The 71,914-nt window shown below is 47.6% G+C and overlaps 1 protein-coding gene across 1 annotated transcript; it reads right to left on the reverse strand.

The window, feature by feature from the left end:
• Positions 1-1,203: 1,203 nt before the first annotated feature.
• Positions 1,204-59,439, reverse strand: HIVEP3 (HIVEP zinc finger 3). Its single transcript, XM_056847344.1, has 6 exons — positions 54,409-59,439; positions 52,992-53,137; positions 25,584-25,759; positions 10,940-11,038; positions 3,864-4,933; positions 1,204-2,407 (listed from the first exon to the last, which is right to left on the reverse strand). Exons 1-6 carry the CDS (start codon positions 59,437-59,439, stop codon positions 1,550-1,552), a joined length of 7,380 nt encoding a protein of 2,459 aa, XP_056703322.1. The 3' UTR covers positions 1,204-1,549.
• Positions 59,440-71,914: the final 12,475 nt, after the last annotated feature.

Here is a 71,914-nt window from a genome sequence, read left to right on the forward strand (position 1 = left end):
TATACTGTAAAGCTCAGGTTTGTGGGTGCACGGGCAACATTTCCTAGGCTGTTATCACAAGGGGGCCAAGCATGCTATGGTTTTAGATGGCTGAAAGTCAGCATTAGGTGAGCAAAAATTTTTTAAAGTTACTGTACATAATTGTAACTTATATGCAAGATCACTAGTCTTCCTTGCAGGTAAATAAGGTATCTAAAAGTGCAGCAGTCTTATGTGATTGCACTGTTTGGGATGGAGAGAAGAAAATTCCCCGTTTATCTCCCCGGGGTTTCCTTGAGTGCCTCCATCTTGTGGTACTTGCCAGAACAAGCCAATTGGGTAACCATGAACCACGGCAAACTGGCGATATGAAATGCTCGAAGGCCCACTATATAAATAAAGAGGGATTAACCTTTTGCAGTTTTTTTAAAAAAAATTCTGAAAGGAGGAAAAAGGGTGGGGAGACAACTTCCCTTCCTCCCCAGGATGATCAGGTTGGTTTTTTTTTTAATTAGGGGTATGGGAAAAATTAAAAAATGGCTTGCAAGGCTGAGATTTTATTTCTCAAACTGGAGAGTGAATTTTCAAAGGGTAGCATTTTTCAAGGAAACAGGGGCCGGATTTTACTGCCAAGTCTCTGCCCTCCAGAGGTTGGCAAAAGGCACCCCACAGGGATTGTGTGCGTGTGTTAAAGCAGCAACCTGTCCTGGAATTTAAAACAAGGAGAACGCTTGAGGGAACCTAGAATTGGACACTATTCTTGGAAAGACTTTTTACATTCAATACATTTCTATTTTCTTTACAATGCTTTTTTTGGGGGGGGGGTCCCTTTTTAATATGGGTCCCTTCTTTTAAAAAGTGCTTTAGGGGGGTTGTGTGCAAAGGAGGCACATCATAGATCCTTTTTCGGGGGGAGGGGAATATTCATTCATGGCCCTTGGGGCCTCCCCCTACAAAATAAGTGCTAGTTTCAGTTAAAATTCAAGGGTAAACAACTTTTTTTTCCAAATTAAAGCAATCACAGCTGTCCTTAAAGCACATTTATAGGCAATCAGAGTAATGCAAATCATAATTATCATATAAGCACTTGGGCACATATTAAATAAAACAAGTAATAAATAGGGGTCATTGCTGTCTGTACAAGGGGCACAGGGTCATTTTGCCTAATAACGCAACCAGTATATTTTAAGAGGTGTTTCGGTTTTCCCAAATGGTTTTTTTCTTTCTTTCAGTGCATCTCTGCAAAATGCTTCTCGACCCCTTTCTTGTTCCGCAAACGAAATCAACAGACATTTAAATGGTGAAGGAGACGCAATCTAATAAACCCCTTTCCAAAACTTTCCTTAAAAGGAAAAAAATCATACCCTCGGCATCTGTATATTTCAAGCAACAGAATGGTATAGAAAAAGGCACAGGTACATGTGGAAATAAGACCAGACAGAAACAAAAGAGAACCAGCAACTTGTCTGTGAATTTGGTCGCGCTCCGAAGTCCTTCCTTTACCGATAAGCATTGACCAAGGTGTGTCAATTTACATGGGAAACCAGTGACAAAAGATGGAGGGCGGGGCTCAAGAACTTCCTGTATCGTCGTCCCCTTCCCTCCGCGGTCGGCCGAAGCCTGCTTGTTCCAGGGGCGGGCTACCCCTCCGATGCGCCCCAGCTTGGGGGGCTAGCTCTCCTGAGAAGTTCCTTCTCCTAATGGAGAGCTGGCAGGAGGTCAACTGGCCAGACGGGGGCTCCGCCAGACAGCCGGTGCTGCTGCTCCTGTCCAGCGTCTGTGCCGGAAAGTCTGAGATGAAAGCGCGGGTGGGTTCAAAGGAAGTGCTCGAGCAGCTTGGATTCTCCTTCCCTGTCTTTTCCGAGGGCTCTTCCCCCCTCATCAAAGGCCCCAGCGAGAGCCTGCCCTTCGGGCAGGCACTCTCACCGGGAGCTTCCTGCTCTCTGCCACGGAGATCGGCGTTCGTTTTAACCCTGTATTCCTCCTTGGCTACCTTCCTCTGAAGCTTGCTAGTCCTTGTCGTCCCTTCTAAGTAGCTGCTGCTTTGAAGCGGTGGAGTTGCTGATGATGGCGCCGTTTGTTGTGGATCCTGGACTTCTCGGCTCCTTTCTTTCACCGGGCCGGATTCGGAGAAGACGCCGCTAGGAGCAAAATGGCTGGCATGCAGTGACGTTACTGAACCACGGCCCAAAGTAGGATGGCTGCTAGGCCTTGCTTGAACCATCTGGATGCCCCCGATTGGAATCATCGGACAAGGGCTCCTGGGGAGCTGCTGGGAATGCAATGGGAGATGGCTGAAGACGTAGTCTTCCACTCGGCTTGGAGTGTGGATGTGTATCTCATGAGGTGATTGCCAAGGTCTTAAGCAGAGATGCTGAGCGGTGCCTGGGGAACTTCTCGGGCTCCTTGATGCCGTCTTCTGCAATGACTGGAAGCATCAGAATAAAAAGTACCCAATCAGCATACTTATTTAGAAGAAGAAGAGTTGGTTTTTATATGCCGACTTTCTCTACCACTTAATGGAGAATCAAACTTACAATCACTTTCCCTTCCCCTCCCCGCAACAGACACCCTGTGAGGTAGGTGGGGCTGAGAGAGCTGTGACTAGCCCAAGGTCACCTAGCTGGCTTCATGTGTAGGAGTGAGGAAACCAACCCGGTTCACCAGATTAGCGTCCACTGCTCATGTGGAGGAGTGGGGAATCAAACCCAGTTCTCCACATCAGAGTTCACCACTCCAAAAAGCATTTATACTTTGTGCCCTCAAACATGTACCCAAGACTGCTATTTATTGATTTTGAGCATTTGTAAGCCTGCCTTTCTCCAAATTTGGCCTCATGGATGAGTTACAGTGATTATCTATCTATCTATCTATCTATCTATCTATCTATCTATCAATCTATCTATCTATCTATCTATCAGACTAAAGCATTCCTGACAAGTGATTATCCAGCTGCTGCTTGAAGATTGCCAGCCACCTCCCAAGCCAATTATACTGCTGAACTCCTCTTATTGTAAACAAAAATTTCCCTAATATCCAGACGGTACCTTTCTGCCTGTAATTTAAACCCATTATTGTAAGTCCTAACCTCTGCTGCCAACAGGAGCAGCTCCCTGCCCTCCTCTAAGTGACAGCCCTTCAAATACTTTAAGAGAGCAATCATGTCCCCCCCCCCCTCAACTTCCTCTTCTCTAGGCTGAACATTCCCAAATCCCTCAGCCTTTCCTCATCAGGCTCGGTCTTTCAATTGTGATCTTTCAGTGGTTTTCTCAAAACTAAACGGAGTCTGCATAATACTGGGGTAGAGCCGATGAACGTATTCAAGCACAGGTTATAAATATCTTATTATTTGGTTGGTGGTATTTTATAAATTTATTTATTCAAAATGTTTATATGTCCACCTTTTCTCTGAACCAGCTCCCCAAGGTCTTAGGCAGAGAATCCAACTCCCTCCATCTGTCACCCAAGATCCTTTTAACAGAAGATGCCAGGGAATGAATCTGGGACCTTCTGCATCCTAATCATGGGATCTGCCACTGGCTCATGGCTTCTCTCACTTACAAATGCAAGAAGCTATTTTTATATTGCATCAGATCATTGGTCAATCTTGCCCAGTGTTGTTTATTTTGACACCCAGTGTTGTTTATTTTGACTTAAAACAGCTCTCCAGGACCTCTTATAGGATGCCCCCCCCCCAACATCTACTGTGTAAGATTGTTTATTTGGAGATGCCAGGGATTGAACCTGGGACCTTCTGCATGCAAAGCATGCGGCCATTCTCTGGGGTCTTTTTGTATATTTGACCACTCCCTAATTGAAAAGAAAATATTTTTGAGGCGGGGAAATCCAAAATGAAAATTTAGGAGAGAGGATGTAGAGCTTACCCATTTAGGTTCTTCACACAGCTCTGTGTTTTTGCCAAGCGACTTGTGAGGTAGCGACATTGGAGATGATATCCCATGCTGAATTTTACCCAAACTGGGAATTTTATCATCTGGTGCAGAATGACTACTAGAAGACAAATCTTCTCTTCCTGGGGATGGGTACCGTGAAGGTGGCTCTGAATAGCTGTGGGAAAACATCTTCTTCATGGATAAGTATCTGCCTGAAGACATTTCCCTACTTGGGGACACTCGCCTCACAGGAGGAGAGACCCCTCTCTCTGGTGGCGGGCACGTCCGTGATGTCAGCTCTCTTCTTGGTGAAAGGTACCTGCTTGGCGAGAGCTCAAGTCTTGGGGACAAACTCCTCAGAGGAAACGTCTCCCTTCTTGGGGGCATACGGTGACAAGGGGAAATCCCTACCCCTGGCAAGAGGCTCCTCAACGAAGCCATTTCTCCAGTTGGCGAAAACCTTTTAGGCGAAGTTTCGTTTTTGGTTAACAAATGCTTTCGAGCTAATATGGATCGGTTACTGCCAGCGCCGCCCATGTCCTTGCTTGGGGACCACTTTCTTTGAGGGGAGGCATCTTTGGAGATCGACAAGTCCATTGCTAAGAATATGTGTGGCCTTGTGACCGATTCTTTCTCAGCAGAAGCTAAGTGCTCGCTGGAGGTCAGAACAGGCTGGTGGTGTCTTAAGAAGCTCTGGCAGACAGCTACTTCGCTACTGTCTGCCAACCATTTAGTTTCTAACCCTGAGGAGGTGGCCCGGTGACTTTGATCAGCACGCTCACTGCTTGAGATCTCTTCTGATATGGACCACGCTGTCTTGGTGCCTTTTTCGTGGGTAGGAGGAGGACTTTTAGGAGACTGTCCTGGGCAGAGGGAGGTAGTCTTATTTTCTGAGAGCTTTTCAGGTGCCCCCTCTTGGCTTTCCTCCTCCTCCTCTTCCTCCTCCTCTTCCTCCTCCTCATCATCGTCATCAGACTCCTCCAAGTCTGAAAACTGGTGCTCTTCAAGTAGGTCAGATCCCTCATGCCCTTCTGAATCTTGAAAGACGTCTTCACTGGTTCCTAAGAGGGGAACAAATGATAAGGAATAAACAAACTTACACGAGTATTAGGACAGACATCTCGCCTGTGATACCACAGGAGGCAATCTCTGCTGAACTCAGGACTAGTGGCCGAGCTGACACTACCAGATACTTTGATTACTATGTCTGGTCCCTCGAGTCCAGCATCCTCTGCCACACAGTGGCCAAACATTCTCAGAAAGGTCCCATTTGCTCCTGCCGAACTCCATCAGGAGAACCTCCTAATGGTTTATGCCCCCTTATTACTTTGTTATTGCCTCATTTTCACCAACTGTCAAGGTATTTTGGCATGAATGACTGATGGATGCCAGATGGATTATTTATGTTCACTTCAGTATTCGAGGCATAATTTTCCAGCAGAGTGATTCATCAGTGTGAGCAAAGAGTAGGGAATATGAACTTTTGTTGGGTGAGGAATGGTTTCAGATTCAGAGGCAACGACATGATATGGACATCGGGGAATGGGAAACAGTTTTCATGAGCTAATGAATATATCAGTTCTTGGAAACAAGCTTTTGTAATTAACTTTCTACAGTAGGCATCAGGGTTTATCGCACAATCTTTTCTCCCCAACGCACAAACAACCAGATCCCCACCCCTTTCCCAAACCTAGAACATTTTCTAATCAAAGAAGGAAAGAAAAATGAGAGGCTATTAAGGAATGGAATGTGCCTGAGACAATTATTCAACAGCTGATTCCACTGTCGAACAACTCTTACTGTAAAAAAATTTCCCCTAACTTCCAGCCGGTACCTTTCCTCCCTCAATTTAAACCCATTATTGTGAGTTCTATCCTCTGCTGTCAACAGGAACAGCTCCCTGCCCTCCTCTAAGTGACAGCCCTTCAAATACTTAAAGAGAGCAATCATGTCCCCCCTCAACCTCCTCTTCTCCAGACGAAACGCTCCTAACTCCCTCAGCCTTTCCTCATAGGGCTCGAATTCCAGGCCCCTGGTCACCCTCGTCACTCTCCTCTGCACCCACTCGACTCTTCTGCCTGGGCCTTCCATGAACTCACCCAGTGTAAAATTGCCATTGTGCCAAAGTTCTGGTAAATATTATTTAAAAAGGAGAAGTTCCTCACACATTCAGTGGAACAGATCTCTCCTCCCCCCCTCCCCAAGTAGACCAGCCCTCCCAGTCAGCTTGAAATCTTGAACCTCTGCCAAGGAGCCGAGATGCTACCCTTCTCACAATGCGTCATCGCTAAACTCAGCAGGGAAGTGGGGAATGATTGACAGCCCGATGCAATTAACGACGAGGCTCCTTTGACAGACTCCACAGAGCCCTCCCAGCTGCGGCCTTGACATCTTGCAGTTACCCGCAGCACAGACCTGAGCGGTGGCTCACAAGGGTTTTTTTTTTTTTTTTTTTTTTGGATGCATGGGGAATAACAACCAATTTGGTCTAATTTCCTTTCATTAAGAGGCTTACAATGACACTGTGCCGGTAGCACAGTCGTTTTGTCTTGCGCCGCCCAAACTCCCCCAGGTCCCAGAAGGAAATGCCTCCAGGTAGCCCCTTCCAAAGCAGGGAACGGGCTTTGAGAGCTTGTCGGGGCTAATCCGCTATTCTGAATCAGTAAAAGAGACTCCCTGAGCCCTCCAGCAATCGGACACTGCAGCAGATGTCCGCTGGCTGACATCAAACATGACCGCATCTCCCCCGTGGCCGATGCGATGCCGGATTTTTGTTTTTATTTTGGCACGTTCTCCCCTCCCCAGGGCAAAACTCTGGCAACGCACCTGCCCTTCCCAAGAAAGGATTTTTCTGCCTGAGAGAAAATGGCAGCCAAAAAAGATTGCGGCGGTTTCAGAATTAAAAGGAAAGGAGCCCTTTAGGCAAAGCAATTTGTAACGGCACCATGGAGAGGAAATAGCCACAATGCTTTGGTCACTCAAGACCTCTTGGGTACCCGGATACCAACCAATTTCCAGTCTCAGAAAACCAACAGACCCACAAGAACATGAGAAAAGCCCTGCTGGATCAGACCAAGGTCCATCAAGACCAGCAGTCTGTTCACACAGTGGCCAACCAGGTGCCTCTAGGAAGCCCCCAAACAAGACGACTGCAGCAGCATTGTCCTGCCTGTGTTCCACAGCACCCAAGATAATAGGCATGCTCCTCTGATACTAGAGAGAATAGGTATGCATCACGACTAGTATCCATTTTGATTAGTAGCCATGAATACCCCTTTCCTCCATGAACATGTCCACTCCCCTCTTAAAGCCTTCCAAGTTGGCAGCCATCACCACATCCTGGGACAGGGAGTTCCACAATTTAACTACGAGTTGTGTGAAAAAATACTTCCTTTTATGTTTTGAATCTCTCACCCTCCAGCATCAGCAGATGACCCCACGTTCTAGTATTATGGGAGAGGGAGAAAAACTTCTCTCTGTCCACTCTCTCCAAACCATGCATCATTTTATAGACCTCTATCATGTCTCTCCTCAGCCAACTTCTTTCCAAACTAAACAGCCCTAAGTGTGTTAACCTCTCCCCATAGGACAGTTGCTCTAGTCCCCTAATCATTTTGGTTGCTCTTTTCTGCACCTTCTCAAGCTCTGTAATATCCTTTTTTAGGTGTGGTGACCAGAACTGTACACAGTATTCCACATCTTTCTAAGTGATCCAAGTGGTATAGCATACTGGGCTGGGGGGAACCTCACCTAGGTAACAAAGGGGAGGGGCCATGGCTCAGTGGTAGAGCCTCTGCTTGGCATGCAGAAGGTCCCAGGTTCAGTCCCCGGCATTTCCAGTTAAAAGGGACTAGGCAAGAAGGTGATGTGAAAGACCTCTGCCTGAGACCCTGGAGAGCCACTGCCAGTCTGAGTAGACAATAGACTTTGATGGACCAAGGGTCTGATTCAGTATAAGGCAGCTTCATGTGTTCAAGTGCTGGGGTTTTTTGGGTTTTTGTTTTTTTTAATCTCTCTGGCTTAGGCAAGTGTGACCCCCTTTTCCTGAGCCAATCAGGGGCTCTGCAAATCCAGAAGATGTCTGCATATGTACAGGCACATTCACATATTGCAAAGGATACTGGTTGGGTCTGGGCCCCCGATCCAGCTCTGCACGTGCAGTGCCAAATTGGGAAAATGGATCGGGAGGGGGGTGGCTGAAGCCCTTCATCCGCACGCACTGCAGTCATGATATTAATTGGGCACTGCCCTTGAAGGAACTGAGGAGGCCTCACAACTCACACCTGACTGTTTTTTCTGGCTAGCCAAACCTGGTCTATAAGAATAAGTGGAGATCTACCTGTTCAGGAAAAAAAAATTCCAACTTGGACCATGTGACATTAGGAGGAAGGTGGGTCACCACCCAGCTGACCACCACGTATCAAAAACTTCCCACCTATACAGAGTCAACCGGATGCTAGTGGCGCAGAGTGGTAAGCTGCAGTACTGCAGTCGAAGCCCTGCTCACGACCTGAGTTCGATCCAGACGGAAGTCGGTTTCAGGTAGCTGGCTCAAGGTTGACTCGGCCTTCCATCCTTCCGACGTTGGTAAAATGGGTACCCAGCTTGTTGGGGGTAAAGTGTAGACGACTGGGGAAGGCAATGGCAAACCACCCCGTAAACATTGTTGGCCTAGTAAACATTGGGATGTGACGTCACCCCATTAGTCAGTAATGACCCGGTGCTCGCACAGGGAACTACGTATACCTTTACTTTTCTTCACGCAGGGAGTTTTTGAATTAGGGAAGCATTTGGTTCTGTGATCCTTGCATTCTGATTCACTACCGCAAGCCAGATTCTAACTCTCCGTTATGCCTTAACATCACTAACTGGTGACAGGAAAAGGGTCAATTGATTAATTAAGTTAACCTTTCATTTATATCCTGCCTTTGTCTCCAGTGGGGTCCCAAAGAGGCTTACATTGTGAGGTAGGTGAGGCTGAGAGAGACACAGCTTCAAAGGTTGAGCTACAAACTAAACAATATAACAAAATGTGTGTGTGTGTGTTAAGTGTCATCAAGTCGCTTCAGACTCATGGCGACCCTATGAATCAATGTCCTCCAAAATGTCCTATTTTTAACAGCCTTGTTCAGATCTTTCAAATTGAGGGCTGTGGCTTCCTTTATTGAGTCAATCCATCTCTTGTTGGGTCTTCCTCTTTTCCTGCTGCCCTCAACTTTTCCTAGCATGATTGTCTTCTCCAGTGACTCTTTTCTTCTCGTAATGTGACCAAAATACAATAGCCCCAATTTAGTCATTTTAGCTTCTAGCGTCAGTTCAGACTAGATTAGATCTATAAACCACTAATTGGTTTTTTTGGCAGTCCACGGTATCCGTAACACTCTCCTCCAACACCACATTTCAAAGGAATCTACTTTCTTCCTATCAGCTTCCTTCATTGTCCAGCTTTCTCACCCATACATAGTAATATGATGGCATGATTTAACTTAATCTCGGTTGCCAGTGACACATCCTTACACTTAAGAATCTTTTCTAGTTTCTTCATGGCTGCCCTTCCCAGTCTCAATCTCCTTCTGCTTTCTTGGCTGCCGTCTCCCTTTTGGTTGATGATGGAGCCAAGGAATAGAATATATCAAAATAATTACATTTATTTCTTGAGGGGCTGGGTATTTAGGTGTGATGCCGCATCTGACAGCCAGATAATCTCCCAGTCTAGATCTTCTCCCTGGTTCAACTTCTTTAAAAGGAACCACGAAAGAGCTTCCTATCTAACCAATATTTCTGCATAGAAGCTTAGAGTTGCTCTCACATCAATCAGATTTCAGACCACGCCAACAGCTGTTTTGGCTGGACGTTATGCCCAAATCCCAATGGCTTCCTGCTTATGCATCTGCAGATCCTCTGAAAATTGAGGACTTACCCTCATTATGTGTTGCACTGCCCTTTATCCTGTGAACCCCGATCCACATTTCTTGTTTTATTTTTATCTGCTAGCAGCTGTTTTAATGTTCAGGAGAAGCTTTCTTTTCTCCTATTTGATAATGACCCCACTGTTTCTTACAATTTGTCTCTTTTTGCCTGAGCGGCAAGGAAAATTCGAGCTAGTATTGTACTTAAACCGGAAAACTAAATCTAATTTGATAGCAATGTGTATTTGTACTTGATTTTACTTGTGTCTTTTTTTAGTAGAAGCTGTTCTGATTTATGCTTATTTGATTGTAATGGCCTTTGGCTATATACAATAAATTTGTACCGTACATTTATTTCTAGATGTATACAGTAAAATTATTAAAAACACAGGGCCGCTTCAGATTCATTACCTGCTGATGTACACAAATCCGGAAGCATTGTTCATTTTGCATCAGATAAAAATATTTCATATGGTTTATTTCTGGGTGTGTTTTTATAATTTTTTGTATTTATGACTGCTGAGAAAGGCCTACTCAAGTTGAAACATGTCTGGTCAAGCTTTGGTCATTTACATTGTTATATCAACTGTGCATAAGAATTTTAGAACTGATTTTTATATGCAGCCTGCACTCCAGGTCCTGTGTTTTAACCATTTTACTGGGTCCACCTAGAAATAAATGTAATTATTTTGTTATATTGTTGAATTTGCAGCTCAACCTTTGAAGCTCTGTCTACTCATTTGGTTGAGTTTTTCCCCCTTTTTGTTGTTCTGTTGAGGCTGAGAGAGAGCAACCAGCCCACAGTCATCCAGCAAGCTTCCACAGCAGAGCTGGGATTCGAACCCAGATCTTCAGATCCTAGTCTGACACTGTAACTGCTACGCCACACATAGGGTTGCCAGGTCCCTCTTCGCCACTGGCAGGAGGTTTTTGGGGTAGAGCCTGAGGAGGGCAGGGTTTGGGGAGGGACTTCAATGCCATAGAGTCCAATTGCCAAAGCGGCCATTTTCTCCAGGCGAATTGATCTCTATCGGCTGGAGATCAGTTGTAATAGCGGGAGATCTCCAGCTAGCACCTGGAGGCTGGCAACCCTACCCACACAAGCTCCAGACAGTCGAGTACTACAGTATATAATATAGCATGCCATACAGTCTTTACCTTCTTCGGCTTCTAGCTCGACCAGTGAAGACACTAACACCCCCATTTCCTGACATTTTTTGCTGTGGGCTTTTGACTTCATGTGTTTAGTCAGATTCCCTGAAAGAAAAAAAGGGAGAAAAAACACATGCATTTGTCAATCATAGTTTGGCTTTCTGCATACAGCGACCGGTTGACACATTTTGTGCAAGCCCAACATTCTGTGCCACACAGCCTGAGCTGGTTTCTTTTGAAGACTTCTCTATCATTCTTCCAGGCAGCCTGTCGTAATGCACCCCAGCTCTCGTTGAGCTTGTTGGCATTTCTGGGGGCAGCCTCTCATGATAACCTGCACTCATGCAAAGCAGAAAAGAAAGCCAGGCACAGGCTTTGCAGTACGGGGAAGGCACAGTCCAAGAACGCTCTTTGCCGGGGCGCACACAAAACAAGCAGGAAGGGGGGGGGGACGGGGAAGTGGGAGACGGCCACTTATCAGGAAGGCCCATGTTTTTTCTCGGAGCTTGTCAGACCACAGTATCAAACACAACGCAAAATCTGGAAGCAAAAAAGTTCTGGCTATTAGGGAAAACGGGGAAAGAAGACACAAGAAGAAATAAAACAAAGAATGGAACAAAAATTCACCCCTGCAGAGGGCACTTTCACACATGCAAAATAATGCACTTTCAATCCACTTTCACGATCGTTTGCAAGTGGATTTTGCCATTTCACACAGTAAAATCCAGCTGCAAAGTGCATCGAAAGTGGGTTGAAAGTGCATTATTTGGCATGTGTGAAAGTTCCCCCAGTTTCCAATTTAAGGTGGTTGTCACTAAGGGAAGGCCTACTCAACAGGAGAAGAATCTGCCATCGAGTCGCAACGGACTCATGGCGACCCCAATCCACAGGGCATTCCGGGCAAGAGACAAGCAGAAGTAGCCGTCCACCACGTAGCAACCCTGGACTTCCTTGGTGGACTTCCATCCAAGTACTGACCACAGCCAACCCTGCTTAGCTGCCAAGTTCTGATGGCCTGTTCAGGCTGAACCCCTATGCAATTAAAAGAAAGAGTGGAGAAGGTGAATTATCTAGAAATTATTTGGATGTTAGGAAGAGGAAGAAGAAGAAGAGGAAGAAGAAGAAGAGTTGGTTTTTATATGCCGACTTTCTCTTACCAGTCAAGGAAGAATCAAACCGGCTTAAAATCTCCTTCCCTTCCCCTCCCCACAACAGACACCCTGTGAGGTAGGTGGGGCTGAGAGAGCTCTAAGAGAGCTGTGACTAGCCCAAGGTCACCCAGCTGGCTTCATGTGGAGGAGTGGGGAAACCAACCCGGCTCACCAGATTACAGTCCACTGCTCTTAACCACCGCTTTTAACCACTACACCATGCTGGCTGCGGAAATGTGAACTGATTATTCACCTCTCTCATCCTTCCTTGGATTCCATGAGGGGCCCTCCTGGCAGCCTGCATCTTATTAGATCTCAGTGCCTTCTGTAGCCCCACAGCACTATTAAAGGACACACATGGGGCCTCTTGCTCTTGCCTCCACATCCATGACCTCAGATGGGGTGGAAAGGGAAGGAGAGGGGTAGCTAATTAGTGCTGTGTCATCAAGCAGATAACGAATTCTTAGGGATGAAGGAACTCCTACCGATAGCTCCGTGGCACATTGGGGTCAACAAAATTTTACAGGATCCTTAACTGTGTTGAATCTGCCAAAGAACCACCAAAGCAGACAATTGCTTGGTGTCCCACTGCTGAGGTGGTTTGACTCCACAGCAAGTGAAGGGGAAGTTCTACACGCTGATAGCCAGCGTAGTGTGGTGGTTAAGAGCGGTGGTTTGGAGCGGTGGACTCTCATCTGGAGAACCGGGTTTGATTCCTACTCCTCCACATGAGCGGCAGAGGCTAATCTGGTGAACCGGGTTGGCGTCCCCACTCCTACCCATGAAGCCAGCTGGGTGACCTTGGGCTAGTCACAGTTTTATTAAGAGCTCCCTCAGCCCCACCTATCTCACAGGTTGTCTGTTGTGGGGAGGGGAAGGGAAGATGATTGCAAGCTGGTTTGTTTCTGCCTCAAGTGGTTGAGAAAGTTGGCATATAAAAATGAACTCTTCTTCTTCTTCAAATTAGTTAATCAAATAACAGAATTGGAGAAGAGCTTCAACCCAAAGCTGCCCTGCATGGGTTGGGCAGGGAGAGCAGGCCTGTCTCCCTCCCCACCCAGTATCGTGGCCCCACTTCCCAACATCCATCTAGGGCAGGGGTCGGCAAACTCATTTGTCAAAAGAGCCAAATATCAACAGTACAATGACTGAGATTTCTTTTGAGCCAAATTTCTTACACTTAAACTATATAGGTAGGTACACTGTTTATTAACTTAATAAACTTTAATTAAAGTTTTAAGTCTTAATTAAACTTTAGGTACACTGAATAAAACTTGATATCATACTTAATAGTGATCTTATTTATTGATAAAAATTAAATTGTAAGTCCCTGCCATTTCCCCCTCCCTGTCCGGAGTCCTAGTCTGGAGGCCTGGTCTACCGCCATAAAAGCCTATTGGTAGACCTGGCCTCCGGCTGAGTCCCATTGGGAGGCCAGGTCTACCCACTGGCTTTCTTGGCAGTAGACCTGGCCTCCGGAGGCCCATAGAAGCCAATTGGTAGACCTGGCCTCTGAAGGGGGACTTTTTCCCCTCCTCAGTGTCCAGGTCTACCACCAAGAAAGCCAGTGGGTAGACATGGCCTCCCAATGGGACTCGGCTGGAGGCTAGGTCTACCAAAGGAAGCCTGCCCTGCCCAACAGCTGATAGGCGGGCGGGGGGGGCAGGAACCGCCGAGCCGCCTGCCCAGCAATTGCTCGGCTAGAGGGGAGGGGAGGTTTTAGCCTCCAAACCATTGAGGACAAGGGAAAGGGGGACCTGGCCATTCTCCACGGTGGGGGGGGGAGAGACAGCACGCCCGCTCACCTGCTCTCTCTCTCTCTCTCTCTCTCTCTCTCTCTCAGGCGCGCCGGCTCCGCAGCCCGGCTGCCGGAGCAAGCAGGCGCGAGAGCAGGGGCTCCAAACCAAGTCCAGAGAGCCGCACTCAGCGGGCCAAAGAGCCGCATGCGGCTCGGGAGCCACAGTTTGCAGACCCCTGATCTAGGGGCTTCACAGCCACATATGGTAAACACATTTCAAAGTTGATTCCTGATAATTTGTTAGCCAGCCAATCGGCACCCTGAACAAGGATGGCCTAGGCTGACCTGATCTTGTCAGATGTCAGCAGCTAAGCAGGGTTGGCCCTGGCTAGTATTTGGATGGGAGACCACTAAGGAAGTCCAGAGGCAGGCAATGACAAGCCACCTCTGTTTGCCTCTTGCCTTGAAAATGCTATGGGGTAACCATGTCTTAGCTGTGACTTGACGGCACTTTCTACCACCAGCAAATTGGCCCCGCCACCTGTATGCACACAACCCTATTAAAAGCACGGTCCCAAGAACACTTTTGTGGAGAGTACACCTGCTTAGGATTGCTCTCTAAGTCTTCAATACATTGATTGAGATGGGGCAGGAGTGTCCTCACTCTAAACGATGGACAGGGGACCTACTGGTGGTGGTGGAGGAGGAGGAGAAGAAGAATGAGGAGGAGGAGGAGGAGGAGTTGGTTTATATAACCAAATTTTCTCTAGCTTTTAAGGAGGCTCAGACCAGCTTATAATCACCTTCCCTTTCTCTCCTCGCAACAGGCACCTTGTGAGGTAAGCGGGGCTGAAAGAGTTCAGAGAGAACTGTGACTTGCCCAAGGTCACCCAGCAGGCTTCATGTGGAGTGGGGCAACCAACCCGGTTCACCAAATTACAGTCCGCCGCTCATGTGGAGGAGTGGGGAATCAAACCTGGTTCTCCAGATTAGAGTCTACTGCTCTTAACCACTACACCACGCTGGCTCTCTAAGGGCTTGTCCAATCCATTCCTTAATGCATGGGGAGGTGCCACCAAAAAACCCCATCTGACTGGTCTGGTCTCCATGCAGCTCCAGAAGTATCTGGATTTAGCTTCCTCTGGGGGACCAGCCAACTGTGCACACAGGTGCCATTCCTGGCAGCACTGGTATCGATACTTACTACCAGGGGTCCACAAATTGTAGCTAGGCTTGGGGTAGCCTACTATTATTTTCTACTAGACAACTACGAAACTGCATCCAACCACCATACTACCTGTAACAATACTACCTGGACTAATCAGACTTTCAAGACAAGTATAACCAACAGGTTACCCTTCATTTAAAAAAATTAATAACAGCAGTTGGATTCATTGTTAGAGGATGACTATTCTGCAGGAATTCACTAGCCAGGATAAAAACAAAATTCTCGCCACTGGCATGTAGGCAAGTGTCTTGTGGAAGACTGTTTACAGCACAATTTGTCAATGCAATCATGTTGATGCCAATGATATTTGAAATGGGATATTTGAAATGGGAGCCCCAAGAGTTAGGAAAAATTGGCCAACACACTGGAAGCAAGAGTGTAATACAGACGGATCTTGACCCAACAAACCACAGGGAGTCCAGTGGATATCCTCACATGTGACTGCACCAGAATCGTAGGCCTTTTAAACATGGCTTTCCTCGCGGTCACCCCTCCGACGACTTCAGGTCTTTGTTTTGATCATGCATGCCGTTCCAACCGTCAGAGGTCGCCTTGCTCTCCCCCTGTGTTTCCCCACGTTTTGACCGCGTTTTCAAATTTGAGATAAAACAGGTCCCTGAAAACCTGGGGAAACGCAGAGGGGAGAGCGAGTCGACCTCTGACGGTTGGAAACGGCATGCATGATCAAAGCAAAGACCCAAAGTCGGTGGAGGGGTGACAGCGAGTGAAACAGCCATGCATAAAAGACCATAGTGATCTTCAGTCGGGGTAGCACAGCATGTTCCACAGATCTCATTCAATCCACCATCTCCTTTCTGCTGTATTTCTCTTGTGATGGCACCGAAACATGTATTGGCATTATGGTGACATGCAACTGTCCAAAAATGGTTGCAGATCCCAAGTGGGGAGGGGCTTTTGCATTTGTGTCCACTCTTGAGCATACAAAGCACTACTTTCTGAATGCTGAAAATGAAACAAAACCGCTAAACAGATGTTTCTCTACTTTGCATAAGCAATCTCTGCTCAGAAGAGATGGGATGGCCTTGTTGGTCATAACGTATCTCCCCAGCTGCAGGGACTCCTTGAAATCACAGCTAGGATTCCTTCCTTATCTGTTTGCCTTCACCTTGCTCTGACAGGTATGTCAATGGCAACCAGCTTTAATGGGTAAAGGGAACCTCCGCATTCAGAAGCGGTAAATCCAGGAAACCCTGTTCTAGGGGGACACATCGAGGGAAGGTCTTGGCCTCTATGCCCTGTTGGATGGCTCTCCAAGGCAACTCGGTGGTCACTGTGCGAAATTGGACACTGGATGGGTCTGATCCAGCAGGGCTCTTCTGAAGTTCACGGACTGACTGATACATATACCCTTGGTGGCATCTTTTAAGAGTTGGAACTGCTACCCATTGGGTCGCACTGTCTATCTGGGTTCTCCAAATACACAGTAACAAAATGGCACGGTGAAGACTTTCCTAACTGTAGTTAAACTAGCAGCAACAACTCTCTGGAACCTTGCCGAATGGGTGGTTAGATTAAACAAGGGCGAATGGGGCAATTTACCACTCTGCCATTAATTAAAGAAGAGGAGATCCCACCTCCCATCAAGGCGCTGGTGGCTCCAATAACAACTTCTAACAGCATCACTAGAGAATCTGATAATTCCTTCTAATGGTAAAATGGCTGGTTACGACCCCAAAAGCATTCACACTGAGGTCCCCCGAAAACAAGGTTGGGGATCCAGTATACTAGAGGGAAAGGTATGCTGGAAAAATATAACTTTTAAAACCCCTCCCCTACAACGGCCTGAAGAAGACTGCATATTCCCTAGGTGGCAGGTCTGTTGAAGGGCAACCTACGATGGGAAAGGGGGAAATAGTGTTTATTAAGAAAATTCTGGAGGGGCAATTTCCAAATTCCACCCCATCCAAACCCGGTGGCACCAAAGAAACCTCAGCTTGTCAGAAATAGAATAACATCTCAAGAGTCCTTGTGTGAAAGTGAGAACCTCGGCCTGCAATCCTGCAGATTTTGGAGGCTACTTTCTCCCTGGGAAGAACTGTGAGGGGGCCTTGGCTTGGGTGAGGCTGGCTTGCAGCTCTGCGCTGTCCGCCACCTCCGGGCTCCCTATGGGGCCCGAAGACAGTGGCAGATGCCTGGGCAGAGCTGCTAGTGGGCCTCGGCTCGCCCAAGGCCGGTGCGTAGCTTTGTGCTGGCCACCACCACTGCCTCCAGGCTCCACATGGGGCCTGGAGGCGATGACCGATGTCCGGGGAGAGCTGCGAGTGGACCTTGGCTTGTCTGAATCTGGCTGGCAGCTCTGAGCTGGCTGCTGCCTCTGGGCTCCACATGGGGCCCAGAGACAGCAGCGGGTGCCTGGGCAGAGCCGCGATCGGGCCTCGGCTCAGCCAAGTCCGGCTCGCAGCCTTTCCCTGGCCGCCACCATGGCCTCTGGCTCCATGTGGGGCCCGTTGGCAGCAGTGGGCTAGCAGGTAAGGCAAAGGGGAGGCGAGTCATTTTGTTAAAAAATGGTGGTGGGCCCAAAGCGGACCGAGTCATGCTAGAAAATTCGAGGATGTGCTTTTCGGCTCCGTTTAAATTTGCCAGCATTTTTTTCGGTGGGGAAAACCCAAGGTATTTTTTGGGTTTTTCTCAGTTTTTTAGCCGAATACACCCTCCTAGTAGGATACTTTTAACTATTTTTTATTATTATGTGTGAATGGAGACATCGTGATTGAATCCTGACGGGTTTCCTGGCTACACCCTCCCAAGCTACAGTGAGGTGGTGACGGAAAACAGCATTTGTCAAGGCAAACCCCCATGCTAGGAATTGTTTGGGAGCTCAATCCTTGTTTCACAAACTAACCATAGTTCAATAAATCATGGCTTTGTGTAATGTCTGAACTTTGTCTTTCTGTGTACAGGAAGGAAAAGGCATTTTCCCATTCCATAAGTATACCAATCTAATGGAGAGTCTGTGACTGAATTTTCACTAAGGCATCTACCTGGGGGTCTAGGGTGTAATCTCTTCAGACTGCAGCTCTCATGCAATCTTCAAGTTTCACATGATTGCTATTGTATCTGTTTTGGCCCTACAGGAACCCATAGCTACTTACCAATTCCGGGACACAGTTAAAAACAAAGCACAGAAATAAGAGCCTGATCTAGTCCTCTTTAAACATGACCAAACCCAGAGGTAGAGTTAATGACACTTCAAAATAACCCAACAGATTTCGTCATGAATGCAAAGAAGCTAGAACTAGAAGATGGTGCTTGCAATTGACATTATTGACATTCTACTGATGTTCTGACATCAAGGTAAACTCTGCTGAAAAGGATCTCGAGTTGCACTGTAAATCAATGGACAAACAAATTGAAATGGGGGAGCAGTAGCATGCACAGGGGAGTCACACAAGGCATGCATACGCAGACCCGTATCCACCCTTGCCTGCTAGTGAATGAGCTTCCTCAGCTGCTTAAGCTCTGCATTCGGCTTCTGCGTGACTCTTTTCATTTTGCCTTTGCAACAATTTCACGCTCTTTGGCATTCCGAAAACCTCAGACCACCTCCCCTGTCCCTTTTCAAACTCAAACTCAATCAGGAGAAGGGAATCTGATTGGCGTCATGACTGCCGAGTTTACAAGGCCCAGTGGGAAAGTCCCGCGTTCCATAAACATAACCAAAGTGCGCATCATCAGCCGCTTTTTTCGGCTTGTTTGCCATTATAAGAAGTCAAGCTCACCACACAGCATGTTGTTACGCTGCACCCAACCCACCCCGTTTCCCCATCAACGACAACACACAATATTAACTGCTCCTCTGGGATTTCTGCAGAAGAGGTATCATAATACGACTGGACCAGACTGGAATTGGGGATATGCATGAGGAACAAAATCATGGTACGGCAGAGAACTAAGGCTATGTAGCACCAGAATCTAGAGGTCAGGGCTGAATTGTATTAACCAGGAGACAGCCTTTCCCTTATGGGCATTTGTTCCTTAAAATACAGCTGAAAATTTAGTCTATGAAAGACCTCGAATTAAGATTCTATTTAACAGCATGGTTTGAACATTAGGCAGGCATTGGCATCGGACAAACGGTGAACCACCACTAAATCCAGGAGACGCCTGCATTGCAAGGAGAGGTGTCTCTGTTTTGCCTGCATTCTTGGGCTGAAGGCAGATAGGATCTTCCATCTGCACCTTAGGACGCAGCATGGCACTGAGGGTATCCCAGACTTTTCAACCTTGCATGGCATACACCTCACATATATGATGTGCCCCATTGAATCCAGAGTTCCTTCCAGCCAATTCTCTCGCCACTTATACTACACCCTCCCTCTATTTTTTAATATAATCTCAACTACAATTCTGATCCTATTGATCCTGTAGCTACATTACTAATGTGATGTGCAGGAGAGGGATCAGTGAGAGCAGATATTAAATTTTCACTGTTCCTATTCTCCAAGATCAGTTTTCCACATTTTGGGAATTTAGGACACTGGTCCATCTAGCTCAGTACCATCTGCTTGAACTTGCCGGAGCTGCCTAAAGTCTCAGGCACAGAAGGTCCTTCTCACCATCTAAGCGTCTTTAACTGGAGATATGGAGGATTGAACCTGGGCCCTTCTGCATCCCAGTTGCACGCGCCACTGAGCTTTCTTCCCAAAGTTAAGGTGGGGGGGGGGAGAGAACTGAGATCATTTGCCATGTTTTGTGTTAGCCTGTTGACTTAGTTCGGACATGACGTGAAGTCATAGTTTAAGACTGAATGTGGGCCACTCCAGTAACTATAGTTAGTTGTGATCTGTCAGACCAGGATCTGAGGCTGGTTTGTTTAACCACAGCTAGGCTCAGTTCAGATATAGCACGCAACCACGGTTTGTAAAATCAGGATTCAACTCGCGGATGATCACTCATATCCAGGATGCCTCAACAAATGCTGGTGTCATTGCCTTCTTTCTTTAGCCTAGGAACAAGCCGGAATTAAACCATGGTTAAGCCAGGATGTCTGTATATCATGCAAAATCATAGGTCTTTTATGCATGGCTGATTCACTCGCCATCACCCTTCTGCCAACTTTGGGTCTTTGTTTTGATTATGCATGCCGTTCTGACCATCAAAGGTTGCCTTGCTCTCCCCCTGCGTTTCCCCACATTTTGCCTGTGTTTTCAGACACCTGGAAACGTAGGGGGAAAGCGAGGCGCCCTCTCATGGTCAGAAATGGAGGAGTGGCAGCAAGTGAAACGGCCATGCATAAAAGGCCATAGTTAGCATCGTTAGTAAACTAACCTCAAACTATGGTTTCAGATCCTGGTTGGATAGTCCCCTAAATAACCAGTTAGCGGAATCCCCCTCATTAAGGGGAAATAAAAATCACACCCGCCACTATAATCAGTTTAATTAAACCTCAGCTCTGTACAATGCATGAGCTGAGTCTTAATCTTAACTGTGGTTCTGCATGATGCATGTCAACAGACATTCTGGTTCAATCCTGGTTTTGTTCTGGGTAATGCCCTGCCAGGCTACAGAGAGAAGGCAACCGAGCCAACATTTGTCTGGGCAGACCAGGATTTGGGTGATCATCTGAAAGCTGAATCCTGGGTTTACAAACAAGTCATGGTTTTACTCTATGTCTGAACTGAGCCACCGGGCCCGTCTCCCTCGATACTTCATTCCTGTTTCTCCTTTGCATCGCCATCTAGTGAAATGATGATGACGATTGCATCATTATTACAGTTTTAACTCAGCCCTTCTCCCAAGAACTCACGGTGGTATATACAAGTCTTCCATATTTTCCTCTTTACCCTATAAGGTACGCAAGGCTAAAAAACCAAATGTTCAATATCACACAGCAAGCATCATGGCTAACTGGAGATGTGAACCCCGGTCGAGCCCGACGCTATATTCCACCATGCTTGCTTGGCATCCTTTGCTGGCATGAATTATGACATATTGAGAGACAGGCTATACAATACTGAGTGTGTGAAAGCTGTCAGCTTAGCCTGTCAGGAATCCAGGATATCACAAGAGTAGACTGAAATAAGAACACAAGAACGTAAGAATATATCAGGAAAGCCAAGAGGACATGGAAGATTTCAGCCCCTCTCTAGGTTCGACCGACTGTTCTTAGCAGCAGAAAGGGGAAAGGCCTAGCTGGGAAAAAGGAAAGGATGGCAATTTGAGGCAACCATGAATCACGAAAGAAAAAGCAGTTGACCAAGATGACAGGCGCAGCAGCGAGAGATTTAATTGATGGAAAACTTTATGGCTATACAGCAGACGCAGAGGACTTGAAATCCGCCAGACCTGGAAGAGCTTAGTGTTGGTTGGGTTGTGCCCCAATAGTTTTGTGGCTTTGAATCAGCTTTTGGCCAGTTCTTGAAACTCGGCAATTTTGAAACACAATTTTTGAACTAGCCCAAGCCTCTGAAAACAAATCAGATTTCATAATTGTTCCAGTTCACCTGAAGGATTTAAGTACACACAAATGAATCATACAGAACCTCAGAAGCTAGGGTTTGGATTGTGTTTTTTTTTTTAAGGAAAACCAATTTTGGAAGAGGCCAATTTGGAAAGAGAAGGGGAATCCTCCCCTTCTCCTAATCACCTCTTCCAGAAATTGCTTTCCATGCTTTTTTTTTTTTTTAAGAAAAGCTAGCAGTTAAAGTTCTGTTATATGCATTTATGCAGAGGCTGTGAGTGTTTAAAGCATTATATTGGGCAGGAGAGACTGAGGTTAGTGCCACAGAGAGCTAGTCTCTAGGCAGAAATGATTGGGAGCCTGCTTCTAAAGGAGTGGAAATCAGCCCGTGTCTTTAAAGGGCAGTCTCTATCCATGCAAAACGGACCCATGGCATGGAGACCAGCGGTGAAATCTAATTGCACAACTGGCAAACACCCTAGCTATTAAATTCCACAAACACTCTCATTGAATAGGACAATTCCTGCCATGTCTGATTTCCTCCCTTGCCGTTAAAAGACCTGCACGTCAAAATTTAGCAAGAAACCTAAACCACCGCCAAATCCCTTCAATAGTAAGGAATCCCAGGAATCTGATTCTGTCATCCATTCCCAGCAGCCTTGATTCCCAAGGTTCTTAGAGGGAAAACATGAGAATCCAATGATTTCCAAATTCTGTAGCAAAGGTATGCCTGGAAGGATCCTGGCACACTCTTTGCTACCACAATGCAAACTACTGCATGTCATCGGAGGAGGAGGAGGAGGAGGAGGAGAAGGAGGAGAAGGAGAAGAGTTGGTTTTTATATGCCAGCTTTCTCTACCACTTAAGGGAGAATCAAACCAGCTTACAATCACCTTCCCTTCCCCTCCCCACAACAGACACCCTGTGAGGTAGGTGAGGCTGAGAGAGCTCTAAGAGAGCTGTGACTAGCCCAAGGTCAGCTGGCTTCATATGGAGGAGTGGGAGAATGAACCCAGTTCACCAGATTAGAGTCCGCTGCTCATGTGGAGGAGCAGGGAATCAAACCCAGTTCTCCAGATCAGAGTCCGCCGCCCCATACCACCACCAACAGGAACATAACAGTACTGAATTTTGTGCAGTATTGCCGCCTGCAACCACTTGTACCAGTTGCAAGTCATTCCACAGATACCAACACAACCACCTCAAACAGGACTAGCATCAAGGTGAGAATTATAGGTCTACATGTTCATTAATTGCTGCCCAAGAGAAATCTTGGAAGTTAAGCGAAGTCTGAAGGAAAGGGAAAGAATTAACCAAGAATGAAGAAAAAGACCACAAGATAAATTGTGGGGTGGTGGGGCAGGGATGGGTACATTTTCTCTTTCTTTGTTTCTTTTCGTATTTTCTCATTTTGTATTGATAGTCATTTTGCCCTGTTTTTGTTGTTGCTGTAGGCATTCTGTTTGGTTGTTTTGTTTGGTTGGTGGTATTTTAATGCATTTATGGCATTTATAAGCAATTGATGCAAAAATAATGTTTAAAAATGGCACTTACATAATGGGGGGGAATATGGCATGAGGAAATGGAAAATGGCACAAAAATGTAAAAGGTACAGATCCAAAATACATGAGGGGAAAGCAAAATAAGCGTTGTTGCTTTAAAAGGTGTAACAGCTGAGCTGCAAAAATTTGGGAGCATCCTTAGAGGGGGCAGTGGGTAGGGTTGCCAACCTCCAGGTACTAGCTCGAAATCTCCTGCTATTACAACTGATTGCCAGCTGATAGACAGCAGTTCCCCTGGAGAAAATGGCCGCTTTGGCAATTGGATTGAAGTCCCTCCCCTCCCCAAATCCTGCCCTCCTCAGGCTCCGCCCCCAAAACCTCCCGCCGGTGGCAAAGAGGGACCTGGCAACCTTAGAAGTGGATGGGTTAAGGAGCTCCATGTGGAGAATGAACCCCCCCTCAGACATCATGATGGCATGCAGCATGATTACTGCTGGGAACTCGAGTGCGAGGATGCCTCTCAGGGCCAGCCCACCCGCTAGGCAAGTCCAGGTGATCACCCAGGGCACCAGAACAGGGGGGTGCCCAAAGAGTTAGAGGGCCACAGGGTTCCAAAGGGCAGGTCAAAGACTCCTTTTCAATCTCACAAATAAATCTGTACGCTTGTGTTTCCCCTCCTGGAGCTGTATTACACCCAAACCGACCTATTTACTGGAATATGAGAGTCTTCCTGATACATTGGCTAAAGGCTGAGAACACCTTGTAGCGGAAAGGGGCCCTCTACCAAGTTGGGGCATTGGTCCATCTGCCTCAGCACTGTCCCTTCTCACTGGAATCACCGCTTCATCCTCTTATGAAGGTACCATGGATTCAGCATAGGACTTGCCGCATGGAAAGCGTGTGATCTACCCCTGAGCCACACACCCTCTTGATACTGGTCCTTGAGGGCACCTAGACATTCCTGCCAAAGCTCAGCTTGAGAAAAACTTGCCAGAACCCACTGCTGATTCTCGTAAGCTCCTCCGCCCTTCCCTAAAACCCATTCCAATTCCACCTAACATAACAGCGTCAAAAATCTGGCCCAGTTCCACCTTGGTGGCAATGTTCCTCTGTGGATATTAAATCAATATCCACAAAATAATGGCAGTTGGCATGACTCGCTGAGAAGTTCTCCTGCACGAACTCCCACAAAAAGGCAGAGAATGTGGGGCTCTCCAGCATTTCAGTAAAGCTCACGCAGAAGTCTCACCGTAGACTGAATATAAGCAGCATAAGTTGATTGGCATTATTTATTTATTTAAAAAATGTGCTTCCTTGTTTTGCAAAGAGCAAATCGGAGTAGTAGGATCCCGGAAACCATTAGACGGATTGCAAAATCCTGCGTTTTCCTTTTAAAATCTTCAAATTACGGCTCGGTCAGATTTCAAAACCTCTTTGGGTTACAGTCCAGTTGTATTGTTCAAGCTTTCCTTAGCAAGGAGGATTGGGAAGCTCCCTTGATCAAAAAGTCAATGAAAAAAAAGGAAGGGTATCATCGTTCTCAAAATTATATGCTAAAGGGAAGGTAAAGGGAGACAAAATCATCACTCCCAAGAGCGGGCAATCCTGCAAGCTTTGGATTGCGAAGCAGATCCTGGCAGGGAAAGGGCTCTTGAGATGACACGTAACCTTCACAGGCAAGGAAACAAAGGGTAGTAACAAAACAGCATATATATTAGCTTTGAGAGCGCTAGCACGGAAGGCCCCGGACCCCTTCCACAGGCCTGTGAAGCCCCCCTTAGCAAACTTCAAATTAAAGGTCTTTGGCCAATGACCAGGTGCTGTTTGATTGGCTGTTTGGTTGTCGAGAGTCGGGTGTTGATTGCTTTTTCGCTGCAACAGCTGAGGTCAAATGTCACGCAAAACCGTGGTTTATTTTAACACCGGATAGTTTGTGAAACCAGATTGCGGCTTGCAGATGATCATGCCGAACCGGTTTGCCTCAGCAAATGTTGGTTGTATTGCCTTTGCCCTACCCTGAAGTTTGAGGTTTGCGCAAAGGTAGCACAACTGTAGATAATTGACCAACCGTGGTTAATAGACCACCCATGGTTAATAGACCAACTTCAAATCATGAGTACAGATCCTTCTTCGATACAACCAAATTGAACTACAGTTAGCGGAGTGGCCCGCATTTGGATGATCACGCTCACCATAGCCAGCTTAATCAAACCACGGATTTTCATGATGTCTGAACTGGGCCAATGAAAACGATCTTTCGAAATCCTCCTTTCAATTAAAGGCCAGTGGGTAATGCAGGAGGCAAACTCTGGGAGAAGTTTGTCCCTCCTTCTCACTGGCGAAGCGGCCCTTGTTTTCGCGCAACTCGGCCAATTTGGAGGCGAGTCAGCAGACTGCAGTCTTGCTTTTTGCATGACTCGGCCAATTTGGAGGCGAGTCAGCAGATTGCAGGCTGGCTTTGGCACAACTGAGCCAATTTAGAAATCCAGCACTCCGCCCACCATCGTTCAAGGTCTTTCATCCTTCCCTGCTTCACTAGTGCCCCCGTGCGAGCTCAACTAAGCAAGCCAATGCACTAGCACAGACGCTTTGCCGCCGACCGTTGCTTACCTTTGGTTTTAAAAGCAAAGTTACAGTACTTGCAGACATATGGCCTGACGTCTGTGTGCGTGCGAATGTGTTTCTTCAGCATGCTGGGTTTCTTGCAGCGAATTCCACACTCCTCACATACATACTTCCCTCGTCCACGGCCTCGCACATACACATACTCTTCATTTGATTTGTACCTATGAGCAACAGGGTGTCATGGTAACAAAAACAAAAGATTCCCACCTCAAAAGGAGCAACGCATCCTTATAAAACAGAACAAAAAAAACACACACACGCGTGCACAATCCATTGCATTATTCATTGCTAAAGACAAAACCCACTTGACATGAAACTTTAGTCATTGTTGTCGAGGGATAATTAAGCGGGGGGAAGAGGAGAGAACTGAGAGATGCGCATACAGAGCTTCCGTTTAGATCCCAGCTCTGTCTGTTTCAAAAGGGAGACCCCATCATGTACATTCCTTTCTGGGTGTGGCTCAACAACTGCCTCGAATGAATAAGGGAACTCCATGCAAGCTCAGGATCAGTGTGCCCGTTAGGCCATGCGCAGATCTCCCAATAGGGGGCACTGTTCTATTGCCGCTCAACTTTTTAAAAAAGCCATTCTCCTCTGGAGGAAGTCTGTTTCCATCAAAGGAAGACTTCGAGGAAGGGAGTGGCAACACACAAGTCTCTCAAATGCAATCCTAAACTGAGTTACACCCTTCTCAGTCCATTGAGGTCCATGGGCTTTGAAGGGTGTAACTTTGCTTAGGATGGCATGCTCGGTTTTTGCCGAAGCCACCGTAGCTTGAGCTTTCTTTTCCCTTAGTGCCAAGATCAAAGCTTCATTCATTCAAACATCTAATTTCTGCCAGCTGCTCATGTGTGTTGCTAGCAAAAAAATAAAATAATGTTAACCAACTGCTGCCTAAACATTTTCTCTATTCGCAACATACTGATCTTACTGATTTTAACTTCATCTTACAACGACATGAGGCCAAGATTTGGAAAGGGGAGGAAGTGGTTAGCATGGGAAAGATGACATACATCTCCAGAAGTTGCTTGAATAGTTTTTAACACAAACACGGGGGCGGAGGGAGGGGAATCCCCAACAATGAAACTAAAGCATTCGAAATTACTGGATGAAAAGTACTAGCTAACAAGCTTGATAAACTAAGTAGCCTTCAAACCTCCCCCAACAATGTCTTAACTTCAACCCATCCTTGGAGTGGGGGGAGAACTAACTCACGTTGCATTTGCAGTATATTTCTACCCCAAACCAAATTCCTCATGTATCTAGGGTTTAAAATGTCCCACAAAGTTTTTGTTTGTTGATTTGTTTGTGGTTGTCATGAACCAAGTGGTTTAAAATGGTTCCCTGGACCACTGTTTTCTTAATGAAGAAGAGTTGGTTTTTATATTCTGCTTTTCTCTACCTTAAGGAGTCTCAAAGCGGCTTACAATCGCCTTCCCTTCTCCCCCCCACACCCAAGAGACATCTTGTGAGGTAGGCGGGGCTGAGAGAGTTCAGAGAGAGCTGTGACTGGCCCAGGGTCACCCAGCAGAAGTCCTGCGGAGGAGTGGGCAATCAAACCCGGTTCTCCAGATTAGAGTCTGCCGCTCTTAACCACTACACCATGTTGGCTTTATTCATGAGGTAGAAAACAACCCCAATGGCAAGAATTCATAGCTTGGGGATCTATTTTCTACCCAATCGCTTAAAAAAGAAAATACAATGAACTGTACGTGTTAAGTGGCTGTACTTTGGGGACATTCTTTACCACTGTACAAGTGACAACGTCCTGAGAGGAAAAGGTGCTAGAATTCAACCCAAAAAGTGTACACGGGGTTAGTTAGTTCATTCCAATAGAGTTTTCCTCTGGACAATTACTTTTTCCTTACTGGTGTGTGGGAGATCTTTCAATTCAAAATATAATTGCAGTGGGAAATGATTGCTGGTTAATATATCAGATGCTACCTGTAACTTTACTAAGGGCAATACATTTTGGAAGGAGATCGAGAACACTGGCGCCCTTTTCGGAAAAGCAAAGTCTCCAACTGGATCCAAGAAAGTATTCCCATTCAACAGAAATGATTTTAAGTTCCTGATCATTTGTGTTAGTCTGATGCCCGAGTAATTTATGCCTTTAGCCTTAGACCTCAGTGTTCCCATGGTGGGGATAGAATCAAGTAGACTCCCTAGCCCACATTGTTTTAGCATGTTCACAAAATAAGACTGCACTAAATAAATATATCGCTCCCTGGATTAAACAGCTAATGACACTTTCTGAGAAGCGGATACTGCGTTATCTGCTGTCAAGTAGATCGGTGAATTGCGTGAGACATGTGGCAACTTTTCTCTTTATAGCGTCAAGAAAAATAATAATTTTCATTTGACCCCTTTTTTTAAAGTGTGAAAGGGTAGATGAATAGCCAATGGCTGTTAAATCTAGGGAAAGGAAGGAATAAGGTTTTCAAAGTTAAATGAGATTCTGGGAGGCCCACGATCATATCCTCCAAGTATTCTTGAAAGGCAATAAATAGCCACACAGGGACTGCAATGCCCCCAGTATAAGGCTGAGCAATGTGTGTTGTGGGAACCTCTCCTTCTGGACATGGTTCTACCGATCAAAGCCAACACAAACGCGCTGAGTTCCTTGTGCTGCTATTAGCCCTAGAAAAAGTGTGGGGAGGAAACAAATGATAGTGGGGAAATAAGCAAAGCCCCCCCCCCCCCGCACTATCACCCCAAACTGAATCCCCCTGCGGTCCAATCACATCTATCTGGACATTCATGCTCGCTATGAGTTCTACTTTAGAAGGGATTCATTTACAAGAGGCTAGGAAATGAATTACTACGAGAACCGTGGGTTTGACATGCTACAACCCATGGTTTGAAATTCGCTTCACATCTAAAGTGCTAAACTCCTGCAAAGCGTCAAAAGCTGTTTGGTAAAACCGGCTCGGTGAATTAATTTAGTGTCAGCCTGTATCCCACCATCCTGCGTCCCACGGCGCCGGGATTATAAAGATATGCTCTAAAACGTGTTAAAAGCAAAATGAAATCACTTCGTGTATTTTCCAGCTCGTATATGCCGGCCCAGACACGATAAACCATATGCTTGAGCCGGAAAATATAGACGGCCAATTTACACGCATTAAAGTTCCTCTAAAGCACTCCACGGGGTAGCTATCACCACACGGGGAGCTGTTAGCATGAGGAAGCTCGCCATCAGAAATGGGCACATTTCCTTACTGCGTCATTCTGTCTCTCTCTGTCAAACACACACAAACACACAGTGTCTCCGTTCACATGGCAAAAATTGCTGCAATTAATATCATATATGTAGAGAAAATTTAAAGTGGGCTTCTAGAGAGCTGGAGAAACTGATAAAATGAGCCCTTGGGCTTAGTTGAGTTTCAATGGGAACCAGGTTTCCCTACAGCCTTTGCAGTCATTAGACACAATTTTTTATTTCTTATCAAGAGATAAACAAATGAACACATGAAGCGGCCTTATACTGAATCAGACCCTTGGTCCATCGAAGTCAGTCTTGTCTACTCAGACTGGCAGCGGCTCTCCAGGGTCTCAGGCAGGGGTCTTTCCCATCACCTACTTGCCTAGTCCCTTTAACTGGAGATGCCAGGGATTGAACCTGGGACCTTCTGCAGACCAAGCTGATGCTCTTGCACCGAGCCACGGCCCCTCCCCACAACACATCACCATGGAAAATGGTTCAGCCTGGTCAGTAAAGTTGCCAGATATCAGGGCCTGACCTGAACTGTCAGGGGTTTTGCCTCACTTCTAGGGGAATAAAATCTCCCCATTCCCTCTGACAAACTTGGGGTGACATCCTCCTCCTCTATTTTATTCTGCCAACAACCCTGTAAAATAAGTTAAGCAGAGAGAATACGACTGGCTAAAGGTCACCCAGTGACCTACGGGGCTGATTTGAACACAGGCTCCCCAGTCCCACTTTGAGTCACTGGATTTCCAAACTCTCAGGGCGAACAGTCAAAAATAGAAGAGGTGGGTTGTTATCTGGTGGCAGAAAGTGCCAGCGAGTCACAGCTCACTTATGGCAGCCCCATAGGATTTTCAAGGCAAGAGATGTTCAGTGGTGGTTTGCCATTGCCTGCCTCCGCATGGGCTGAGAGAGATATCAGAGAACTGTGACTGGCCCAAGGTCACCCAGCAGGCTTCATGTGGAGGAGTGGGGAATCGAACCCGGTTCTCCAGATTAGAGTCTGCTGCTCTTAACCACTACTCCACGCTGGCTCTCAGGCTGTTACCTACTTGAAGAAGAAGAGTTAGTTTTTATATGTCAATTTTCTTTACCTTTTAAGGAGAATCAAACCGGCTCACAATCTCCTTCCCTTCCCCTCCCCACGACAGACACCCTGTGAGGTAGGTGGGGCTGAGAGAGCTCTGAGAGAACTATGACTAGCCCAAGGTCACCCAAGGTCTGCAATATCCTTTTTTAGGTGTGGTGGCCAGAACTGTACACAATCGTCTAAGTGTGGTCTCACCATTTTGCTTGGGCAGCATCCGAGTGACAGTTTACGAAAGCAATGCGTTGCCACGCATATCCCAGCCCCCTTGCTTTGAACATCATCCAAAGCCTCTGCCTGCCGCTCAGTAATTTCTGCCTTTACTCACACACGCCCATGCTACACTACTTGCAGTGGCCTCTTGTACTTGTGTTACTCTTAATTACTCTCCAACAGGGACCATTTGGCAAGGCGTTCCTTTGTATCCCAGAGTCCTGGGTCAACCCGCTCGGTTGCTATCAGTAGACGACATCTCCTGCAGTCTGGCAGAGCGAGTAACCCAAGACTTACTGGAAAAGGGGCTGTGGATTCTCCAGCTCTTTTATTCTGTGGGCAGAATGGTCTCGTGAGAAGCAGGAAGGGGCAAATGTGTCCACAGCAACTCCGGGTTCACCCGATCCGGCCCTTGGAGGTGGTGGCAGGGGAGCCTGGGACAACTTCGGGCTTGCCCAATCTGGTCTGTGGGGGAGGTGGCAGCCTCGGTGGGCTCAGCAAGGGGGGACGATGGGATTCCCCCCCCCCGGGCGAGTTTTGCGGGGGCCCTACTCGTATATACAATCCCTTTCCTGCTATCTACCTGGCTAGCTAAAAACAACAAAACTGATGTAATAAAATTATCTCAGATCGCTAATGGCAGATCGAGAGTCTGTAACGATTTGGAAAAATTTTACATTTGATCTCTTTTATGATGTATTGGTGTACAATGGTTAGATCAGAACCTGAGAAACCCAGGTTCGAATTCCTGCCAGTCACAGAAGCTCACTGGGTGACCTTGGGCCAGCCATTCTTTCTTTCTCTCTCTTTCTCTCAACCTAACCCACCTGTCAGGTTTGTTGTTCAGAGGATAAAAGGAGGGAGGGAAGAATTATATTGTAAACCACTGTGGCTCCCTGTGGAATAAAAAATGCCCAAATAAATAAATAAAAAACTTCATCTGTTGCCACGATAAGCTACTGTGAAATTAGCCACTTTTTTCTTGCTACCTTCAAGTCTTTGCCACCAAATGTGACCGCGATTTTATCCTCCACAGTGAAACAGAATTAGTTTGGGTTTTTTTTAATGCAGAAGGTCAAATTGCAATTTTGAATTTCTACAAAATGACATTTTAAGCCCCCCGGGGTCCCCCTCTGCCATTGTCCTCTTTGGGTGAGCCCGTGTTCACTCCTTAACGCGGAAGTGGCGCCAAAGACAGCTTAGAAAGCTGCTCACATCCTCGCCAGCTGATCACTCGCTGGAATAAACGGGAACAGATTTTTAAGACACAACAAAGGAACGCCTTCCCATAAGGGCCGCTTTGAAACGAGGGCATTTTAAGCTGACAGCATTCAGGAGATTTCCCCCAGACAGGAGGTGACTAGCCTCCCTCCTTGTTCTTGTGGGTTTGCTTCACCAGGGCAGAGACCAGCGTCCTTTATGCCCTTTCCCGCGCCAGCGGAGATTTCTGCCAAAAAGACTTGGCACAGCTGGGATCGACTGGACGTGTGCCAGCAACACTTGGAACAATCGACCGACAGACATGACATGGAGAAAGGAGAGGAGCTTGGAAGCAGATCAATGCTTCATCATTCCAGCAACTGTTCTGACTGGAGACACAGGGCACATCTGCAATGCCATGGGGGGCCGTTCGATATTGCGCCTTGTACGCGAAGATCGTACGCAAATGCAGGATGGTGTGTAGCCAGCGTGGTGTAGAGCGATGGACTCTAATCTGGAGAACCAGGTTTGATTCCCCACTCCTCCACATGAGCGGCAGACGCTAATCTGGTGAACTTGGTTGGACCTACTCCTAAAGATAAAGCCCTGGCAAACCACCTCTGTTAGTCTCTTGCCTTGAAAACCTCATAAGGGGTCGCCATGAGTCGGGTGCAACTTGACGGCACGTTTTACACACACACACACACACACACACACACACACACACAGATGAAGCCAGCTGAGTGACCTTGGGCTTCTCACAGTTCTCTCAAAACTCTCTCAGCCCCACCTAAGCCCAAGGTCACCCAGCTGGCTTCATGTGGAGGAGTGGGGAAACAAATTCAGTTCACCAGATTCGCCTCTGCCACTCACATGGAGGAGTGGGGAATCAAACCTGGTTCTCCAGATCAGAGTCCACCACTCCAAACCACCACCCTTTACCACTGCACCCTGCTGGCTCCCCTGCGTCACGCTGGTGACTGTAAGCCGGTTTGATTCTTCCTTAAGTGGTAGAGAAAGCCGGCATATAAAAACTAGCTCTTCTTCTTCAGAATTTGTGAGGTTTCGAGAAGAGAGGTGGGCATAGGAAAAGTCAATCGAGCCTTTCTTCCATCATGGAAGTCAACGTAGACGGTTCGCAAGCAGATTCTGGGGCCCAGAGTAAAAGTCCAGGAACCCCTCCACCTCTGCTAAATCCATGCTGGGGCCAAGCGAGGTGGCCCATGCGACCACTGCTACCAGAAGCCAGCTTCTTGAGCCCCAGATGGGGCAGATGCGAGCGATAACCGGAATACGCTCTTCTTATTCACCGTCTCCTGAGGGGGGGTGAGCCATGGGTGAACAGCACTCCCCCAAGCATGGAGCCCGGGGCAGGCCATTGGCTGAGACTACCCCCATTCACAAGAGAGGTTTCAATCCAGTACTAGCTAGCCCCTGAGCTTCATGAAGTTTGCTGCTGTGGTAAAGAGTTACAAAGGATGTAACAGTTAAGGAAGAGTTAACGCTTGCAGCAGAGGCCATTTGCCTCCTGGTGGTGTCTGGGAAGAACACATGAAGCTGCCTTATACTGAACCAGATCCTTGGTCCACCCAAGTCAGTCTTGTCTACTCAGACCGGCAGCAGCTCTCCAGGATCTCAGGCAGAGGTCTTTCACATCACCTACCTGCCTAGTCCCTTTAACTGGAGATGCCAGGCGGGGATTGAACCTGGGACCTTCTGCAAGTTGTGTTCTCGTAAATAAAAGCTGGAGAGTTCCTGCCCAAGCAGCTAGGATCCATTCTTTGTTGAAACGTACATCCATGTAGAATGATGGGCATGTTTTGTCTGTGAATGAGGAGATCCCTCATCTCTTCCTGGTTGCTGCTATGGGGTGGGGGAGAGCATTGTTGGTTTGAGCAGCTGCCGTGGGAGAGCCCCCCCCCTTCAAAGATCCACAGCAGCTATTCAGCAACATCTTGGGGCAACTCACAGACATGAGTTGTGGAGACAGCGGATGGCGTGGCTCCCAACCTCTTGCGGGAAGACACCCCCTCACTAGAAATGGGAGTAACTGGAGAGTATGTGCTGCTTGCTGCACCATCTTCAAAAGTGCCAGGTGTGTGTGTTGAAGATGTGTAGTGGTTAAGAGCAGTGGGTTGGAGCAGTGGATTCTGGAGAACCGGGTTTGATTCCCCACTCCTCCTCATGAGCACTGGATGCTAATCTGGTGAGCCAGGTTGGTTTCCCCACTCCTACATATGAAGCCAGCTGGGTGACCTTGGGCTATGGAATATTATGTGGAGAAGTGTAAGTTTTCCATTATATCTTCATCCCACCCTTCCTTCAAGGAGACATTCTCCCCCTCCTCCATTTTATCTTCACAAGCACCTTGTGAGGTAGGCTAGGCTGTGAGCGAGTGGTCAGACTGAGGTCTCATAGTGAGCTTCATGGATGAGTGGGAATTTCACCTTGGGTCTAGCCTGCATTTTCCCACAAGTTGGAAAATCACATGCAATAAACGTCACACCGGCCCTAACAGAAACAGACAGAAATGGAACCGGGAAAAGAAAATTGGCCTCTTGTTCCTCCTGCCAGGTGGGATCAGTCTAGCGTTTCGGTTCACTTATTCCAGCAGTTCACTCAAAAGCTAATGGGTTGTAAATTATGCCCTCTTGCCTTTTCCTTAATGAGAAACAGGTGGATTTTCAGACACCGAAAACGCAACCCAAACTTTCCCAGCGAAATCCTCGAAAGTTTGGCTCTTCGGCCCAAATCGGAGCAGATCATCTTTGTGTGGGCGGAGACCCCTGGGGCTATGGGATTTTGTCAGGCTCCAAGAGGCCACGCCGCACCCCCTCTGTGTGAGATCAGAGCCACAAGCTTCAGGGAAACGGACAAAACAAGAACGAAATCCCTTGCAGAACTTTTGCACACGAATGCTGAGCGAGCATGAAAACAAAACAAACCATGATTCCCAGGTCAGCAATGGAAAATGCCTTTGGGCCTGGCCCCCTTCCCCACCCACCCCCCTTGAGGTTTGCATTGGGACTGTGAAACTCGCACTTGGACGTTTTCCCAGTGAACCACAGGGAGGGGCCCCCAGAATACTTTCCAAAACTCTCACAAAAGAAGCAACGGCTCCCCGCGGGGGAAATCCAGCACAGGATCACGGTTGCCTACGCGATGCAAACTGTACTAGGAAACAGGCCGATGAAAGCAGCCTTGTCTCCTTCGGGGCTAGAGTTCAAAGAGAGAAATCCAAGGAACCGCGAGCAGAGGTCTTCTTCCACAGCGGGGCTTTCCCAGCCCCTTCTTGCAGCTCCTTGGCACTGGTGGAAAAAGCTTCTCTTGAGGGTCAGGGGTCAATGACTCAATGTAGACGTCATGCAAAATTATCCTTAAATTAAACCAACTATGGTTGACGTGTCCTGACCTGGATGGCCCAGGCTAGCCTGATCTCATCAGATCACATCAGAAGAGCCAGCGTGGTGTAATGGTTCAGAGCAGTAGACTCTAATCTGGAGAACCGGGTTTAATTCCCCACTCCACCACATGAGCGGCAGACTCTAATCTGGTGAACTGGGTTTTTATACCCCAATTTTTCTCTACCCTTTTAAGGGACTCAAACAGGCTTACAATCGCCTTCTCTTCCTCTACCCACAACAGACACCTTGTGAGGTAGGTGGGGCTGAGAGAGTTCTGAGAGAGCTCTAAGAGAACTGTGACTAGCCCAAGGTCACCCAGCAGGCTTCATGTGTAGGAGCGGGGAAACAAAACTGGTTCACCAGACTAGAGTCCGCCGCTTATGTGGAGTGGGGAATCAAGCCCGGTTCTCCAGATTAGAGACCACTGCTCCTAACTACTAAACCACGCTGGCCGACCAAAAATGGAGGTCTGAAACGATACACAATATCCCAGCCAGCTTTCTTTGCTGGCATATCAGTGCAGTGCAAACTAGTGAAGAATCAGCACGGGTGGGGCATGGATGTACAGGAGGAGCACATTTGCGCTCCTAAACCTGCCCCGTACACTTGTGAATATCTTTGACAGTGAAAGAACATGCAGTTTTTCTACTGAGATCCTTTATCCCAGGGTCTCATGCAGAGGTCCTTCACATCACCTACTACCCAATCAGATAACTGGAGTTGCCAGGGATAGAATCTGGGACGTTCTTCCCCTAAAAACACATATGAATCTGCTTTATACTGAGTTGGACCATTGGTCTTTCAAGGTCAGCATTGCCTACGCTGAGTAAAGGAAGAAGAGTTGGTTTTTATATGCCAACTTTCTCTACCACTTAAGGAAGAATCAAACTGGCTTACAATCACCTTCCCTTCCCCTCCCCACAACAGACACCCTGTGAGGTAGGTGGGGCTGAGAGAGCTGTGACTAGCCCAAGGTCACCCAGCTGGCTTCATGTGAAGGAGTGAGGAAACCAAACCTGGTTTTCCAGATCAGAGTCCACCCTTCCAAACCACCGCTCTTAACCACTACACCATGCTAGCTCTCTCTAGGACCTTTTATGTAGGATCATTTCTCCGCGGTCACCCCCGCCGACCGCTCCGGGGCTTCCTTTTGATTATGCATGCCTTATCCTCCCGTCAGAGGTCGTCTCACTCTCCCCGCATGTTTTGCCTGCATTTTCCAGATTCTGGCTAAAACAGCATCTGGAAAACATGGGTAAAATACACGGGGAAAGCAAGGTGACCTCTGACAGGCAGAAAAGGCATGCATAAACACAAGGAAGCCCCAAAGCAGTCAGCCAGGGTTACCACGGGGAAACGTCCCTGCATAAATGGCCTAGCAGCGGGCTCTCCAGGATCTCAGGCAGAGGTCTTTTACATCATCTATTCCCTGATCTTTTGAACTGGAGATGCCAGGGAATGATCCTGGGACCTTCTGCATGCAAAGCAGATGCTCTCCCACTGAGCCACGGCCCCTCCCTGCCTCACTAACAGCAGTCTCAGAGGCCTATGGTGTTCTCTGGAGGGAATCTGCCTCGACAGAACCATCTGCAGTCTAGCCAGAAACCATAGGAAGGCAGCTGCTAGATTTGCAGTTCCAGATGTGACCCCTCGCATCAACACTTCCCCAATATCTCTGGTGACACAGGTCAACAGAGGCTGCTTCGGCAGGACCAATAGGCGGCTATTTCCTTGCGACATATCGCAAAAATCTAGACTTTCTGTGTCTACCAGGGAGAAGAGGAAATCTGCAGACAGACGGTAATGTCTTATCATTTCAGCAAGATTACCAGGCCAAAGTTTCCACGGCTGATGTCTTCCTCCCAACCCCCCCCCCCAAGTCGTATTTGATCCCTTGGCCTGAATATAAAATGAGCTAATGGCTCCGAGAACTTATAAAAGATAAAACTGATGTTTTGAGTGAACATCATTTGTGCATTCTTGGCCAGGCAGCTACTAACACTGTCTCCCAATGCAATTTAATACGACCTCCTTGATGCTTTAATAACTAAATTTGTCCTATTTCAGGAAAAGAAACCTTTCCTGCTATGCATATATTAGTATGTCCTACCATAACCTCTCAAGAGCCACAGAGATCAAACTTCTGCCAAATTCCTACAAAGTGGGAGGTGAAAAGGGTGTATTTAAAGTTTGGCAGGAGGGGGGCCAAGCCTTTCCTTCTACCGTCACCTCCCCCCACCTATGAGAGCCAGCGGGGTGTAGTGGTAAAGAGCAGTGGATTCTAACCTGAAGAACCGAATTTGATTCCCCAGTCCTCCACATGAAGCCAGCTGGGTGACCTTGGGCTAGTCACAGTTCTCTCAGAACTCTATCAGCCCCACCTACCTCACAGGGTGTCTGTGGTGGGGAGGGGAAGGGAAGGTGATTGTAAGCCAGTTTGATTCTTCATAGAATCACAGAGTTGGAAGGGGCCATATAGGCCATCTAATCCAACCCCATGCTCAATGCAGGATCAGCCTAAAGCAGTGGTTCTCAACCTGGGGACATATGCTCCCTCCCTGGGGGGGGCAGGATAATCCAAGGAGGCCACAGGTGAAAAATACGTAAATGGGGGGCCATGGCACAAGACTATGGGGCCACAGAGGGAAGTGAGAAGTGAAGAAAACAGAGAAGTGACCGAGAAAAGAAAACAGAAAAGAAATACAATTTGTACCTTCAGTCAACTGATACCTAACACATGACTGTCTTCATTGCACTTCTATGCATCATTTGCAACTGTGGATTTTTGTATCACTGTAATCTTGTGCAATGGTGGTAGAGGCTTTGTTCTCCCTTTGTTGTGAACACTGTTGTTTATTAGAGCATTATATTCCCTTTTTGTGGGGTATTTTTTTCGTAAATTTCAGTTTCCCAATAAGAACTGCGTAAGTGCATTTTATGTGGCTCTTTATGCTTCTTTGTTCCTTGGCTATTTACAAACAAAACATTTAAATAGCTACCTTTCTACTGGTAGGACAGAGGGCCACAGGAAGGAAACAAGGTCGGAAAGGGGCCACGGTTGGAAAAAGGTTGAGAACCACTGGTCTAGAGCATCCCTGACAAGTGTTTGTCCAGCCTTTGCTTAAAGACTGCTCACCACCTCCCTAGGTAGCTGATTCCACTGTCGAACAACTCTTACTGTAAAAAAACTTTCCTAATATCCAGCCGGTACCTTTCCGCTCGTAATTTAAACCCATTATTGCAAGTCCTATCCTCTGCTGCCAACAGGAACAGCTCCCTGCCCTCCTCTAAGTGACAGCCCTTCAAGTACTTAAAGAGAGCAATCATGTCCCAGCTCAACCTCCTCTTTTCCAGACTAAACATTCCCAACTCCCTCAGCCTCTCCTGGTAGGGCTTGGTGACGGATGTGAAATCGATACAACCGAACCCGAGATGAAAGGGTGCAACCGCTTGGCTCCCCATAAGTCTGAGAAGGACATCGTTCCAATCGCCATACAGTTTGTTTCAACAAGGAAGTCACGAAATCCATAAACCTCGAGAAACCCCCAGCTGGCTTCGAGAGCTGATGGACAACATCTGCAACCTTTGGACAGCCAGCTACTGCTCCGCTGACCAAAGAGGTAGTGACATGCAACCAGTTCACTTGCGGGAAAGCCAGAAGGAGAAAAAGACAGCCAAGGGACGCCGACACACGCCAACCTTGTTAACAAACGGGGTCATTTGTGGGTCATTTAACCCAAAAGGGTTCCGAACATCTATCTACACAACAGGAACAACAGCCGGTCCAAGCAGAGTCTGCAGAGGGGTGACCCCCACAAAGGCTGAAGACAGAGCGGCAGCCAGGATGGAGCCAGATGTTGCACTGGAAGACTACTTAACCCCCCCCCCGAGACTCTCCCCCCCCCAGCACAAATCAGACCTATAATTTGGGCATTTTCCTCTGTGGTGCTGAAAGGTAGATTTAAGCAGATTCCGCACGCAGAAAGATGGTGGTCATGTGCGTTGGGTGAGATGGAAAGAACGGAACATATGTTCTTGAGATGTCCCTTATTATAAGGCGGTTGGATTAAAAATGTTCAAGCCTCTGTTAGATAGGATTTCTGATGAAACCGATGAAATTAAACTGGATTTTCTGTTATCGGACAAAAAACATCAGATTATCATGCCAAGTAGCCCAACTCTGCTTTTTGATAAGTAGGATCCGGGGGGAAAGAAAAGAAAACCATGGCAGGTTAAACGGGCGTAAAGGGTTGAAGGGTTCATTTTTTAAAGTTTTATGACTCGAATGACACTGTCATTGGATTGAATGGCTGTTTTCCTTTTTTTTCTGTAATACTGGTCAATGACCGTAATAAAGTTACGATGATGATGACTTATAATTTGGGACAGTTTCCATTTAAAGGATGGGACCTGAATTAGGAAAATGAGTGGGTGGGCCAGGACCTGCCCAGGCCGAGCATCAACTTGGGAGGAAGACTCCTCAGAGGAAGAAGACTTCTCACGGGGTAAGAAGCCCCCCCCCCCAAATAGCCCCAGCGCCTCCAGGGCAAGATCTCTCTCTTCTTTATCACAGTAGGCTCCCACTCAAGTGCCAGTAGGCCAGTCCTGCACCCACAGGTCTCTCCCAGGTTCAAGGAAGGTGGACATCGAGAGCCCAGCTGCACACCTGGCAGCTAGAGGCATTTACTGTCCTCCAGCCCAACTGGTTCTCCAGCCCAATGTTTAGTCCAGAGAAGAGGAGGATGAGGGGGGACACAACTGCTCTCTTTAAGTATTTGAAGGGCTGTCACTTCGAGGAGGGCAGGGAGCTGTTCCTGATGGCAGCAGTGGATAGGACTCACAATAATGGGTTTAAATTGCGGGAGGAAAGGTACCAGCTGGATATTAGGGGGAAATTTTTTACAGTAAGAATTGTTCAACAGTGGAATCGGCTACCTAGGGAGGTGGTGAGCTCCCCCTCATTGGCAGTCTTTAAGCAGAGGTTTGACAAGCACTTGTCAGGGATGCTCTAGGCTGATCCTGCATTAAGCAGGGGGTTAGACTAGATGGCTTGTATGGCCCCTTCCAACTCTATGATTCTAGTTGTCAACAGCTCCCTGCAGCACATGCTGCTAACCCATGGATCTATTCCCACTCAACCTGATCTGGGTTGTCCTCTGGAAACTGTGGGTCTTTTCCCATGGCTGACCAGGTAGAAACGGGCCAAGCCGATAAAACAAAAGAACCTCCTCTTTAGCTATGAATGATTGTGGGCATGACAAGGCTAATCGAAGCATGGGAGGGTTAACTCCTCCTTAAGAACCATGCCCCATCATCCACATGTCAGGGAAGGGTCTAACCTCACCTACAAATGTCCCCATCAGATACAGAAGGCACCCCTGAAATGTCCCTTGGAATGGAAGAATTCTTCCTCAACGAAGCGGCAACCCCAGTGTGTCAAGAGAGCCACCGATCGCTATCACCCCAAACGTCTCCCTGTGTTTTTAAGGAGTTACCAAGCAGCTCCAAGTTTGCTGAGTCCACCCTAGGAGACTGGCCAGTGTTCACATCTCATGTTAGGCAGCATCTTCTCCCTGATGGACAGATTTGCTTCATATGGGCGCAGCCCTGTTCCTTATGCTTCAGATGTTGAATCTACCAGGAGATGGAGCCAGGATTCCCATGTTGTCTCCTAACCAGGCACAGATCACGACTAGGTGGCTAATAAGCAGCTATGAGCCTGAGCCAAGGATCAGGTGTTCCTAGGAGCCCAAGGTACACTAAGCATTTGGGAGAGGAGCCATAGGTCAGAGAACATGCTTTGCACACAGAACGTCCCAGCTTCAACCCCTGGAATCTCCAGGCAAAAGGACACGATGGGAGGTGTTGTGAAGAGTCCTCAGCCTCAGACTTTGGAGAGCCGCCATCGATCAAGGGAGACAAGCTCTGTCTCAAAAGAGGACAGCTTCCTGCAGTCATATTATCTCTACGTAGCACTTAACTCCAGGATCAAATTAGGGGGTAGGGAAAAGGCTCATGAATCTCAAAGATTGCACGTGCTCGACAGATTTGTATTGTCCGCTCACGGACGTCAAGGACAATCGAAACGTTCTACAGCAGAAAGACATACTCGAGCAGGCGGCACTTCTTATTCTAAGGAGTCTCCTCCCTGTTCCGCTTTCCTTCCACCAGGAACAAGAAATCAGGAACAAGAAGTCCTGTCTAATGGACTTAAAAACCAAGAGAGCTTAATTGTATAGGTCAGACTCTTCCTGCCCTTACTTAGGGCGGGGGGGGGGGGGAACATTCCACATGTCAGCGACAGAGGAATGAAAAATTGCACGGTGTGGTACAGACATCAACTTTTAAATCTCTGAGTACTCTCAATCAATTTCTATAGCTGTCTGCTGTCCCCACATTCAGGCTATATGTTTGTTTTTAAAAAAATCAGCATTATCAAAAACTGCCCTGCCTGTAGGGATGCCAACCTCCAGGTGGTGGCTGGAGATCTCCCGCTATTACAACTGATCTCCAGGCAACAGAAATCAGTTCCACCAACAACAAAGGGGGGGACTTAACCCTAAAAACAACAGACTAAAGTACCCAAAGGTCAAGAAAAAGTCAACATCCAAGGCCAAAGGTTATAAAATATAAAAGTTATGTCAATACAAGATATGTTTCTATTTATTACACGCTAAAATCGATAACATATATAAGGTCTTGCAATAGCCTACCAAACCAACAGGTTCATGTACACATACAACATAAATAGATATAAAAACACAAAATTCTGTGTTTTTATGTCTATTTGTGCTGTAAGTGTACATGAGCCTGTTGGTTAGGTAGTCTATTGCAGTGCCTTATATATGTTATTGATTTTAGCTTGTAATAAATAGAAACATATCTTGTATTGACATAACTTTTATATTGTATAACCTTTGGCCTTGGATGTTGACTTTTTCTTGACTGTTGGGTACTCAACAGATATCAGTTCACCTGGAGAAAATGGCCACTATGGAAAGTGGACTCTAGGGCATCGAGGTCCTGCTCTCTCATATACATTTCTCTTCTGTGTAAATCTGTTAGCAACATAGTGCAACTACCAGGACTGAAACAAAAGAATGAACTGTGAAAGGTGAAGGTAGTCCCCTGTGCAGGAACCAGGTCTTTACTGACCCATGGGGTGACATCACATCCCGACGTTTACTAGGCAGGCTGTGTTTATGGGGTGGTGTGCCATTGCCTGCCCCAGTTGTCTCCACTTTACCCCCAGCAAGCTGGGAACTCATTTTACTGACCTCGGATGGAAGGCGGAGGCAACCTTGAGCCGGCTACCCGAAACCGACTTCCATCGGGATCGAACTCAGGTCGTGAGCAGAGCTTGGACTGCAGTACTGCAGCTTACCACTCTGCTCCACGGGCAAGTTATTGTAAATCAGGGAAAATGCTAACACACGAGCGTATCCAAGGATGGCTGAACTACCATGTTCCCCATCTAGTTCTCGGGAGAGGTCATCAACCAGGGTGACCCAAGCAGTCTCTGTTCCAAATCCCAGCCTGAAGCCAGATTGAAATGGGTCCAGAAAATCAGTCTCTCCCTTGGAGGAAACCTGAGGAGATACAGTGAAGAGGTTCTCCCCCTGCTAGACCCTTCCAAACTTGGGATTCAGTTCTTCACTGCAACCAGCCAGAGAGCAAAAAGCAGATGCGACAGGCAGAGAGACTCAAGAGGGACAGTTGAGCACATATCGGAACAGATTTAAATTAGGGAAAACACTAACACACGAGCGTCAAGAAGATGGCTCTCATCTTAAACCACAATAGCGTTGCCAACCTACGCAGCTTCAAAGCCAAACGACATCCGTGGTTGGAGGTAAAGTTTTCAGAAAGGTCGGTACTGCTGACAGCGCAAAGCCACAGAGCCACAGGAAGAAGCGAATCGACATCTCGTAGAGGAAAGTGGGTCTGCCGCTTTCAATCTGCAGATGAATCATCTACGGCCGGTGCGGGCAACCCCCGGCACGCGTGTCAGACAACGGCAAGCCAGTTCACGGTATTTGGCATGCAATCGAGCAACCGAGGAGAGACCCTGAGACGCTGGCGGCACTGCGGGAGACCGTCTCAGGGCAAAGATGGTGGACGTAGCTTATGCCTGTCACCAGTTCCAAGACCTGTGCATCAGCCAGCTGGGTTCAAGAGAAGCCACAGAAGTGCAGGCAGTGCCACCCACACTAGATTTGCTTCCAGTGTGTCAACCCAAATAAAACCCTTACCGCGCCACCCCCTTGGGTTTGCCAGCATGCCAAAATCTTACAGGCCGATGCTGAAATCTGGGGGCACTCGGTTATCCTGAATTCATTATAGTTAATATCCTTCTTAAGGATGAATTTTCTCAGGTAACAAAGTTAGTGGCCACGTTTTGTAATATAGGAAATCTAAATAAAAATGAAAAGTTGTAGAGTTGATTGTTTAATTTTATATTGCTGACCAGTTTTTAAAGAGAGTAATATTTTGTACAGTGTTTTAACCAAAAAGTACTGTTTTATACTGCCGGTTTGGGTAAGGCAATGTAACTGAAAACATTTTATGTTTGGTCTAAGGACCGTAAAATTAAATGAACTAAATCTGGGGGCACTCAGACCAAAAAGGTTGAGTACCCCTGATCGAAAGACTTATTGGACCCATAATCTGGGGAGGGGGTACCAATGCAAATGGAATTCCCATAAGGCAGAAGTAAACTTCTAAATCTCCCTGAAATTGAAACAGGTCTCACAAGGTGGCTCTTTCTCAGGGGTGGGGAACCTTTTTTCTGCCAAGGGCCATTTGGATATTTAGAACATCATTCGTGGGCCATACAAAATTATCAACTTTAAAAGTAGCCTGCTATATTTGGTCAAACATTTAGCCAAGAGGCACGACCGGAGATGGCTCCGAGTGTCTGCCATATAGAGCGACTCGCTTTTGAGCTCTGCTGTCCCCAGCTGGGCCCAAGAGATTCAGGCAGGGCAGCATCCTTCTGAGCTAGAGATCTGCCAGGACCCATGAAGGGCCAGACCAAATGATTTCGCGGGCCTTATACGGCCCCCGGGCCTGACGTTCCCCACCCCTGCTCTATCTTCAGAGCCAGTCAGTAGGGAAGTTTTATCCAAGCCGCATCAAAAAACCCAAGAAGCCAATGTGGTGTCGTGATTATAGTGTCAGAGTGGGAGGCCCATGTTCAAATCCCTATTCAGCCCTGAAGCTCGCTGGGTTACCTTGGGATGATCACTCCCTCTCAGTCTAACCTACCTGACAGGGTTGTTGTTGTTGGGGGGTGTAAAAATGGAGGAACGGAGACCCATCTGTGCTTCCCTGAACTCCTTGGATGAAGGGTGGGATAAAATGTGTAAAGGTAAAGGTCTCCTGTGCAAGCACTGGGTCATTCCTGACCCATGGGATGACGTCACATCCCGACTTTTACTAAACAGACTTTGTTTACGGGGTGGTTTGCCAGTGCCTTCCCCAGTCGTCTACCCTTTACCCCCAGCTAGTAAATGATTAGTAAATGAGCCAAGAATTGCCAAGAACCCCAATCCTCCATTTATTCAGATCGCTGCATTCATTCATTCATTCATTCATTCCCTTCTCTATCCCAGCCAAAGCCAGACTCAGAGCAGCCCACATCACAAAAACATCATTCACCATACAATCATATTACATTAACATACAAACATATAATTTGCAATTAAAACCATAATGCCATAAATCCAACTGGTGCCCAGTTCTTTGGCACATGGGTCATCAGTCAGCCTGGAGGGGATCAAACCAGAAATGGTAGGGAAAGGGGAAGGGAGGCCAGTCATGATGGAAACCATTGCTACCCTCAACCATAGCCCTGGTGGAACATCTCAGTCTTGCAAGTCCTGCAGAACGGCCTCAGATCCTGCATGGCCCTGGTCTCACTGGATAGAGAGTTCCACCAGGCGGGGGGTGGGGAGGAGGAGGAGGAGGAGGAGAAGGAGAAGGAGAAGGAGAAGGAGAAGGAGAAGGAGAAGGAGAAGGAGAAGGAGAAGGAGAAGGAGAAGGAGAAGGAGAAGGAGAAGGAGAAGGAGAAGGAGAAGAAGGAGAAGGAGAAGGAGAGGAAGAGGAAGAGGAGGAGGTTTTTATGTGCCAACTTTCTCTACCACTTAAGGAAGAATCAAACCAGCTTACAATCACCTTCCCTTCTCCTCCCCACAACAGACACCCTGTGAGGTAGGTGGGGCTGAGAGAGCTCTAAGACAGCTGTGACTAGCCCAAAGTCATCCAGCTGGCTTCATGCGGAGGAGTGGAGAAACCAACCCGGTTCACCAGATTAGCATCTGCCGCTCACGTGGAGGAGCGGGGAATCAAACCCGGTTCTCCAGATCAGACCCAAACCACAGTTCTTAACCACTATACCACGCTGGCTCCCTCCAAGGACAAAAACGCCCTGGCCTGGTTGAGGACAGCTGGACACTTCTCGGGCCGGGTACTACCAGCAAGTTGTTGTTCGCTGAATGTAACACTCTTTGCGGGGCCTATCGGGAGAGATGGTCCCACTTAATCTGCTGCGTGAGTCTGCACACAGAGATCCTATGGGATCACTTCTAGCCGCAGCAATCCACCTCCCCTTTAGAACCGCATGCTTCCTCATAGAAGATCTTTCCTCCTCTTCTTCAAATCATCCCTCCCAGAATCATCAACTTTTATTATTTTATTTTATTATTTTAACCTAACTTTGATTTTTATTCAGAGCTGATATTGCATCGAAATAAAATGCGATTGACAGAACCACATGCTGCCGTAATCACTCTCTCGGTGTAATCTCCCTCACAGGGTTGTTGTAAGGTTAAAAGGGAGGAGGGGAGACTGAGGCTGTAAACGGCTCTGAGTCCCCACCGAAAGTATAAAAATATAAAAATAAAATATAAAAATAAAAGGCAGCCTGTCCAAAGGCAATTAGAAAACAGAGGGCGCAAAAATAAGCTTCTCTTTAGCTATTGCCAGCCACACCTTTCCTCTGCTTATCAAAGTAGATTTCCTTCACCTCAAAACCCCCCAAAAAAACAACCCCAAAAAATTTTTCTTTCTGATAAGGGCTGTCAACTCTGCGCAGAGGTAAGCAATCTAAACACACAGGTCAAGCCACATCTTAAGCCCGAAGTATCTCCAACTGGCAAACTTTCAAGTTTACCAGAACTCTTTAATAAGCAACAAACATCAACGAAAAAAGGGGAGGAGGAAAGCAGGAGAAAAGAGATTTTAAAAATCTTCAGATGCAATCGCCTTCAGAGGAAACACAAGAAGGGTTAGGCTGATTTAATCCAGTTAAGTCGTTCAAGGTGCAAAGAAAAAAAATGATCATCTCCGATAATTAGGGTTGCCAGCCTGCAGGTACCAGCTGGAGATCTCCTGCTATTACAACTGATCTCCAGCCGATAGCGATCAATTCAGCAGGAGAAAAGGGCCGCTTTGGCCATTGGACTCTATGGCATTGGAGTCACCCCCCTCCCAAACCCCACCCTCCTGAGGCTCCGCCCCAAATATCTCCAGGTATTTCCCAATTTGGAGCTGGGAACCCTAGACGAAGCATCACCCAGCGCAACATTTGGGGGGAAACTCTGGGGTTGTGGGGAGTGAAACGACTCCCCCCGCGACCCCAAATGCTTCTTAACAGTGGTGTGTGTACAATGTGGTCCTTATGTGGGTGAAGTTTCCTTATCGTCTAAGGTGAAACTTCCTCTTCCTGTCTTCCGGCCCTGTGTTGCAGTTCAGGAAGGGTTGCCAGGTCCCTCTTCGTCACCGGCAGGAGGTTTTTGAGGTGGAGAGGGACTTCAATGCCATAGAGTCCAATTGCCAAAGCGGCCATTTCCTCCAGGGGAACTGATCTCTATCGGCTGGAGATCAGTTGTAACAGCAGGCGATCTCCAGCTAGTACCTGGAGGCTGGCAACCCTAAGTTCAGGCCTGAACTTTTGGGACCAAGAAGCAGTTCAGCATCCATAGGAGAGTTTCCCACAAGGGTGCGCATGTCCAACTCTGCAACTGTCGAATGAAGCTGTGACTTTAGAGGGGCATTTTTGGTTCAGGGCTAAATTTAATCAGTAGTAGAAAAGGGCAAGAGTCCAGTAGCACCTTAAAGACTAACAAAAATATTTTCTGGTAGGGTATGAGCTTGGTATCTGAAGAATTAGCTGTGGCTCACGAAAGCTCATACCCTACCAGAAAATATTCTTGTTCGTCTTTAAGGTGCTACCGGACTCTTGCCCTTTTCTACTACTGCAGACAGACTAACACGGCTACCCACTGTGAATTTAATCAGGTTGGGCTTGTGCTGACACCTTGCCGATAAAACTGCAGACCAAAAAGCCCTCGCTTTTTGAAAGACGGCTGTGTTTCCTTGCCGCTGTTTTAACACTACCCAGAGAAAGGAGGAGTGCCTGAAAGCACTTTTCACGGCCTCCATCCGACATGCATCGTGGCTTAATGCGTGCAAGACACACTGTTTTTGTATGACCAAACGCTTACATCTGGATAAGAAGTTTGAAAGTAAACTCTTCACGATTACGGGATAGAGGAAAGCACAGTTTCCAAGGAATTAAATATCAAAAGCACAAAGGGGGGGGGGTTTCAGCAAAGACTTGTCCAAGAACAACAAACAAAAAGAAGGAAATACCATCAAACAAAAGGACAGGAGACATGCTGCAACGTTGGATTCTTTCCCCCTTGCTTCCTGCGTAATAAAAGTGAAGGCCTGCCTTTACCCCCTCATGCTCGACTTCCTGTGGAAATCAATGTCACTTTGCATTTATTTTATTTTTGTTAATTAAATCATCTTCCCCCGCTGCCAGCAAGGGCCGAACCCAGCTTGCGCAAAACCGCCACCGACCAAAAAAAACCCAAAAACAATTAAAGGAGATTAAAAAATAACAATCCATGTCATCGAGAAACAAAATGAACATGAAACCCACTTTGCCTACAGTTAACTAAAACCCTGCTTTAAAAATGCCACCTTGTAAGCTTTCTAAGAGGTGGAAAGGGTCAAGACCTCCAAGTGGAAGCTCATTCTACCAAGCGGGACTATGGCAGGAAAAACCACAAGGCTGAACAGTAGCTGTTCTCACCACCGCAGCAAATCAAGGCAGAAATTGGCGCATGGGCTCATACAGGAGATGCATAACGGTGTGCAAGTCTGTACCTATCCTCTGGAGAATCGAAGCGGTTTATGCTATTTGTCTATGTTAGGGTACCCAAAGAGAACTATAATAGGTTGGATCTTACCAGCTTCTGTGCCGGCGAAAGAAAGAGACAGGGGATTATTTAAAAGGTTAAGAGATGTGGGACTCATGTGGACAAAACCCACACAGCGTAGTGCTGGACTGAGGAGGGGAACTGGGTCGCACTGAATGGAATAACTGGTCGGATCTAGCCCCTGAGGGTAGACAAAGGCACAACGCTGGTTTTGAACGAGCTATCGAAACCTGGTGGCTGGTTTGGGATTTGTTATTGTCAAATCGTTGTTTTTTTTCCACACACACCCCCTTGAAAATTTGCATTTCCCACCTCAAATATACATGCCTACGACACCTCTGGCAATTAGAGTGAGGGATTTAAAAAAAAATCATCTCAGCCTTCCTCAGTAGGTTCAAAAGAAAGAGTGGGAAATCAGCAATGGCCTCATTGCCGATAGAAAGTTCCAGGACCCTCTCAAATGACCCCCAAGTGCATTTTCAAGGATATCGATCGTTAGCATCAGAAACACATAAGGGTGAAAAAGAACAAGAAAGTTCCAAAGTTTAGACACATTTGTAAGGAACATCTTTCCTAAATAATAACTAGTTAGTTCTTTGATTATGCTTATCCTTGACCGACACCATAATACTTAGTTACAGTCACTAAATGGGGATATTTTAGATATCCACCATAGTGATCAGGGGCAAGGGAATCGTAGCTGGCAAAGCTGGGCCAATCAGGCAAATGGAATTATGGATTCCTGCCTCCAGATGGGATCAGGGGATCCCCTTGAAATACAGCTCATCTCCAGACTAGAGATCAGTTCCCCTGGAGAAAATGGATGCTTTAGAGGGAAGACTCTATGGCATTGTACCCCCACTGAGGTCCTTGTCCTCCCCAGGCTCAATCCCCAACTCTCCAGGAGTTTTCCAACCCTCTCCCATCCCTCGCTGGTGGCCAGGGGGCCCCTGGTAACCCTACGTGGAATTAGGGAACTTTTGAGTGGAATCAGCCATGATTTTAGATGAAAAGTGTTTCTATTCTGGAAATGTCTCCATTTTTAAAAGAAGAGCAACTGCCCTATGAGAAGCTTAGGGCTGTTTAGCTTGGAAAGAAGGCGGATAAGGGAAGATATGATAGAGGTCTATAAAATTATGCACGGTATGGAGAGAGTGGACAGGGAGAAGCTTTTCTCCCTCTGTCATAATACCAGAACATGGGGTCATCTGCTGAAGCTGGAGGGTGAGGGATTCAAAACTGATAAAAGGAAGTATTTCTTCACACAATGCATATTTAAATTGTGGAACTCCCTGCCCTGGGATGTGGTGATGGCTGCCAACTTGGAAGGCTTTAAGGATGTGGTGATGGCTGCTAACTTGGAAGGCTTTAAGAAGGGGGTGGACATGTTCATGGATATTGCTATCCATGGCCAAAATGGATACTAGTCAGGATGCATACCTATTCTCTCCAGGATCAGAGGAGCATGCTCATTGTATTAGGTGCTGTGGATCACAGGCAGGATAATGCTGCTGCGGTCGTCTTGGTTATGTGCTTCCCAGAGGCACCTGGTTGGCCAGACTGCTGGACATGATGGGCCTTGATCTGATCCAGCATGGCTTTTCTTATGTCCTTATGTTCTTAAGGGATTTGAGGGGGAGGGAATTCTTCAGTGGGACAAAACCCAGCTCTGTGTATGTGGAAGGGGGCGCACCCTGGCAACAGCCTTGGTTTCACCTAAAAGACCTAAAGCGAGCCCAAAGGAACAATTACCCGCTGACCCAGGGCTCAATCCCTGACCTCATCTGGCCACTTCCCCTTATGTACCATGAGTACTTCACCTAGCCAGCATGGACATGGCAAATCCCAGAGGACTGTCATAAGAGCTGAGATGAGGTCTAGAGACATGAGGTGTGCAAGTGTAGGATGCACACACATACTCGTATGTGTCATTAGGGATGTATATGTGTTCCCCATTTTGTTTCTTTTATATTTGTTCGGATATCTCTCCCAGAATTGGGTTCCATTTTTCATTCTTAGCTTTGTAGCCGTGTGTGCATTAATTCCATATGTTAAGCAGTTTTCCTACATAAACTATACTGCATTTGAGCACATGATGAATATCATCTATACTGTAAAAAAATCATCATGCCAATTTATTTGTTGCACAATGTATTTACAGGAATACTTTGGTGCAAGGAAACAAAACGGTGCAAAAGAAATCAAGGGCCATAGGTTCATTTCACATGAGGAACAAGGGGAATCAAAACAGGAATTCTCAAGCTGAAAGCTCAGGGGTGGACTATTTCAAACCCCCGGCCCCCAATATTTATAGATTGGCTTCCAAGGAAAAAAACTGGTCACAGTGAGGTTTACAACCATTGTAAAATGCAAATGAAAACTATTCACACAATAGGAAAAATGGAGCAAGCTCAGTTAATCAATATGATTTAAATAAAATACCAAGCAGCAACCTCCACAAATTCCCAGTGGAATTGAAACGTGTTCACTTGTCTATGAAAAGAGACCAGGAAAGAAACACATGGAGATCCTAAGGGACAACCTCTCTCTTACACACACATACACTCCCAAGTGAAGCCAAGGCAAAAGGGCAAAACAACGGTTTAGTCAGATCAGGAAGAACACATTCAGGCACTGATGCTACCAGGCCTGGATTTTGGGAAGGAAGTGTGGGGCCCTAGCTCATAGGGGGCCTCTAAGAGAAGCCATAGTTTTGTATTTGAAGACTACATTACCATCTAAGGGGGGGGGGGGGGCTGAGATCATTGGAGTGGATCCAACCAGCTTTTATGGGGAGGAAGGGTTCCCCCTTTGACCACCCAAACGGATCTGTGAGGCAACATGGGCCCTGCATGGACATAAGCCATGTGAGACAGGGACCATAGTAAGGAAGGGGAATTAAGCGAGATTGAGCAGAAAAGCTGACTAGATCCATCCTACAGTCCAAAGTCTACAATTACCTAACTCAGGCTACCTCAGAGACAGCATGACTCCTTTCAAAGACCGAGCTGTTGCCTGAGGCACGTCCCTTTGAGGCTTCCGTAGGGACCACATGCTCCTGAGGACTCAATGACGCCTTCCAAACCAGCCTCGGGGAAAATTCAATTTGTACCGAACGTGTCTGCTTTTTCGATAAAAAGTTCTACCTGGTTCCAAGGGCAAGTTTGGCTACTGAACATAGAAACTCATACAAAAGGCATAAACGAAGTCCTTCTGACAGGTAAACCTGGTTTTGGGTGGGGTGGTTGAGAATTAAATAGAAGGCTAAATGTTAGCACCCCAGTCCATATGCAGAAATAACAAAGTTTGGATGGGGGGGCCACCATCCACTGGTTTGTTATGCATATGTGGAGGAGGAGGAGGAAAAGAAGAAGAAGGAGAAGAAGGAGAAGGAGAAGAAGGAGAAGAAGGAGAAGAAGAGTTGGTTTTTATATGGCGACTTAAGGGAGACTCAAACCGGCTTACAATCACCTTCCCCTCCCCTCCCCACAACAGACACCCTATGAGGTGGGTGGGGCTGAGAGAGTGTGACTGGCCCAAGGTCACTCAGCTGGCTTCATGTGGAGGAGTGGGGGAAACAAATCCAGTTCACCAGATTAACCTCCGCAGCTCATGTGGAGGGGTGGGGAATCAAACCCGGTTCTCCAGATCAGAGTCCACCGCTCCAAACCACTGCTCTTAACCACTACACCATGCTGGTTCTCAGAACTTTCTTGCGATGGCGGAACATTTGGCAGTGGGGAGTGAAAGATGAGGAGTCTCCCCCATCAGAAGCTTCTTAGACAGGGACTCAACCGACTTGTCTGAGAATCCACTGATCAGGGGATCAATAAGTCTAACACGAGCCCCATGGTAAAACGGACAGCTGAGCAATATGTGTTCGATAGTCTCAATGTCACCTGTCCTACAAGGGCACAGAATTTCAGTTCTTGGGATCTTTTCAGGCTAGAGGATGCATGACCACACCCAAATCCCATAGAGACACAAGCGAGTGTCCAAGGAACAAGTTATCCCTGTGAACAGGCAGCCATGTCCTGATGCTGGACTCGTGCCTACATGTGTGCAAACGGCATCTACCTCATGACCAACCAAAAAGATGGTCCTCACTTCCACTACGATGGTTAATGGAGCTCAATCCCAAACTGACGGCTCTATGGGGAGGTGGCTACTACAGTGCATTTTCCCAACACAGTATTCCTTCTGTCCGCAAATCTCTGCAAGATAAGATTCCCGTTCCCCGCCCAACTCTTCTGAGCCACTCATGGAGCTGTAGAAAAGAGCAAGAGACCAGTAAGCACCTTAAAACTAACAAAATTTCTGGCAGGGTAGGAGCTTTCATGAGTCTCAGCTCACTTCTTCAGGTGCTCATGGAGCGGTACCACTATTCTCTAAACCAGTGGTTCCCAAACTTTTCGGGCCACCGCCCCCTTGGTTCCACAAACTCAACCCCAGCGCCCCCTACCCTATACTACAAAAAGCATCAATCAAAATAGGGTTTTGTATGAGGCACTAAAGAAGATAAGAACAATAAGAGTTCAAAACAGTAACAATTAATTGCACCTCTGTTCAAAATCAAATTAAAACTTTTTAGTGGAAATTTATTCAATAAAACTGATGAACTTGATCCAGTGGTACCAGCTCTTCAAAGTCTGGGGGGGAAATACTGATAGTTTCCACCAAATTTGCCAGCATGGTGCCATAGCTGGATCTATTGTAAATTAGTGAACAGCATAGTTGAAGGGCCCCACCTCTAGCGCCCCCTGCTGCCCCCTTGCCTCTTAGTGCCCCCCCCTAGGTAATCCCACCGCCCCCCAGAGGGTGGTACTGCCCACCTTGGGAACCACTGCTCTAAACCAAGGAAATGGAGCACACATACCCCTAGAGAGAAGGTGATAGACTCGCACAGAAAAAGGAAGTAACACCAGTACCTGGCTTACCCCAATACTGACTTCAACATGGCATCTTTTACTGACATGGAGTTGCTTTTAAAAGGACAGCTGTCCTTCAAATGGACACTATTCAAAGGTGGGACTACGAGACAACACTCACCCTCCTTCAAAGATCTTGATCCTGGCAGGTTCCCCTCTTTTGGATACCAGAACGTCGTCTTCCGATTTCCCTCTTTTCTCCTCTTCTTTGGCGGTTCTCGCTATGTCTTTTCGACCTTCATTGGGAAGGAGTGAAGGCAGATGAACCTACCTCCCCAAAAGATCAAAGCAATTATTTATTATGGTTCAAAGGGCTGCAGCGAATGCAGAAACCTCGGACAAAGCTCTTCCACACAAGGGGAGGGGGGGAAAGAAGTCCGAGAGCCACGCGAGGCCTAAACTTAAGCTGCCCATTTGGGATTTGTTGCCAAGTTTGCTACAGCAAACTTTATATTAATTGGGGGGGGGGAACCTGCTGCGTTTCCCCGGGCAACAGGAGTGAATTTAGGCGCCATTGGGAATTCTGGGGTTCTAATCGGGATTTTATTGTTTTAAATTTAGAATTTGTGCTTAATTTTAATTATTGATTATTCATGCTGTATTTTAAATGATGTGACCCGCTCTGAGCCTGGCTTTGTCCAGGGAGGGCAGGTCACAAATCAAATAAATAAATAAATAAATAAATAAATAAATATGTAAGAAAATCAAACATCAGGACTCAGTCCACTGGCCAGGTTTGACGGCCTTAGGTGCTCTAGTGGTCTCTCATGCCATTTTGCGATTTAGGAAGTCTCCTGGGAAATTCAAATCAGTTGCGATTTAGCAAGACTCCTGGGAAATTCAAGCACGATTTTGCAACAGAAGCACAAACGACTTGTGTAGCAAGACGGTTGAATTAGGCTGCTCCCTGTTTGCCTGGGTCTTCTGTTCCAGTCTGCTTTTTCAAGCATTGCCTGTTTACCTGACCTTCCTGTCCTGTAGAACTGGATCCAGCTATATGCCTGGAGTTCCAGTCTTGGCTTCTTTTCATGGACTCCCTGGGATATTTTTCTGCTAACTGTTGGCTGTGCTTGGGAGACCTTCATGTATCTGGGATTACCTATTTCCTGTCCACAGTGTAGGCTAGCCTGATCTCGTCAGATCTCAGAAGCTAAGCAGGGTCAGCCCTGGTTAGTATTTGGATGGGAGACCATCAAGGAATACCAGGGTTGCTGTGCAGAGGAAGGCACTGGCAAACCACCTCTGTTCGTCTCTTGCCATGAAAACCCCAAAAGGGGGTCGCCATAAGTCGGCTGCGATTTGACGGCACTTTACACACACACAACCAGAGCATTTGCAACACTGCGACTAGCCAATGCTGAAGGTGGGTCAGATAAACAGAGAACCTGCTCTTGGCTAAGTATAAGAGGGCAAGGAAGGAAGGGAGGGAGGGAGGGAGGAAAGGAGGGAGGGAGGGAGGGAGGGAGGAAGGGAGGAAGGAAGATCATTGATTCACTAGTTCATGCCCTTTTGGAATGCCGCTTTTATGAGGAACTTACCTCGGACATTTTGGGATTCCTGGAACCCGCAGGCACAAGCCTCCCTGCCTCCGGACGCGAGGCCGTCGCCACGGTGTACGTTTCTTGGCTCACTTTCTGCTTGGAGCACAGGAGCGAGAGGGCCACTTTAGTGGGGATACCTGGGAGGTTGGGGTTATACAAGCTAACACACCAGCTGGCGTACACCGAGGACCTGCGGTCAACTTGCTGGATGTGATTTGGCTTTGTGTAATTTAAATAGCACCAACTGACATTAGTCGTCGTGTGGAGACTGGGGAACTGGAGTACCTTCTTAACGTCTGTACCTTCTGGAGGCTTCTTTGAACTTTGGGCAGCCTCCGAGGGAAGAGCTGGACTTGGAGGGTTTGCTGTGGGCAGTTCCACCGGGTCTTTGGGATCTTCCTTCTTCACCATCTGTGGGGAGCCCTTGCTTCCAAACGGTTTGCCAGCCTGGTGGTCATAGTCCTCTTGAGCCTCAGGCTGAGGCAAGACCGCCCGTAAAGTCCTCTTGGTTTCCTGCGGTTCAGAGGGTTCGGAGGACATGTCAGGTGGTGTTTCAGCCTTGGCGCTCCTTTGGTCCTGCTTCGTTTCTTCCTCCGTTGTGCTAGGGGCCTTCACCGCTTCCACCTTCTCTTCCAATTCAGAGAACTCTTCCTCCTTCACCCTTTTTTGCTGCTGCGTTTCCATGGTGAGCTCCAAGCTCCCAGCTGGGGACAGCATCCGTTTGCTGCCTCCAATGGTTGACGTGCTCACTTCTAGACCCAAGACACTTTCCGGCGGGGAGCTGAGGGGAATGTAACCTTTTCTTTCAGACAGTGACAATGGTAGCCTCAAGTATGGCGTCTGGAACAAGGCCCTCTGCTCATCCGTGATCATCTGCGCCAAATCCAGACCTATCCCGTGAACATCAGCAGTGCAGACCAAGGTCCCCTTTGTCTGATAATCATCAAATTTTGGCAGAATGATCGAAGAGGCGCTGCAGTGGGATTGAGTGACCAGGATCTGAGAAAGGGTTGTGTACATGGCGCTCCCATAGGATGGCATGTTGGTCTGAATGCGAACAGGGACCACGAGGGACACTACGGGCTCGGAACGGGCAGGTACAATTAACTGAGACATGCAGACAGATGCTGACGGACTAGCTGGGTGAGTCAAAATATGTAACCTGCTTTCAGAGCTGTAGTCTGTGGATGGAGAAAAAACAGACCTTACGACTGGCGGAGATAAGCTGGCTTTGATTTGGGGCAAATGGGCTCCAATCTCACTCGGCAACTGGAGAGCCAGCTGGGACTGGAGGGGAAGAAAAAAGGCAGACGGGAGGGGCGGAGAGCCTGGGTAGTGTACCGGGATGAGGGACGGGCTTTGGACATCAGCAGGGTGTGACATGAGTGGAGGAGTAATGTGTAGTTGGCCTGGGTGCAGCAGTGCTTCTTGCAGAGGAAGGGGAGGGTGATGAAATATGGAAGGAGGGATCTGTGGAATGGAGTATGGGCCAGAGAAGATGTCCGTCATGACCTGGCTGGAGAAGAGCTCCACGGATTGTCCTCCCGAGTGGGGCAAAAGGTGCTGGAATGGCAACAGAGAGATCTGGGGAGCCACATAGTGCTTTTCATGAAGCGTGAACTGAGGGGCCTGGTGATGGAACAATTGCAGAGCTTCTGTGTAGGGATGGGGATAAGTGGCCTCGGAGCAGTCTTTCGGCTGGCCCTTCTCACTTGCGTTGCCTCCGTGAGAAGAAGAAGAAGACGAAGAAGGGTGCTGGAGAGGCAAGCTCGCGACTGAAGACTTGCTTGAAGGCTGCAAGGCTTCCTCGGTCTCCGTCCCTCCTTTGGGGGTGGAGTCCGGCTCATGCTCTGGATGTCTAGTTAGAGACGCCTGTCGAACCAGGAAACACTTGCGCCTCTCCAGCGGAGCAGCTGTCGTCGTCGTTGGGGTGCGGGATGCAGAGGCAGAAGAGGAGGACAGACTGCCGTAGTCAAACGATTTGCTGCGGGTCTCGGATATTGTGGAGGAGTGCGAGACGTTGGGCGTCTGCTCGGAAGCTGACCTCCGCATTTCTCGGGAATGGTGGGGTTGTTGATGGTGGCTTGGTACCATTAGCATATGTGGCCCGATGCCGAGAGGTTTTGCATGGGACTCAGAGGCCTGAGAAGCCACTTCCTCTCGCTCAAAGGAAGTTGAGCGGCTGGAGCCATGGGAGATGCTACTTTCCTGACTCAGGCTTCTCACAGACTCAAAACTGGACTCCCCAGAAGACTGAGCCATTTCTGCTAGTCGGAGCCTCTTTTTCTTGGGCGGTAGTTTCTCTGCGGGAAGTTGGGAGAGAGACTGGCTTCTTTGAGGCCACTGAAACTCCTCTGTTTTTTCTGGCTCTTTAGGTGGAGGTTCAGGTTCGGTCTCAGGCCTGTCTGGCTCTTCTGTTACCAGGATCTCAGGGACTTGGATGTTGGGTTGGCGTACAAGCTTTGGCTGCAGGGAATGAGACAGCCGCCCGTGTGGAACCGCAGGCTGAGACAAATACTGCAAATGAAGCTTCTCTTCTCCTTCCAAGCCACTTAGCTGCTCTATAGAGTCAGACTTCTCAAAGGAGCTTGTGTGTTGGATAACGGAGATCTCTTTCGAGGTGGTTCTCCTCTCCTTGATTTCCATGCTAAAAGCTGGTTTCCCACTCCGAGAGTGAAAGCTTACGCTAACGTCAGATGGTGGCATAGATGTTCTGGGTTCTGCTGGTGACTTAACGTATTCAGAAGTTAGGTTCAAGGCCACATCAGTGGATGTCCGGCTAATATACTGACTGGCCGGCCCGATGCTGGACAAGGAAGTTTCAGTCATCTCAAAGGAAGGAGGGTCTTCATCATCACCAAGACTCTTTTCTTTACGCCTTTTCCTCAGTGGCGTAAGCTCTAAACTGCTTCCCAGCTTATAATGCATCACCTGCGGCCAAGGGTCGGATTCTGCAAACACTTTCTCAGATTCCGATGAGGTATGAGAACTGGAAGAACGAGGCTTGGAGACCTGGAGTTCTGAACAATAATATTTTTTGTGCGCTTCATAATTATCCCTTTTCTTGTACCGAGCACCACAAACGTTACATTCGTACATGAACCCTTTCACTTTTGGGCCCCTTCTAGACTTTTTGGTCTGCTCGCTCTCCTTGGCTTCTTGCTCTTCCACAGGTTTAGAAATGGTTTCCTTGCTGGCTGTGCTCACCTCCTCTGTACTATACTCCACTCCCAAAGGTAGCTCAATGGCAGGCTGCCGTTTCAGCATCCGAGGGTGGGATGAAGATACCTGACCGCGGCTTGAGACCTCCGATTCTGTGATGCGCTCGTCAAAAGAGTAGCTACCTCGAAAGGGATGAGCGGAACTCATAGTGCATGCAGCAGAAGGCATCGAGTGGCTTCTTAGGAGAGGCACTGTCTCTGTGGCACTGTGGGATTGCTGGAGTGATAGCAGTGATTGTTCAGGCTTCATTTTTTCCATGTGGGAGGTCAAAGACTTGGTCGAGTCGAGCTGACTACCCGTTTTGACTTCCAACTGAAATGGCTCTCGGTGCACACCGGACTTTGGCGATTCGATGCTGCTCCGTCTGGACAACGAACTGCGCCTCGGCTTCACGCTGTCTATTTCGCTGGTATCCACCACCGCTTCGTTAATGGTGATCAGCTTGGTGATATGCTCGATAACCTGGGTTCTAGGCACAGACAAGGGGACCGTGCTCACTTTCTCTTCCATCGAAACCTGCGGGAACTCCTGGGCAGTGGTGGCAGACAACATGGCGGTCCGTTGGCCGATCCTTCCGCATTTGCCAAAAATAATTTCTGCATAAGATTTCGCGTTGGTATTGGGCGGGCTGACCTGCTGTTCCGCACTTTCAGACCTGGAAAAATAGCCCGATTCGGTGCTCCCTTTGCTGCCAGGGCTGAGGAAAGCCTGTTCTTCAGTCACCTTTTTCCTTTCACTCAGCCGGAGCGCAAGCTTCTGCTTGATGGTATGAGTTTCCTCTGACTTATGACTGTGGCCGTGCTCAGAGACCGGCTCCGCAAACTGGCTGCTGTCTTCAAACGACACAGACATACTGGAATGGGAAAAGGAGCCACTCTCTTGGCTAGACCCTTGGCTCCCTGCCCCATACAACATTGTTTGCTTCTGCCGGGGGGACAGTTCTACCAAGTGGCTTGACGTGGTCCGGGTCTCCTCCTCCGAATCCGTGCTCTCTCCTTCAGTCGGCTCTTCAAATTCCTCTGCAACCATCCTCTCCATTTCCAAGCCAGAAGGATACAACTCGGATCCGGTTCCGGAAGCCAGCCCGGCTTTGATCCTGTGAGCGTGAGACTTCCTGTGTTTATACAAATTGCTCTTGGTTTTGAAGGAAAAGCCACACGGGACGCAGGGATACGGCCGTTCCCCCGTGTGCGACCGGATGTGTTTTTGGAGCACGCTTGGCTTGGCGCAAGGCCGGCTACAGTACTGGCAAATGTATTTGCCTGGTTTCTGGGGCTTCTTCTCCTTCTTGTGGACCTCTTCTGATGGCTTCGTGGACACCTGTGAAGCACGGGGGGCGTAGACCTTTTGAACGGGGGGCATCTCTTCTCCGGGAACGATGGAGGAGTGAGAAGTCAAGAGCTGGCCACGGCCGGAATGAAGCCCAGCCGACGAAAATGAGCAGGAGGTACCTGCTCTCACTGGGTCTAACTGCCACGTGGACCCTTCCAGGACATGCTCCTGTTTCCTGGGAGGCATGAATGCGGGTGACAGGGGGTGCTGTGTGAGCTGGGTAATGTGGGATGAGGGTTCAAAAGAGGAGTGCTTAGCTTGCGTTTGAGGTCCTTGCTCCTGGGTCTCTTCCCTGGGGAAATGCTGCTGCAACGCAATATCCTGGAGGGGAGACCCTTGCAAAGGAACGGAGCTGCCCGGATACGTTGCCGCAGCAGATGAAACGGCGCCTTGGAAAGCTTCCCCTTTGACCAGCCTTTTCCTCGGACCTTCCTCGCCCTTCTTCGTGCTCTTCTGGCCGTGTTCAGGATCCATGACCTTTTCACGAGGGAGTTGGAAGAGTGCTATTTCGGGAAGGTTTGGGCCGGCTTCATTTACAAACACGAAAGGTCTCCTCCATCGATCCCCCACCTTGCCCTGCTGTTTGCCACAAAGCCTGAACTGCCAAGAAAGGGTTGTTGACTCGAGATTTCAAGTGTCACTGGTTGCTATTTGATACCGGAGGGGGGGGGGGAAGGGGGTTGCGGTTCAATAAAGTTCACATTGGTGATGCGTGGCAAACTACTTCAAAGAGGGGAAAGCTTCCAAAACTTTGAGTCCAAATATTTGCCTTGTGAACCAGGTCGAGGCTTTAAACCGTGTCATTTTGAGGGCCGTTGAAAATGGCAAGCCTTCAAAGAGGAGAAGCCATCTGCAAATTCTCTTTTGTTCTTCTTTCATGCAAACCTTTGTAAACTTGAGTCTCTAGCCCTCATCTCATAACCATTGCTCTCCTTGGCCTGGAAAACTGCACTCAGCAGCGTGTGTGTGTGTATGTTTCTCCCTTTTGTCTTGCTGTTCTTCTAACTTCTGTACTTGGAGACCTTGGAAAAGTTACTGCTCACATTTCTGTAACGACAACAGCCAAGAGAAAAAGAAAGCAAACAGAAAATGATTTGTGTTCGAGAAATCTCAAGCATCATTCAAAGACCTTCGCTGCAGCCCCCAACAGCCACCATTGGGACCTTTGGAGGTAGGGGAGGCAGCAGACAGGTCATCATGCCGATCCAACTGAGTACCTCCTCCATCCGACTTCCAGCTGCTATGGATGGAGTCAGAAGGGGAAGAGAGACAGCAGCTAGGTAATACTCCAACATGCCTAGACCCTTCTCCAACTGACCATCTCCCTTCCGCTTCCAACTGCTGTGGATGGAGTCAGAAGGGGAAGAGAGACAGCAGCTGGGTATTACTCCAACATGCCTAGACCTTTCTCCAACTGACCATCTCCCTCCCGCTTCCAACTGCTGTGGATGGAGTCAGAAGGGGAAGAGAGACAGCAGCTGGGCATTGCTCTAACAAGCCTAGACCCTTCTCCAACTGACCATCTCTTCCTGCTTGGCGTTAGAAGGGGAAGGGAGGCAGCAGCCGGGCACTGCTCCAGCATGCCTTCTCTTCCTGCTAAAATCTCCCATGTTCCAGCTTCCAACCATTATGAATGAGGCCTGCCTGTTGCCTCCTTCCCTCCAATGACCTCATGAGTAGCAGCCAGAATCTGGAGAGAGGCAGGGCTCTGCTAAAGTAAGGTCTCGACACGATGGAGGATGACTGGCTGCGGGCTCTCTTCTCTCTGATGGTCTCAGCAGGGACGCTTTTCACTGCGAACGGGGCTTCGTTGGCTTAATTTCAAGAACCGTTACCTGTCTCAATTCAGAGTTTATTTAAAAATAGAACCCCCTCCCCAACAATCCTAGCGCATATCAATACCGCTGGAGAAGTATAATCCCGAAGATGCTCATGACCAAGGTGATCTAAATCTGTAAACGGTCACCATAACAACCTACTGCCTTTAATGAAAATAACTCCGATTTTTGTTCTGTAGCTGCTGCACCACGTTGGGCAGTTTTATAGGTTACATGTTCCCATTTCTCATTTAGGGAAAAGTCAGGGGCTTTTTTTCTGACTAACAGCCAGCAAAGGAGCATGGATGCATTCTCTGGAGCGTGCATCAAAAGGGGGGGGAGTAAATAATGGCGAAGACCTTCAACAACACATACCGTATTTTTCGCTCCATAGGACGCACCTTTCCATAAGACGCACCTAGTTTTTAGAGGAGGAAAACAAGAAAAAATCTTGTTTTCCTCCTCTAAAAACTTGTCTTATGGAGCGAATGCCGGCTGGGCGCGTGTGCGTCGGGATGGCGCAAGCTGGCGTTCCCCGCCCCGACGGCCAGCTGGGAGGTGGGCGAGGCCGCACAGAGCGAGCCAGCGCATGCGCCCAGCCGGCTCTGTGTGGCCCCGCCCGCCTCCCAGCTGGCCGTTGGGGTGGGGAACGCCGGCTCACGCCATCCCAACGTGCACGTCCCAGCCAGCTCTGGGGGCCCCGCCCGCCTCCCAGCAGGCGGGGCGCACAGAGCCGGCTGGGCGCGGGCGTGTTGGGACAGCGCGAGCCGGCGTTCCCCGCCCTGACGGCCAGCTGGGAGGCGGGTGGGGCGCACAGAACTGGCTGGGTGCGTGCACATCGGGACGGCGCAAGCCAGCGGGGCCGCACAGAGCCAGCTGGGCGCGTGCGCCGGCTCGCTCTGTGCGGCCCTGCCCGCCTCCCAGCTGGCCGTCGGGGCGGGGAATTCTGGCTCGCGCCGTCCCATCGCGCACGCGCCCAGCCGGCATTCGCTCCATAAGACGCACGGACATTTCCCTTCACTTTTGAGGAGGAAAAAAGTCCGTCTTATGGAGCGAAAAATACGGTAATCTATAAAATAGAACAGAGTCTCCTATGTGATATTAAGGTGTCACCCTTCCATTGCCTTTGCTTACACAGCCTGCAGAGGAAGAGGAAGGGGAAGGGGAGAGGGAGGAGGGGAGGAGGAAGAAGAGGAAGAAGAAGAGGAGGTGGAGGAAGAGGAGGAGGAAGAGAGAGAGGAGGAGGAGGAAGAAGAGGAGGAAGACGAGGAGGAGGAAGGAGAGTGTTTTTTATATGCCAACTTTCTCTACCTTTTAAGGAGAATCAAACCAGTTTACAATCTCCTTTCCTTCCTCTCCCCACAGCATACACCCTGTGAGGTAGGTGAGGCTGAGAGAGTTCAGAGAGAACCGTGACTAGCCCAAGGTCTCCAGCAGGCTTCATGTGGGGAAACAAACCCAGTTCACCAGATTAGAGTCCGATGCTCATGTAGAGGAGTGGGGAATCAAATCCAGTTCTCCAGATTAGAGTCTGCCACTCTTAACCACTACACGTCGCTGGCTCTATTGAGTCAGACCAACTGGTCCATCTAGTTCAGCATCGCCTCCTCTGACTGGCAGCCGCTGTCAGGTGGAGAGAGATCTGTCCCAACATCATAACCCAATAACCTTTAAGGATGTCTGTACCGTGCAGTTCTTTTGAACATGCCAATCAGAAGGAATAAAATAAATCACAAATATCCTGAATCACCGTGGGGGGGGGTTGGCCCACTGCCCTTGAGAGAGACTTGTCCAAGATCATCCACTGAGCTGCAGAGGTGTGTGGAACCCAGCTCTCCCTGGTCCAATGCTGTGTGTGTGTTAAATGCCATCAAGTCACATCCGACTCATGGCAACCCTATGCATCAATGTCTTCCAAAACGTCCTATCCTTAACAGCCTTGCTCAGGTCTTGCAAACTGAGGGCCATGGCTTCCTTTATAGAGTCAATTCATGCGCAGGACTACAGCGCGCTAAACGGTGTGGTGGTCTGGGGCAGAGCCACAGCTGAGTGGCAAAGCATCTGGAGAAGGGTCCCAGATTCCTTGCCAAAGATTTAACAGCCCTTGGCTCTTCCGCTGCCATTTCATGCTTTTAAAAAGGGGGAAACAAAGATTAATTTTTGTCTTGACACTATAAAGGGAAAAGTAGCCACATCTCTCTCGCAATTCACCGATTTACTTGACAGCAGATAACGCAGTATCTGCTTCTCTGAAAGTGTCATTCGTTGTTTTAGCCAGGGATAGATATATTTATTCCATGCAATATTATTTTGTGAACATGCTAAAACGATATGGGCTCAGGAGTCTACTTGATCCGGACAAAATGGGCGTTTGCATTCCTCTGCAATAATTGTATCTCCCTTAAGTCTCGGCTGAGTCTAAGGTATTGTGTGTGTGAGAGAGAGAGTGCGCGAGCGTGTGTGTGTGTGTGTGTGTGTGTGTGTGTGTGTGTGTAAAGCGCAGTCAAGTCGCAGCCAACTTATGGCGGCCCCTTATGGGGCTTTCAAGGCAAGAGACTAACAGAGGTGGTTTGCCAGTGCCTTCCTCTGCGCAGCAACCCTGGTATTCCTTGGTGGTCTTGTGTGGAAGAAAAAGGGGAATAAAACCCAACCTAAAAACAGAAGCTGGGTACCCAAGGTTGGGTGAAAAGAAATATATATAGGTCTATGTGTAAATATTGAAAGTATAATTTATTAGAAGCGCTATATAAAATTTAAAATTCTATAAAAGCATTAAAATAGCACAATGGCATAACCTGAGGTTGATGACGGTAACCACATACCAAACACTGGTTTACTAGGTTGATACCTGCACACAGAATATATGAGACTTATACTAACCAGTATTACAACAAGAACCTATTATTCCAGATGTTAGAGTAATTGGGAATAGAAATTACAACATGTACACATGCCTGGTTAGATTTGAACTGTTTGTATTTGTATTCAATATTGTATTTCTGTATATGTGTGCAGGCTTAAGAAAGGGTTTTAATTAACCACTGATGAAGGCCCCATAGGCCGAAACGCGTTTGGTATGTGGTTACAGTCATCAACCTCAGGATATGCAATTGTGCTATTTTAATGCTTTTAAAGAATTTTAAATTTTACATAGCGCTTCTAATAAATTATACTTTCAATATTTACACATAGACCTACATATATTTTCTTTTCACCTAACCTTGGGTCCCCAATTCCTTGGTGGTCTCCCATCCAAATACTAACCAGGGCTGACCCTGCTTAGCTTCCGAGATCTGATAAGATCGGGCTTTACCATGCTGCCTTCCCTCCCCTAAGGTATTACACCTTGCCAATAAGAAAGCTCGTCAATCCCCAACATCCCCAGTTAAAGAACCAGGGATTCTATAATGTGAAAGATCATCCTGGAGAGCTGCTGCCAGTCAGAGTAGACAATACTGACGGTGACAGACCAAGGGTCTATCTCAGCAGCCCTTTCCACAAATTTAGCAGTGAACGCATGTACAATCAGTGTCCAGTTGATTTTCTTTATGTAGCCATTGAGTAATTCTCATGTTACGTTCAAGCATGGTCAGTCCCACGTGTGATTAAAACCCCACATTTATACCGGTACTGGTTCCCAGTTTCATTTGTAAAGTGAATGCACAACTGGCTCTTACACACAGGTGTACGCACATGCAGGATGCACATGCATTGACCGTAACATGTGGACAAGGCTGGAATTAGGCAGCTTCATGTGTTTAAGGTGGAGAAACTGATAACACCCCCCTCCCAGTGTGGGGTAGTGGTTAAGAGCGGTGGTTTGAAGCGGTCTGATCTGGAGAACCGGGTTTGATTCCCCGCTCCTCCATATGAGCGGTGGACGCTAATCTGGCGAACTGGATTTGTTTCCCCACTCCTTCACACGAAGCCAGCTAGTTACCTTGGGCTAGTCACAGCTCTCTTAGAGATCTCTCAGCCCCACCTACCTCACAGGGTGTCTGTTGTGGGGAGGGGAAAGTGATTGTAAGCCGGTTTGATCCTTCCTTAAGTGGTAGGGAAAGTCGGCATATAAAAACCAACTCTTCTTCTTCTCCCCACTAGTAAAGGTGGAACTTTTAACCCAATTGTCAGCAGATGCAAAAATATGATTTCCAGCCATTTCTGCAAACAATGACCAACCTTCATCCAGCTCATAGCAATCTGTCTCTGATGGTCACTCCACTGGGATGTCTCCAAGCCCATCGTTTCTATAGAAAGAGAAGACCCAGACGGGCCAAAGACTCAACAGGGTGCAAATCACTTGCAAACGGACCAGGCTGCCGTGATCATGTGAGTCATTCTAAAAATACTTTCTAAAGGGAAATAAGGGAAGTAAGTCTGTGCTTGATAATCCAGTGTGCTAAGCAGGCCCGTTATGCTTCCTAGCATAATACTGGAACGAGGGAGAAGGGATATCTCAAGGATCCACATATTGGCTTGGCACCTTAAGCATCTCATGCTTGTGCCCACCATAATATTGTCATTCCTCTCCCTCACCAAGTCCTTTCATATGCTCACAGCATAGGGTTGCCAACCTCCAGGTAGTGGCTGGAGATCTCCTGCTATAACTGATCTCCAGCCAACAGAGATCAGTTCACCTGGAGAAAATAGCCAGTTCGGCAATTGGACTCCCTTCCCCAAACCCTGCCCCCAAAACCTCCTGCCGGTAGCGAAGAGGGACCTGGCAACCCTATCAGAGCAGGATGAAGGAAGAAAGGGCCATGCTAATAATTGTGCTAGACTCATAGGGTTGCCAACTCCAGGTCGGGAAGTACTCCGAGATTTGGGGAGGGTGGAACCTGTGGAGGGAGCTCAACAGGTCATAATGCCATAGAATCCACCTTCCAAAGCATCCACTTTCCCCAAGGAGATCAGTTGTTATCTGGAGATCAGTTGTAATTCCGGGAGATCTCCAGGCCCCACCTAGAGGTTGGCAACCATAGTTTTGTAGCAAAAACAATTTTTAAAAAAGTTTTACTGGGAGGAAAAAAGACACGAGAAAGAGTGAGGAGGGGATTATTGCCCATCCTGACTGACATCTATTGAAAACCACCACCCCTGGGTGGGGAATGACCAGCCCCAATTTCTCGCAGCTGAGAAACTGAGGAGTAGGGGGCAATGGCCTGTATATATAGTGATGTTCTAGGAATTTTCCCAGGCTCTATGGTAAAGACCCCAGAGACTAGGGGAGGGAGCCTAGAGTGTGACCTGGAAGTGGCATCACATCCTCCCCAAACTTTGCCTTTAACAGGCACCCCACACGCAAATTTCCCAGTAATTGTTGAGGCAGCATTGGGAATCTTAACCGAGAAGGTGCCGTATACAAAGCCAGAATCCACACAGCAACTGTTGAGAAGTTAAGACCTGAGCTGCCAGGACAATCTCATCTTGTTGGTGTCTCACTATTGCTACTTAAGGACTAGGCCAGTGCCACGTCCCAGCAAATAAAGCCATTTTCTACAGGAATGGCCCACAATAAAAGGTACAATGACTTCCCAGTCTTAGCATCCCCCCACACAGGCATAAGTTCGTATGACAATGCCACACAAAAAAAAGACCATTACAACCGTTCAAGATGCTTGTGCAATATATGGTGCTATCACAAGCTTTAAAAACAATGGTACATCCTTCATAAAATGTATCAGGCACACAGCAGGGAATACTTACAACGATGCTGGTTTTCTGCGGCTCCGAGGGTGTTTCTTCCTTTTTATTTTTTTTGCCCGGGGCTTAGTTCAACCTGAACAAGGACAACACCATGACGTCAGCATCCAATAAACACATTTTTTTAAAAAATAGTTAACAGCTTTTTCAACCGCGTGGGCAGACGCGGATGCCCCAGCCCAACACCTCGCCTGGTAACAGAAGCCGCGCACAGACTTGGTCCCAACAGCTGGCTCATTCCTTCGAGATACGTTTAACCCCACACTCTGAGTTTACGGTCATAGAAAAATGATCGTTCATTTTCAAAAAGAGGTAGCCCTGCTCTTCCTGCCCACAGAAGGGAGGGGAGGGATTACATCATACTTTTGCCACAGTCGATCAATCAATCTTTATCTCGATACAAGATCAGCTCTGAATAAAAATTAAAAGTTAGGTTAAAACAATTAAAAGGGGGGGAAAACGTGTTAATGGTTCTGGGAGAGATGGTTTGAACAGGAGGAGGAAAGATCAGCTATGGGGTAAGATTTTCAGTCAGCCGCTTTCGAATCCCACAAGACCAAAGGCAAAATTTGAACACTTGGGTGGTTATCTCCCTAGAGGAGTCTGCTAGGAGAAGGGAAACTTTAGCTTCTTCAGATCTCCCAGGAAAGGTTGACAATATGAGGAGAGCATACTGTGATCTTATATCGTTGTAAAAAGGGCATTGCAGCAGAACATGTTCTAGCAGAACTTTCTCTGTTTTGCATGGGCGTAACAGTTGGTAAAAGGGAGTGCGGTGGTACCGGCCTTCTAGGAGGGCTGAAGGTAGGACATTGAACCATGCTAGAGTAAAGGCCCTTCGGTATTTACATACTTCCAGGGATCCAAGATAGTCTGCAGAGTGAAACGGTTTGATGTATTGCAGGGTGGGTGAGTATTTATGAGTCTGAGCCCTATCTGACCGAAGGCCATGGTCCCAGAGTCTTTGTTTGATCATTTCCTTGGCTTTTGGGTATCCAAGGGGCAATATGGCTTGTGGGGAAAGGACGTGTCCCTGAAGCATCTTCTCTATTGCACCTTGCCAGGTTGAGCAATAGTTACACTCTGAGTTTACTGTCACAGAAACATGCATATTCATTTTCAAAAGAGGTAGGCCTGCTCTTCCTGCCCACAGAAGGGGGGTGGGAGGGATTACGCCATACGTTTGCCATAGTCACCGCAAATAGATGACGGTGTTAGCGGCAATTATACAGAATGTTGCGGCTTCTGTAGGCTAGAGTTGCCTCATCTTCAGAGGCAGGGGATACAAGCCATTGGGAGCTAGATCGAAACATAGAGCTGGAAGGGACCCCGAGGGCCATCTAGTCCAACCCCCTACACAATGCAGGGAATTCACAGTTATCTCCCCCCTTCCCCAGTGACTCATAGAGCTACAAGACAGAACAATAAAGGGTGCCCGATCTAAATGACTAAACTACATGTTTCATGGGAAATCCACGATAGGATATCCCTGCATGTTTTGTTTTTTAACGCTGAAAAGCAGCCATGGGAGGGGAAGTCGGAAAGGTAGATTGCAGCCACAACGTGAGTTATCCACACAAACACGCATACCATTTCTCTGAGAGAAAAAGCCCTGTTCAGTTGTTATAATGAACACCTGTACATCTTGCATTCGGGTTGCCAACTCCAACTTGAGAAATTCCTTGAGATTTGGGCTCTATGCCTGTGGAGGGTGGAATCTGGGGAGGTACTTCCCTTAGCATCTATGGCATACCATCAAGTTTACCCTCTAAAACTGCTAGGACATGGAGTGGGAGTCACTGGGGAGGTAGTTGTGAGTTTCCTGCATTGTGCAGGGGGTTGGACTAGATGACCCTGGTGGTCCCTTCCAACTCTATGATTCTATGATTCTATTCTATGATTCTATGCTATTTTCTTGGGGGGCGGGGATTGATCCCCGTCATCTGGAGATCAGCTGGAATTCTGGGAGATCTTCAGGCCCCACCTGGAGATTATAATGCAAAAAGGATTTCGTGCTGTAAAGGCTTCGCAACAAAAGATAGACAACATTCCAATAAGCATTTGGCAGGAAAGGTTGCTAACAGTACCTCCGATTAAATGGTTCTGGGCATTGAGTGCCTGTAGGCATCGTGGAACAGTCGGCTCCATAAAAGAATGCACATAAGGAGCAGTTGTTAATCTCATACCCAGCGACTTGATGAAGAAGGCTCGAAAAGGACTTAGAAGCCAGCCACTCCTTTTCGCGTTGTACCTTGCATATGAACTTTGTATTCTACTCTGCACACCAAACCGCTTCTTGACACACAGGGTCATATTGTCCTTGACTGTTGGACTGTGCAGTACTATCATTTGTATTTTGTATTGTTGAGCACAATTGTGCTTTCAGATTGTTTTTGATATTGGACTGAATTTCTATGCATGGTTGCATTGTTGTCCTGCATTGGTGACATTTATACTAGTTGCATGTACCTAGTCCTATTTCTTTGTTCATTACTCATTATTGGCCACCATGCTGATTTTCTTTTGTTGCCCACCTGGAGGTTGGCAACCCTATCTTGCCTGTATGTGCATATACCCATTTGTATGAAAGCGCTAGCCTTGACCTGGATGGCCCAGGCGAGCCTGATCTGGTCAGATCTCAGAAGCTAAGCAGGGTCAGCCCAGGTTAGTACTTGGATGGGAGACCACCAAGGAAGTCCAGGGCTGCTGTGCAGAGGAAGGCACTGGCAAACCACCTCTGTTAGTCTCTTGCCATGAAAACCCCAAAAGGGGTCGCCATGAGTCGGCTGCGACTTGACGGCACTTTACACCCACACGCACACACATGAAAGAGCTAACACAAGTTCACTTTGCAAATGAAACTGGGGACCAGTACCTGAATAAATGTGGGGTTTGAAGCACATGTTCAGCGGTGCATGCATTGAAAATGTGAGAATTACTCAATGCCCATATAAAGAAAAATCAAGGGTACACAGTACACGGATTGTACGAGCATTCATTGTTACTTGTGAAGGGTGAGAGGGCTTTGTTTGTTTTGTTTTGTAACCTTCATGCAAAACACCTTGTTGAATTTTTAAAAAAGGGAACCGCCGAGTGTTGTGATGATAAAAGGAAGACGGCAAAACCCATTTACATTGAGACTCCATCTCCAAAACCCATCGCCTTTTGTCACATTAAGAAATAAAGCGGAATCAATTAAGAAAGTGGCAATAAAAACCCGAGGCAAAATAAAATGGAAACAGCCACCAAATTTCTTTTATGGCCTCGCAAAAATGACAAAGTGGCCTTTTCAGTCTCCTCCCGTTTGCCGGGAACAAAGAAACGAGAAGGAAGGATAAAAACCAAACGCTTCTAAATAAATAATGGAGCACATTTCGGGTCTGAGCCTCTGACCTTGAGAAGCATCCTCCTACGAGAACAGCGAAAACAGGATCCCTATTGCAAGAGAGGCCTTGACAAAATCGCTTTGGAGTGGATCTCGATGTGTGCAGCCTTCGACACGCAACAGCGACTCTTGAGGCACGCTAAATACTAAGGTTATGGTGGGCTCAGCTTTTTGCTGCCCTCAGTTGGCAAGTCTTCCACGGATGCCGAGATAAACTTAGGCTGTTACCGCACTAGGTATTCCCAGCGATGTATTAAGAGTTTGAAAATGTTATAAAAAAATACTGTTCGCACTTTGTTTGGCCCCTTTAGCTGTGAAGACGTCTTCCAACCATTTATAAGCCGTGGTATCCAAAAACCCTTTTAAAGCGATGTTTTTTATAACATTTTCAAACTCTTAATACATCGCTGGGAATACAAAGTGCGGTAACCCCCGATGTCACGGCTAAAAAATGGTTGGAAGACGTCTTCACAGCTAAAGGGGCCAAAAGCAGAGACTTACCGCACTTGTATTCCCAGCGATGTATTAAGAGTTTGAAAGTGTTATAAAAAAATACTGTTCGCACTTTCTATGTATTCCCACCGATGTATTAAGAGTTTGAAAACATTATAAAGAATACTGTTCGCGCTTTGTTTGGCCCCTTTAGCTGTGAAGACGTCTTCCAACCATTTATAAGCCGTGGTATCCAAAAACCCATTTAAATCGATGTTTTTACAACATTTTCAAACTCTTAATACATCGCTGGGAATACAAAGTACGGTAACCCATAAAGTGCGAACAGTATTTTTTATAACCGTTTCAAACTCTTAATACATCAATGGGAATACATAGAAAGTGCGAACAGTATTTTTCATAACATTTTCAAACTCTTAATACATCGCTGGGAATACCTAGTGCGGTAACAGCCTTAGTGTGTAAGCAATGGTGCCATGAGGCCGCGAAAGGATAACTCCTGTTCCCTTCCTCATCTCTCCCAATAAGTACAACATATGCAAGCACAGCCTAAGGTCTCTCTGGCAAGTGTGTCTTCCACATGTTCAGAGATAAACTTAGTAAGAACATAAGAACGGCCACGGTGGATCAGACCAAAGTCCACCAAGTCCAGCAGTCTGTTCACCCAGTGGCCAACCAGGTGCCTCTAGGAAGCCCACAAACAAGATGACTTCAGCAGCATTATCCTACCTGCGTTTCACAGCACCTAATATAATAGGCATGCTCCTCTGATCCTGAATAGGTATGCATCATGACTAGTATCCATTTTTACTAGTAGCCATGAATAGCCCTCTCCTCCATGAACATGACCACTCCCCTTGTAAAGTTGACAGCCATCACCCCATCCTGGGGCAGAGAGTCCCACAATTTAATGATGAGTTGTGTGAAGAAATACTTCCTTTTATCCGTTTTGAATTTCCCACCCTCCAGCTTCAGCAGATGACCCCACAGTATGGTATGATGAGAGAGGGAGAAAAACGTCTCCCTGTCCGCTCTCTCCATACCACGCATAATTTTATAGACCTCTGGCATGTCTCCCCTGAACCGCCTTCTTTCCAAGCTAAACAGCCCTAAGCGTGTTAACCGCTCCTCATAGGGTGTGCAAACAGTGTGTAAACAGGGGTGCCATGAGGCCACGAAAGGGTAACCCCCGTTCCCTTATTCACCTCCCCAATGCGTACAACATATGCAAGCACAGCCTAGGGTCTCCCCCAAGTAGTGACTGTCCCAACACGTGAAAGAGGTCACACCCTGGACTTAATCTTTGTGGGAAGGTTTGGCTTCAGGGCTGGCGATTTGCCCTGAACCATGGTCTGACCACTACCTACTTAAAGCCAGCGTGGTGTAGTGGTTAAGAGCAGTGGTATGGAGCGGCAGACTCTAATCTGCAGAACCGGGTTTGACGCCCCACTCCTCCACATGAGCGGCGGACGCTAATCTGGTGAGCAGGGTTGGTTCCCCCACTCCTACACATGAGGTCAGCTAGGTGACCTTGGGCTAGTCACAGCTCCCTTAGAGCTCTCTCAACCCCACCTACCTCACAGGGTGTCTG

Source organism: Euleptes europaea, chromosome 3, assembly GCF_029931775.1.
Source record: "Euleptes europaea isolate rEulEur1 chromosome 3, rEulEur1.hap1, whole genome shotgun sequence".
Taxonomy (NCBI): Eukaryota; Metazoa; Chordata; class Lepidosauria; order Squamata; family Sphaerodactylidae; genus Euleptes; species Euleptes europaea.

Bases quoted from the DNA above. Each gene is read 5' to 3' on its own strand.
- HIVEP3 (XM_056847344.1), bottom strand. From the start codon at position 59,439: ATGGATCCTGAACACGGCCAGAAGAGCACGAAGAAGGGCGAGGAAGGT. The intron at 25,760-52,991 runs GTGAGTGTTGTC...TGTTGCTCATAG, and splicing joins ATCAAGATCTTTGAAGGAGG to GTACAAATCAAATGAAGAGT. The intron at 11,039-25,583 runs GTAAGCAACGGT...TTTTTCTTTCAG, and splicing joins CTTTGCTTTTAAAACCAAAG to GGAATCTGACTAAACACATG.